Genomic DNA, 72089 nt, shown 5'->3' with positions numbered 1-72089 from the left:
TAGGTGTGTCATCTGATGAAGATCATCAAAGGTTAGTGCTGCATTTAGCTGTGGTTTTGTTTTTTGTGACATTATATGCTAGCTTGAAAAATGGGTGTCTGATTATTTCTGGCTTGGTACTCTGCTGACATAATCTAATGTTTTGTTTTCGTTGTAAAGCCTTTTTGAAATCGGACAGTGTGGTTAGATTAACGAGAGTCTTGTCTTTAAATAGCTGTAAAATAGTCATATGTTTGAGAAATTGAAGTAATAGGATTTTTAAGGTATTTGAAAATCGTGCCACAGGATTCAACTGGCTGTTACGTAGGTGGGACGAATTCGTCCCGCCTGACCCATAGAGGTTAATGGCCAGTTTATTAGGCACCCCCATCTAGTTCCGGGTTGGATCCCCCTTTGCCCTACAATAGCCTGAATTCTTTAGGGAATGGATTCTACAAATCGGAAATATTCCACAGGGATGTTGGCCCATGCTGGCATGGACCAACATGGCATCACGCAGTTGCTGCAGATTAGACAGCGATACTCCACTGCCACCAGCCTGTACCGTTGACACCAGGCAGGATGGGTACATGGACTCATGCTGCTTATGATAGTGTAATGTTAGAATGTGAAAAATAAAATAGTCACCTTTAGTCTTGTGAGTCAACTCTGATGATGAGTCTGTAGCCGCTCTTCCATTTGAGATGAGAGTGAGTTATGATTATACCTCCACATATGTATATTCTTAAAGTAATCCTACGTACTATTGCACCCTGCCTCGTAAGCCCTCCTATCTGTAGATGAACAGTACCTACAAGATTCCCAAAACAATATTTTGAACTGTCTTACATGAACCATTTACTGGTTTGACATATTTTGGAAGGATTATCTTAGCCAACCCCAGTTAAACTTATTGCCCAACTAGTCTCAAGAAAAACATGACATTCAGCATCTGTAACGAGGGTCGTACAAAGGGGACCAATGCGCGGCGTGTAAAGTGCTCATATTTTACTTTAACCCCTGTGCGGCCTCCGTCCCGTAATTAAATTTTTAAAAAAAATCTCTTTTTTTTTTCAAATGATATCGTTTTATAGATACACCTCTCCTGAATCGAACCACGTTGTCCGATTTCAAAAAGGCTTTACAGCAAAAGCAAAACATTAGATTATGTTAGAGGAGTATATCGTAAAAGTAGCCACATAGCCATTTTCCGACCAACCACATGCATCACAAATAACCAAAAAACAGCTAAATGCAGCACTAACCTTTTACAAACTTCATCAGATGACACTCCTAGGACATCATGTTACACAATACATGCATTCTTTTGTTCGATAAATTTCATATTTATATATAAAAACAGCATTTTACATCGGCGCTTAACGTTGACTAACTATTTTCCCTCAAATGCATCCGGTGAAACAGTGCCACAATTTACTAAATTACTATTCGAAAACATTTTTAAAATGTAATATTGTCATTCTAAGATTTATAGATGAATATCTCTTGAAAGCACCTGTAATGCCAGATTTAAAAATAACTTTACTGCGTAATCACACTTTGCGATAAAAGGGATGCGATACTCAGAACAATAGGCTAGCAATAGCAATAGGCTAGCCATCTTGGAACAATCGCATATCACATCTAGTCTTGTATACTACTGTCAATAATCCCTTACCTTTGATTATCTTCATCCTTAGGCACTTCCAGGAATCCCAGGTCCACAACAAATGTATTTTCGTTCGAAAAAGTTAATCCTTTACGTCCCAATAGCTTGTTCTTGTTAGCGCGTTCTGAAGGCTTCACCAAAAGTTCCGACGTGCGTGGGGCTACTCTTTCAACAAAATGCTTTTTTTTCTTATTTAGGTTCGTTCAAACATGTCAAACGTTGTATAACATAAATCTGTAGGGCCTTTTTCAACGAGAGCTCCAATAAGATTCAAGGGGGACGATTGCATTGTGTTTCAAAACGTTTCGAAAGGGGAGGGTAACCAGGGGCGCCGGCGTCATAATGGTGATGGCCCTCTCCGTGTGACCACGTTCCACAGCGTGTCATTCTGTCAGTTTTCACAGTAGGAGACTCAAATCACTTTGTAAAGACTGGGGACATCTAGTGGAAGCAATAGGAAGTGCTCAATGAACCATAGCTCACGGTGTGATTAATAGGCAACGTGATGAAGTTGAGTTCGCAATTCAGAATTCCACTTCCTGTTTCGATCTGTCTCGGGGTTTTGACTGCCATATGAGTTCTGTTATACTCACAGACACCATTCAAACAGTTTTAGAAACTTTAGGGTGTTTTCTATCCACAAGTGTTAATTATATGCATATCCTAGCTTCTGAGTTTGAGTAGTAGGCCGTTTAAAATGGGCACGAATTCTTTTCAAAATGCGCTGTGGCGCCCCTATCCTAGGCGACCATCAAGAGGTTAATGAAAACACTCAATCAAAAACAACAAAAACGACCGTCAACAGTTCCGTCAGGTTACAAGGAACAAAACAGAAAACAACTACCCACAAAACCCAAAGGAAAAACAGGCTGCCTAAGTATGGTTCCTAATCAGAGACAACGATAGACAGCTGCCTCTGGTTAGGAACCATACTCGGCCCAACACAAAGAAATACAGCACATAGAATGCCCACCCCACACCCTGACCTAACCACATAGAGAAACAAACCCTCTCTCTCAGGTCAGGGCGTGACAGTACCCCGCCCCAAAAGGTGCGGACTCCCGGCCGCAAACCTGAACCTATAGGGGACGGTCCGGGCGGGCATCTATACTAGGCGGCGGCTCTGGTTCGGGGCGTAGCCCCCACACCGCCCGCTGATCCCCCTGCTTCTGTGTCGCCAGAGGAACCCGACCGTGGATCAGTGCCGGAGGCTCTGAACTGCCAACCGTCGCTGAAGACTCCAGGCTGCAGACCGTCGCTGAAGACTCAGGTCTGCAGACCGTCGACTGGGGAGCATCGCTGGAGGCTCCGGGCTGAGGAGCGTCGCTGGAGGCTCCGGGCTGAGGAGCATCTCTGGAGGCTCCGGGCTGAGGAGCATCACTAGAGGCTCCGGACTGGGGAGCGTCTCTGTAGGTTCCGTGCCATGGATCCTCACTACTGGTTCCGCGCCATGGATCATCACTGGAGGCTTTGTGCCACGGATCATCACTGGAGGCTCCGGGCCATGGATTATTGCTGGAGGCTTCATGCCATGGATCATCCCTACAGGCTCCGGGCCATGCATCATCACTGGAGGCTTCGTGCCATGGATCATCCCTACAGGCTCCGGGCCATGGATCATCACTGGAGGCTTCGTGCCATGGATCATCCCTACATGCTCCGGGCCATGGATCATCACTGGAGGCTTCGTGCCATGGATTATCACTGGATGCTTCAGACCACTGATCATCACTGGAGGCTTCCTACGGGGAGCTGGAACCGGTCTCACCGGACTGGGGAGACACACTGAGGACCGAGTGCTCAAAGCAGGCACAGGCCTTACTGGGCTATTGAGGCGAACTGGAGGGAGAGTGAGGGAAGCAGGCACTGGACGTACTGGATTATGGAGGCGTAGCGGAGAGAGAGTGCGAGAGGCAGGCACATGCTCACCACAATAAGTACGGGGACTTGGCTCAGGGTTCACCCCTGGCCCAGCCAAACACCGTGTGCCCCCTCCCCAAAAATTTGGGGGCTGCCTCTCGTTCTTCCCCGGTAGGCTCCGATATCTGTCAATGACTTGCCCCCAAATCCAGTTTCTCCTCTCCATCCATTCCATGTGTGACCAGGTGTCCATCTCTGCCTGGGCACGCTGCTTGATCCAGTCATGGTGGGTAGTTCTGTAACGAGGGTCGTACAAAGGGGACCATGGCGCGGCGTGTAAAGTGCTCATATTTTACTTTCATGAAAACACTAAATCAAAAACAACAAAAACGACCGTCAACATTTCCGTCAGGTTACAAGGAACAAAACAGAACACAACTACCCACAAAACCCAAAGGAAAAACAGGCAGCCTAAGTATGGTTCCTAATCAGAGACAACGGTAGACAGCTGCCTCTGGTTAGGAACCATACTCAGTCCAACAGAAAGAAATACAACACATAGAATGCCCACCCCACACCCTGACCTAACCACATAGAGAAACAAACCCTCTCTCTCAGGTCAGGGCGTGACAGCATCTGACAACACATTATCTAGCCATCATTCAAAGAAGAAGACAGATGATTGTTACTCTTTCAACTTCACCTGGTTGGTCGCTATAAAAACACATGTACCAGGGACTGCCATTACTTCCTCAAGGCTTTCCTAAATGAGCAAATTATGTCACTAGGGTTGCACCTTTTGGGGAATATTCAGAGGTGGAAACTTTCCGTGGGAATTAACGGGAATATATGGGAATTAACAGAAATATATGTAAAGTAATGTCACGACTTCCCCCGAAGTTGGTCCCTCTCCTTGTTTGGGCGGCGTTCGGCGGTCGACGTCGCCGACCTTCTAGCCATCGCTGATCCACTTTTCATTTTCCATTGGTTTTGTCTTGTATTTAACCCTCTGTTCCCCCATGTCCTTGTCCGTAATTGTTTGTTGTAGTGCTTGTGCACGGTATGCTGGTATTTACCGGGTTTTGTTTGACCCATTTATTGTATTGTTCTGTTGACGGTGGTTTATGGTTATTAAACACAACCGTTGTAAACCAGTTTTCGCTCTCCTGCGCCTGATTTCTCTGCCACCAGTAGCATCGCATTACAAGTAATATGCATTGAATATATTTACCGTATCATATGGAGACAGAAACATAAACCTTTACCTTATCATAAGTAGACATAATTGCAAATGATTAAATCTTTCCAATCGAAATAAAAATATATATATTTAGTTACGAATTGAACTTGTCTTTGTCAGCCTGTTATGTGCTTTGGTATGTGTGTTCCCAAACAAGAACCAGTTGCGCTCTGAGACGGCTGATGTTGGTGGGATTTGGAGGATGATGGAGGCAACAGGGGAAAGAGCCTCAGATCCACATAGTCCCTTCCACCAAGTGGATGATGAGATATGTTGACACGACTGCCATATTGCATCTCCATCCCAAAGCCCTTGCTTGGACTTGTACTTCATCAGACTGCCAAGAACCTTGCCCTCATCCAGGCCAAGGTGGCGAGACACGGTAGTGATGACACCATAGGTCTTGTTGACCTCTGTACCAGACAGGATGCTCTTGCCAGCATACTTGGGGTCCAACATGTACGCTGCGGCGTGTATGGGCGTCTTTACGCTTTTTGATGTATTTCAGAACTGCAGTTTCCTCTGCTTGGAGCAACAGTGAAGTGGGCAGGGCAGTACGGATTTCTTCTCTTACATCTGCAAGCAGAGTCTGAACATCAGACAGGATGGCATTGTCTCCCTCAATCCGTGCAATGGCTACTGCTATAGGTTTCAGGAGTTTCAGGCTGCTTACCACTCTCTCCCAAAATACATTATCCCGGAGGATCCTCTTGAAGGGGGTGTCCATATTGGCAGACTGTGATATGGCCATTTCTTGGAGAGACTCCTTCCCCTCCAGGAGAGTGTCAAACATGATGACAACACCACCCCAACGGGTGCTGCTGGGCAGCTTCAATGTGGTGCAGTTATTCTTTTCACTTTGCTTGGTGAGGTAGATTGCTGCTATAACTTGATGGCCCTTCACATACCTAACCATTTCCTTGGCTCTCTTGTAGTGTATCCATTGTTTTCAGTGCCAAGATGTCCTTGAGGAGCAGATTCAATGCACAAGCAGCACAGCCAATGGGTGTGATGTGAGCGTAGGACTCCTCCACTTTAGACCAAGCAGCCTTCATGTTCGCAGCATTGTCTGTCACCAGTGCAAATACCTTTTGTGGTCCAATGTCATTGTTGACTGCCTTCAGCTCATCTGCAATGTAGAGACCGGTGTGTCTGTTGTCCCTTGTGTCTGTGCTCTTGTAGAATACTGGTTGAGGGGTGGAGATGATGTAGTTAGTTATTCCTTGCCCAAGAACATTCGACCACCCATCAGAGATGATTGCAATACAGTCTGCTTTCTCTATGATTTGCTTGACCTTCACTTTAACTCTGCATCCAGCAAATGAGTAGATAAAGCATGTCTGGTTGGAGGGGTGTATGCTGGGCGAAGAACATTCAGAAATCTCTTCCAATACACATTGCCTGTGAGCATCAGAGATGAACCAGTTGCATTCACAGCTCGAGCAAGACATTCATCAGCATTTCTCTGACTATGTTCCTCCATTGAATCAAAAAAACTTCTGATTCCAGGAGGACTATGAGCTGTTGCTATCGATAAGGTGTCTGATTCATCATTTCCACCTCGAATAGAAGTAGAGGGACTTTTGTCAGAGGTTGCTTGTTGTGAGCGCTGAGGGAACTTTATGCACTTCATTGTGTATGGATCTGTTGGGGCAGTATGCAAATTGGGAGTAGGTCTAGGGTGTCTGGGATGATGGAGTTAATGTGTGCCATAACCAGCCTCTCAAAGCACTTCTTTAATAATGAAGTATGTGCTACAGGGCGGTAGTCATTGTGGCGTGAAGCCTTAGAGTTCTTGGAAACAGGAGTGATGGTGGTCAGTTTAAAACATGTGGGGATGACAGACTAGGACAAGGAGAGGGTGTAAGCACCATGATAAAGGCATATATCATATTTCAGATTAAAACTAAAGAGGCATTTTCTATTGAACTGCCATTGAGCTCTGAGGGGGGTCTCTTGCACATCTATTTTAAAGGGGCAATTTACAGCCGCTGAAACTCCAGTGGCCGCCCCACTGCTTGGAGGGGGGTTGAGAACGGAGCAGAAGACACATTTCCGTTGTTCGCTGTAACACGTGGACAATAATATATACGGTAATAATAATAATATGGACAATAAAGTTATATTCCAGGTTGAACAAAAACATGAGGGCTGGCCTTTTGCGTCATGCTCCTTGTTTGGACTACAAGTGTGTCACGTCCTGACCAGCAGATGGAGCTGTTGTAGTAGTTTGGGGGTCAGGACGTGGCAGTCTTGTGTGTGTGTTTGAATGTTCTGTGTGTCTTGTGACTCCTGATCAGGAACAGCTGGGGATCGTTGTTCCTGATTGGGAGTCATATATGTAGGAGTATGTGTGTCACTGGGGTTTGTGGGTGGTTGTTTTTGCACTGCGTTTATAGCCTGCAGAACTGTCACTGTTGTCACCTTTTTGTGTTAATAACCTCTTACATCTAGACGTTCCGCTAGCGGAACACCTGCTCCAATATCCAATGATAGGCGTGGCGCGAATTACAAATTCCTCAAAAATACAAAAACTTCAATTTTTCAAACATATGACTATTTCACAGCATTTTAAAGATAAGACTCTCCTTTATCTAACCACACTGTCCGATTTCAAAAAGGCTTTACAACGAAAGCAAAACATTAGATTATGTCAGCAGAGTACCAAGCCAGAAATAATCAGACACCCATTTTTCAAGCTAGCATATAATGTCACAAAAACCCAGAAGACAGCTAAATGCAGCACTAACCTTTGATGATCTTCATCAGATGACAACCCTAGGACATTATGTTATACAATACATGCATGTTTTGTTCAATCAAGTTCATATTTATATCAAAAACCAGCTTTTACATTAGCATGTGACGTTCAGAACTAGCATACCCCCGCAAACTTCCGGCGAATTCACTGAGAATTTACTAAATTACTCACGATAAACATTCACAAAAAGCATAACAATTATTTAAAGAATTATAGATACAGAACTCCTCTATGCACTCGATATGTCCGATTTTAAAATAGCTTTTTGGTGAAAGCACATTTTGCAATATTCTAAGTACATAGCCCAGGCATCACGGGCTAGCTATTTAGACACCCGGCAAGTTTAGCACTCACCAATATCAGGTTTACTATTATAAAAGTTTGATTACCTTTTGTTGTCTTCGTCAGAATGCACTCCCAGGACTGCTACTTCAATAACAAATGTTGGTTTGGTCCAAAATAATCCATCGTTATATCCGAATAACGGCGTTTTGTTCGTGTGTCCCAGACACTATCTGAAATGGTAAATCAGGGTGGCATGTCAACGCATTCGTGACAAAAAAAATCTAAATATTCCATTACCGTACTTCGAAGCATGTCAACCGCTGTTTAAAATCAATTTTTATGCCATTTTTCTCGTAAAAAGCGATAATATTCCGACCGGGAATCCTTTTAGCTAAACAGAGGAAAGTAAACAAAGCTTTTGGTCGACGCAGGCCCGAGCCTGAGTCTCACAGTACTGTAACCAGCCACTACCCAAACGCGCTACTTTTTTTCAGCCAGAGCCTGCAAAGCCACGATTCAGCTTTTTACCGCCTTCTGAGACCCTATGGCAGCCGTAGGAAGTGTCACGGGACAGCTAAGATCCTCACTCTTCAATAAACAGAGACAAGAAGAACGACACCTTGTCAGACAGGCCACTTCCTGCCTGAAACCTTGTCAGGTTTTTGCCTGCCAAATGAGTTCTGTTATACTCACAGACACCATTCAAACAGTTTTAGAAACGTTAGGGTGTTTTCTATCCATATGTAATAAGTATATGCATATTCTCGTTACTGGGTAGGAGTGGTAACCAGATTAAATCGGGTACGTTTTTATCCAGCCGTGAAAATACTGCCCCTAGCCATAACAGGTTAAGTGGATGCTTTACTCCTTAATTTTAATTAAAGATGATTATTCACATACCTGCTGCGCCTTGGTCCATTTATGAAGACAGCCGTTACAAAGTGTCACGAATCCCACCGAAGGTGGCTCCCCTGCCTGTTCGGGCGGCGCTCAGCGGTCGTCGTTGCCGGCCTACTAGCCACCGCTGATCCTTTTTCCCTTTTCTGTTTGTTTGGTCTTATTTGTTGCACCTGTTCCCTGTTTTGTTTCTTGATTTGTGTTTATTTAAGCCTGTTTAGCCCGCCCAGGTTTGTGCGGGATTTTTTCGCTGTTTGTATTTTTGGCTGTGCTGGCTGACGTCTTATTTTTCTATCCGGACCGTTTTGCCCTGTGTTTTGGGTTGGTCATTATATTTACGCGCCCTTCTGTTTGGCGTGACCGTTTTGTGCTGGAGAAAATAAAGACGATATACTTTACCTCTGCTCTCTGCGCCTGACTCCAACCACCACTCCTAGATTCCGTGACAACAAGGCCCTGTAGCAACACAGTAGCCTATATTTCCCCCTACAGGCTACATCTACCCTCCATAGTTCCCCGGGTGGTCTCTGTGAGCTGTGGTACTAGAAGGAGACGAGGGTAAAGTCCATACCATACAGGGAGCCAGGCTGGGCATTGTGAGGAGCAATGTGATGATCCTGAGGAGACTGAGTGACTGGCTTGCTGTGTGTGTCCTTTAATGCTGTTGCATCTCACATCTTTCATTGACCACAACATTCCTCCAGCTGAAAACTAAGCCTTAACTTTTAATGGCTTTGAAATCTCTTGCTTTGACCAAGAATTGTTAAACAAATACCACAGATCAGTGTCACTGATTGAGGGTGGGGGGTGTGTGTGTGTGTGTGTGCGCATGCGTGTGTGGGGACAAGTGAGTCACAGTACAAAATCTGATTTGATCCATTTGGCCCCAATGGCATTACCATGAACCAAGGGCTCAAACAAAACCCCTGCTTCTACAGTACAGTAGAACTGATCATGTCATGTCCAGTACATGGAGCACCATACCTTCACCATCACCATCCTTTACTGTGGAGTTAGTGCTCAGGGTACAACACCTGTTGCCTCTGGAGCCTGTATGGCCATGTCCCAAATAGCACCCTATTCCCTACATAGTGCACATATGAGCCCTGGTCAAAAGTACTGCACTCTATAGGGAATAGGGTTACAATTAGAACGCATCCAGTATCTATCCTATAGTCTGTGGGGACCCAAGCGGATTCCCACTGACTCTCTCCCTCAGTCCCACGGCTCTGCTCTACACTCCTACATCCTCATTAAGACCTGCTATTGCTGGAGTTGCTGCTTCCTCCCTGGATTAAAGCTTCCTTTCCTCTCATCCTCTGCCTACTGTACCAGCTCACACAGAACTATCCAGCCCCCTCAAAAAAATACATCAAGGCTTTGCCTGGGTTTAATATATGCTGCGTTTACACTACCCCTGGAGGATGCAGTTTGAAGGGGAGCCAGAGCCTCTAAATAGATGATGACAGAAGGGAAGACGTCCCCAGTGTTATTCTGTTCTGGCTTTTCTAAAGCACCAGGACTCATGATAGATACTGGTATCCAGGGAGAGAGTAGAGCAACTGCCACCGCTGCTGTTTCTGTTGCTGCTGCTGCTGCTAGTTCTGTTTCTGTTGCTGCTGCTAGTTCTGTTTCTGTTTCTACTGCTGCTGCTAGTTCTGTTTCTGTTGCTGCTGCTAGTTCTGTTTCTGTTGCTGCTGCTAGTTCTGTTTCTGTTGCTTCTGCTAGTTCTGTTTCTGTTTCTACTGCTGCTGCTAGTTCTGTTTCTGTTGCTGCTGCTAGTTCTGTTTCTGTTGTTGCTGCTGCTGCTAGTTCTGTTTCTGTTGCTGCTGTTGCTAGTTCTGTTTCTGTTGCTGCTGCTGTTGCTGCTAGTTCTGTTTCTGTTGCTGCTGCTAGTTCTGTTTCTGCTGCTGCTGCTGCTAGTTCTGTTTCTGCTGCTGCTGCTGCTAGTTCTGTTTCTGTTGCTGCTGCTGCTAGTTCTGTTTCTGTTGCTGCTGCTGCTAGTTCTGTTTCTGTTACTGCTGCTGCTGCTAGTTCTGTTTCTGTTACTGCTGCTGCTGCTAGTTCTGTTTCTGTTGCTGCTGCTGCTAGTTCTGTTTCTGTTGCTGCTGCTGCTAGTTCTGTTTCTGTTACTGCTGCTGCTGCTAGTTCTGTTTCTGTTTCTACTGCTGCTAGTTCTGTTTCTGCTGCTGCTGCTGCTAGTTCTGTTTCTGTTTCTACTGCTGCTGTTTCTGTTTCTACTGCTGCTGTTTCTGTTTCTACTGCTGCTAGTTCTGTTTCTGCTGCTGCTAGTTCTGTTTCTGCTGCTGCTGCTGTTTCTGTTTCTGTTGCTGCTGCTGCTAGTTCTGTTTCTGTTACTGCTGTTGCTAGTTCTGTTTCTGTTGCTGCTGCTGCTAGTTCTGTTTCTGTTTCTGCTGCTGCTAGTTCTGTCCCTGTTGCTGCTGCTAGTTCTGTTTCTGTTTCTGAGCCTCAGATCCTAATGTCCCTTCCAGCAGGTGGGTGATGAGATAAGCTGGCACTACTGCCATATTGCATCTCCATCCCAAAGCCCTTGCTTGGAAGTGTACTTTGCCAGACTGACAAGAACCTTTCCCTCATCCAGGCCAAGGTGGCGAGACACGGTAGTGATGACACCATAGGTCTTGTTGACCTCTGTACCAGACAGGATGCTCTTGCCAGCATACTTGGGGTCCAACATGTACGCTGTGGCGTGTATGGGCTTCAGGCAGAAGTCTTCATGTTTTTTGATGTATTTCAGAACTGCAGTTTCCTCTGCTTGGAGTAACAGGGCAGTACGGATTTCTTCTCTTACATCTGCAAGCAGAGTCTAAACATCAGACAGGATGGCATTGTCTCCCTCAATCTGTGCAATGGCTACTGCTATAGGTTTCAGGAGTTTCAGGCTGCTTACCCCTCTCTCCCAAAATACATTATCCAGGAGGATCCTCTTGATGGGGCTGTCCATATCGGCAGACTGTGATATGGCAATTTCTTAGAGAGACTCCTTCCCCTCCAGGAGACTGTCAAACATGATGACAACACCACCCCAACAAATGTTGCTGGGCAGCTTCAATGTGATGCTCTTATTCTTCTAATTTTGCTTGGTGAGGTATATTGCTGCTATAACCTCTATGGGCTAGGTGGGACGCAGGCGTCCCACCCGTGGTGCACTCCATCAACAGCAGGTGCATTTCAAGAGCGGCAAATTTGAATCCAAATAAATGTCAAAATTCCAATTTTTCAAACATACAACTATTTTACACCCTTTGAAAGATAAACATCTCCTTAATCTAACCACGTTTTACGATTTCAAAAAGGTTTTACGGCGAAAGCATAAATTTAGAGTATGTTAGGACAGTACATTTACAAGAGTTGTGTGTAATGTTTTGTCAATTCAAAGACAGGGTCACCAAAACCATAAAACCAGCTAAAATGATGCACTAACCTTTTACAATCTCCATCAGATGACACTCCTAGGACATTACGTTAGACAATGCATGCATTTTTAGTTCTATCAAATTCATATTTATATCCAAAAACAGCGTTTTACTATGGCATTGATGTTGAGGAAATCGTTTCCCTCCAATAACCGGCAGTCAAGTCAGCATCACAAATTAAATAATTAAAATTAGAAAACATTGGTAAAATATTATATTGTCATTTAAAGAATTATAGATTTACATCTCTTGAACGCAATCAACTTGCCAGATTTAAAAATAACCTTACTGGGAAATCACACTTTGCAATAATCTGAGCACTGCGCCCAGAAAAATACGCGTTGCGATACAGACTAGTCGTCATGTTGGGGAGATCTAAAATCGAAAATACTATGTAAATAATCCATTACCTTTGATTCTCTTCATCAGATGTCACTTCCAGGTATCACAGGTCCATAACGAATGTAGTTTTGTTCAAAAAAGCTCATCATTTATGTCCAAAAATCTCCGTCTTGTTAGCACATGATCTAAGCCCGCCGTTGACTTCACTTCATGAACGAGGGGAAAAATATATTTACGTTCGTTCAAACATGTCAAACGTTGTATAGCATAAATCATTAGGGCCTTTTTAACCAGAACATGAATAATATTCAAGGTGGACGAATGCATACTCTTTTATAACGTATTGGAACGAGGGTACCCAACATGAACTCGCGCGCCAGGTGTCTAATGGGCCATCATCGTTCCATGGCTCTTGTTCGGTCAGATCTCCCTCCAGAAGACTCAAAACACTTTGTAAAGGCTGGTGACATCTAGTGGAAGCAATAGGAAGTGCCAAAATATTCCTCAGCCCCTGTTTTTTTTCAATGGCATAGGTTTAAAGGTAATACAACACATCAGGTATCCACTTCCTGTCAGAAAATGTCTCAGGGTTTTGCCTGCCAAATGAGTTCTGTTATACTCACAGACACCATTCAAACAGTTTTAGAAACTTTAGAGTGTTTTCTATCCATATATAATAAGTATATGCATATTCTAGTTACTGGGTAGGATTAGTAACCAGATTAAATCGGGTACATTTTTTTTATCCAGCCGTGCAAATACTGCCCCCTAGCCCTAACAGGATAACTTGATGACCCTTCACATACCTAACCATTTCCTTGGCTCTCTTGTAGAGTGTATACATTGTTTTCAGTGCCATGATGTCCTTGAGGAGCAGATTCAATGCATGAGCAGCAAAGCCAATGGGTGTGATGTGAGGGTAGGACTCCACCACTTTAGACCAAGCAGCCTTCATGTTCGCAGCATTGTCTGTCCACAGTGCAAATACCTTCTGTGGTCCAAGGTCATTGATGACTGCCTTCAGCTCATCTGCAATGTAGACACCGGTGTGTCTGTTGTCCCTTGTGTCTGTGCTCTTGTAGAATACTGGTTGAGGGGTGGAGATGATGTAGCTAATTATTCCTTGCCCACGAACATTCGACCACCCATCAGAGATGATTGCAATACAGTCTGCTTTCTCTATAATTTGCTTGACCTTCACTTGAACTCTGTTGAACTCTGCATCTAGCAAATGAGTAGATAAAGCATATCTGGTAGGAGGGGTGTATGCTGGGCGAAGAACATTCAGAAATGCCTCTTCCAATACACATTGCCTGTGAGCATCTGTAACGATCGTCTGGAAGAGGGGACCAAGATGCAGCGTTGTAAGTGGTCATAATGATTTTTTATGATACACTTAAAAAAAAAAACTGGGAAAATGAAAGCCAACAGTTCTGTCGGTGCAAACCACACAACAGAAACAACTACCCACAAAACCCCAAAGGAAACAGGCTGCTTAAGTATGATTCCTAATCAGAGACAACGATAGACAGCTGCCTCTGATTAGGAACCCTACTCGGCCCAAAACAAAGAAATACAAAAACATAGAAAAAGGAACATAGAACGCCCACCCAATGTAACACCCTGGCCTAACCAAAATAAAGAACAAAAAAACCCTCTCTATGGCCAGGGCGTTACAGTACCCCCCCAAAGGTGCGGACTCCGGCTGCAAAATGTGACTCTGAAGGGGAGGGTCCGAGTGGGCATTCCTACGGCGGCGGCTCGGGTGCGGGACGTGGACCCCGCTCCACCCTTGGCTTAGGCCACTTAGGTGGCACCCCTAGCTGCGCCGGAGGACTGGTGGGCGACCCTGGCTGTGCCCGGCTGGCGGGCGATTGTTGTTGCGCCCGGCCGGCGGGCGTCCCTGGCTGCGCCCGGCTGGCGGGTGACGCTGGCAGCTCCGGCGGCTCTGGGCTGGCGGGCGGCTCCGGGCTGGCGGATGGCCCTGGTGGCTCCGGGCTGGCGGATGGCCCTGGTGGCTCCGGGCTGGCGGGCAGCTCTGGCGGCTCCGGGCTGGCGGGCGGCTCTGGCGGCTCTGGCCCAGGATTCACCAGGCTGGGGAAGACATGAAGGTGGCCTGGCCCTGGGCGCAGGCACAGGACTCACCAGGCTGGGGAGACATGAAGGAGGCCTGGCCCTGGGCGCAGGCACAGGACTCACCAGGCTGGCGGGTGGCTCTGGCGGCTCCGGACAGGCAGGTGGCTCTGGCTGCTCCGGACAGGCGGGCGGCTCTGGCGGCTCCGGACAGGCGGGCGGCTCTGGCGGCTCCGGACAGGCGTGCGGCTCTGGCGGCTCCGGACAGGCGGGCGGCTCTGACGGCTCTGGACAGGGAATGCGCACTGTAGGCCTGATGCGTGGGACTGGCTTTGGAGATGCCAGACTAGTAACACACACCTTCAGGCTATTGCGGGGAGCAGGAACAGGACGTACTGGAGAGAGAGTGCGAGAGGCAGGCACCTGAAAAGCATGGGTAGTTGACTCAGGCCTTACCCCTGGTCCAGTCGAACTACCCGTGTGCCCCCTCCAAAAAAATGTTTGGGGCTGCCTCTCGTTCTTCCCGGGTAGGCTCCGATATCTGTCGATCACCTGGCCCCAAGTCCAGTCTCTCCTCCCAATCCACTCCTGATGAGACCAGGTGTCCATCTCCTCCCGAGCACGCTGCTTGATCCAGTTGTGGTGGGTAGTTCTGTAACGATCGTCTGGAAGAGGGGACCAAGATGCAGCGTGGTAAGTGGTCATAATGATTTTTAATGATACACTTCGAAAAACAAACAGGGAAAATGAAAGCCAACAGTTCTGTCGGTGCTAACCACACAACAGAAACAACTACCCACAAAACCCCAAAGGAAACAGGCCGCCTAAATATGATTCCTAATCAGAGACAATGATAGACAGCTGCCTCTGATTAGGAACCCTACTCGGCCCAAAACAAAGAAATACAAAAACATAGAAAAAGGAACATAGAACGCCCACCCAATGTAACACCCTGGCCTAACCAAAATAAAGAACAAAAAACCCCTCTCTATGGCCAGAGCGATACAGCATCAGAGGTGAACTAGTTGCATACACAGCTCGAGCAAGACATTCAGCAGCATTTCTCTGACTACGTTCCTCCATTGACTCAAAAAAACTTCTGATTCCAGGAGGACCATGATCTGTTGCTATCGATAAGCTTTCTGATTCATAATTTTCACCTCGAATAGAGGTAGAGGGACTTTTCTCAGAGGTTGCTTGTTGTGAGCGCTGAGGGAAATTTATGCACTTGGCCAGATGATTCTGCATCTTTGTTGCATTCTTCACATATGATTTGGCACAGTATTTGCAAATGTCCACAGCTTTTCCTTCTACATTAGCTGCAGTGAAATGTCTCCACACATCAGATAGTGCATTTTCCTGTAAAGAATAGAAAAACATTTGTAAAAAAAACAACAAATACAATTCCATGTACAGATAAATAGTTAAGCAGTTAGATTAAACAACTCCTTTGTAAGATAAATGTTTTAAAATGAGACAAGCAAGCTAGAAACCCACATGGTAGCAAAAACTAACTAGCAGAAATTGTTAAGTTAGAAATGATTTAAACACACTTTGCTGTAGGCAACTATTTACTAGTTAACAAAAAATCATCTATGTCATATAAAATATATTCACTCCACCCAGTATTGTAATCAAAATTTACCAGAAGGCATGTAGTCCTTGGCTCAGACAGTGTAGTAGTGTGGGCTCAAGAGCATCTCATTAGTGTGCAGGATTTTGAAAATCAGCTGTACATGTGATGGAAGAGTGCACTGTGCATGCAGAGGGTTGCAATTCCATTGAATTGGGGATAGTTTAACCAAAATATGCCAAAAGACCTAGAATTGCCTTATGTGTGTCCCACAAAAAACGTTCACTGTTGTAAGCTCACTTTTTTGATGAATTTAAGCAAAAATCCCCAAATTCCCGGGCTTAACTTCCCATGGAAATTTTTGGGAAAATGTACGGAAATTTACCGGGAAGTTTCCAACCCTTTGCAACCCCAGATGTCATGCATGTTTTATTCTAAAGACAGAAGTAGAAGAGGCAGACAGAAACAGTTATGCACTGTTATTGACTTGGTTGCAAAACTGATGTTTAACTGACAGATGGCAGCACTTTTCTGCTATCTCTAACATTTAATGTGAATGTTTCATAACTCTAAAACACACCTGTGTGTGGAGATATATCTGTCTCCTGTCTGGCAAGAGTAACAGATACTGACAATTAGAACAGTTTCCCACAGCCTGCCTGCCTGCTGAATAGAATGAGGATATATCTGTCTGTCACTGAGCTTTATTACATTTACATTTTACATTTTAGTCATTTAGCAGACGCTCTTATCCTGAGCGACTTACAGTAGTGAATGCATACATTTCATACAATTTCATACATATCATACATTTTTTTTCTGTGCTGGCCCCCCGTGGGAATCAAACCCACAACCCGGGTGTTGCAAACACCATGCTCTACCAACTGAAGTCCAACAGGGAAGTCCAACCCAGAAGCCAGAAAGTGTCACCTAAGTTCATGAACTCACTGCAGTGTCTAGCCTGTTTGACTACTTTATGGACCAGAAAAATTATTGGCATTGCTTTTAGGGAGAATATTTTGATCGGCCCCCAAAAACAGTACTTTTGTCATCGACGCAAAGTTCAACAAAGGCCCCAATAGATGCTGCATATTAGTCCAAATCTAGAAGGGGTATAAGACATACTTTATCTCTATTAAATATTACAGTGTGGTGAGACACACTTAGAAACCTTGCCTTAAACATAATGATTTAAAACACAGTACACTCCACACACACACACACACACACACACACACACACACACACACACACACACACACACACAGGAATGATACGCGTAACATTGTCTGCATGGTGTTTCAAAGTGGTACAGGAAGAAAAGAACAACAATTGTTCTGAAGTGTTTCCAGACTAGGCATCAGGCTTCTCTGCCCACTGTGCAGACTAAGAGAGCAGTAGACTGATTTGCAATGTGTTAACAGATTGCAAAGGAATACCTTACTCATACAAGAACAACACACAACAGAGACAAATGAAAACAGAGAAATGAAAAGAGAATAATGAAAGAGACCAATTAAAGTATTTCAAAAGCACCACGTCTTCCCTTCAAAGAAAATTGTTTTTAGTCTTGATGATGATACACTATCAGCAAAACTATCAAAATTGTGAAACACAGAAAGATTCATTATTTTACATCTTTCTTTCTTGGATGTTTTTTGTGGAAAGCCTGGTTGCCCTTGGCATCCATGAATGCGCACCACTGATAGGAATTGAAAAAAGATTTACACTAAACTAAATACCAGTTACATGAATATGCCAAAATCCAGATTAATTCGAAATTCCCATTTGTTCATATTTTTTATTTTACCAAATTAGTCTTATTGAAATAAAAATAAAACAATATTAAGAGAAAGACCTGGCCAAAACAGCACCACATAAAGTTTTATACAAAGACACATTGACAACATAAAAACACCAATCACAACAATATAAAAACATCATCATGTAGCTAGGGGTGAAGTGACATGCATAGATAATAACTTCTATGGGCTACGTGGGACGCTAGCTGCGGGACACAGCCAGTGAAATATCAGGGCGGCAAATTCAAAAACAAAATGTCATAATTCAACTTTCTCAAACATACACTTCTCGTTAATCTAACCACATTGTCCGATTTCAAAAAGGCTTTACAGTGAAAGCAAAACATTAGATTATGTTAGGAGAGTACATAGACAAAAATAATCACACAGCCATTTTCCAAGCAAGGACATGTGTCAATGAAACGCAAAAGACAGCTAAATGAAGCACTAACCTTTGACGATCTTCATCAGATGACACTCCTAGGACATTACGTTACACAATACATGTATGTTTTGTTCGATAAAGTTCATATTTATATCCAAAAACAGCATTTTACATTGGCGCGTGACGTTCAGAAAATGTATTCCCACCAAGACCCCTGGTAAATGTGCACATCAATTTACAAAAATACTCATCATAAACGTTGACAAAATATATAACAATTGTTTAAAAATTATAGATAGACTACTCCTGGATGCAACCGCTGTGTCAGATTTTAAAATAGCTTTACGGAGAAAGCACATTTTCCAATATTCTGAGTACATAGCTCAGCCATCACAGCAAGCTATACAGACACCCGCCAAGTTCGGGGCCACCTAAACTCAGAATTAGTATTAGAAATATTCTCTTTACCTTTGCTGATCTTCATCAGAATGCACTCCCAGGACTGCTACTTCCACAATAAATGTTGTTTTTGTTCGAAATAATCCATATTTATGTCCAAATACCTCTGTTTTGTTCGTGCGTTCAGAGCACTATCCAAAGGCATAACGCACGAGCGCGTACCAGAGATGAAAAGTCAAAATGTTCCATTACCGTACTTAGAAGCATGTCAAACGCTGTTTAAAATCAATCTTCATGGTATTTTTAACGTAAAATTGCGATAATATTCCAACCGGACAATAGCGTATTCATTCAAGGAGAAAAAGAAGGAACGGCGTGCTCGCGGGATCGAGCATATCCAATCCCTTTGTTGCCAGGCAGTCCACTCAGTAACTGAGCTCCTATTATCTGCCCAGTGACAGGAGAATGCTGAAACAACTTTCTGAAGGCTTTTGACAGCCAATGGAAGCCTTAGGAAGTAGATACTGTAGTTTCGAAAGGGACTAGAAAGAAGAACTACAATTCTCAGATCCTCCACTTCCTGGTTTAATTTTTCTCAGGTTTTTGCCTGCCATATGAGTTCTGTTATACTCACAGACACCATTCAAACAGTTTTAGAAACTTCAGAGTGTTTTCTATCCAAATCTACTTATAACATGCATATTCTAGTTTCTGGTCCAGAGTAGTAACCTGTTTAAATTGGGTACATTTTTCATCCTGCCGTGAAAATACTGCCCCCTAGCCCAGACAGGATAAACAATGAGTAGCGGCAGTGTACTAAAGGGCGGGGGGGTCAATGTAAATCGGCGATGTTAAATGGGGGCCTGTTGAGCCCGTCTTTTCCTGTAGTCCACGATCAGCTCATTTGTCTTGCTCAAATTGAGGTAGCGGTTGTTGTCCTGGCACCACACTGCCCATTCTATGCCCCCCTACCTATAGGCCGTCTCATTGTTGTCAGTGATCAGGTTGTGTCGTCAGCAAACTTAATGATGGTGTTGGAGTCATGTTTGGCCACACAGTCGTGGGTGAACAGGGTGTACAGGAGGGGACTAAGTACACACCCCTGAGGGGCCCCAGTGTTAAGGATCAGCGTGGCAGACGTGTTGTTGCCTACTCTTACCACCTGGGGGCGGCCCTTCGGGAAGTTCAGGATCCAGATGCAGAGGAAGGTGTTTAGTTGCAGAGTCCTTAGCTTAGTGATGAGCTTTGTGGGCTCTATTTACATTTACATTTAAGTCATGTAGCAGACGCTCTTATCCAGAGCGACTTACAAATTGGTGCATTCACCTTATGATATCCAGTGGAACAACCACTTTACAATAGTGCATCTAAATCTTTTAGGGGGGGTTAGAAGGATTACTTTATCCTATCCCAGGTATTCCTTAAAGAGGTGGGGTTTCAGGTGTCTCCGGAAGGTGGTGATTGACTCCGCTGTCCTGGCGTCATGAGGGGAGCTTGTTCCACCATAGGGGTGCCAGAGCAGCGAACAGTTTTGACTGGGCTGAGCGGGAACTGTGCTTCCTCAGAGGTAGGGGGGCCAGCAGGCCAGAGGTAGATGAGCGCAGTGCCCTCGTTTGGGTGTAGGGACTGATCAGAGCCTGAAGGTACGGAGGTGCCGTTCCCCTCACGGCTCCGTAGGCAAGCACCATGGTCTTGTAGCGGATGCGAGCTTCAACTGGAAGCCAGTGGAGAGAGCGGAGGAGCGGGGTGACGTGAGAGAACTTGGTAAGGTTGAACACCAGACGGGCTGCGGCGTTCTGGATGAGTTGTAGGGGTTTAATGGCACAGGCAGGGAGCCCAGCCAACAGCGAGTTGCAGTAATCCAGACGGGAGATGACAAGTGCCTGGATTAGGACCTGCGCCGCTTCCTATGTGAGGCAGGGTCGTACTCTGCGAATGTTGTAGAGCATGAACCTACAGGATCGGGTCACCGCCTTGATGTTAGTGGAGAATGACGGTGTTGTCCAGGGTCACGCCAAGGTTCTTAGCACTCTGGGCGGAGGACACAATGGAGTTGTCAACCGTGATGGCGAGATCATGGAACGGGCAGTCCTTCCCCGGGAGGAAAAGCAGCTCCGTCTTGCCGAGGTTCAGCTTGAGGTGGTGATCCGTCATCCACACTGATATGTCTGCCAGACATGCAGAGATGCGATTCGCCACCTGGTTATCAGAAGGGGAAAGGAGAAGATTAATTGTGTCGTCTGCATAGCAATGATAGGAGAGACCATGTGAGGATATGACAGAGCCAAGTGACTTGGTGTATAGCGAGAATAGGAGAGGGCCTAGAACAGAGCCCTGGGGACACCAGTGGTGAGAGCACGTGGTGCAGAGACAGATTCTCGCCACGCCACCTGGTAGGAGCGACCTGTCAGGTAGGACGCAATCCAAGCGTGGGCCGCGCCGGAGATGCCCAACTCGGAGAGGGTGGAGAGGAGGATCTGGTGGTTCACCGTATCAAAGGCAGCAGATAGGTCTAGAAGGATGAGAGCAGAGGAGAGAGAGTTAGCTTTAGCAGTGCGGAGAGCCTCCGTGACATAGAGAAGAGCAGTCTCAGTTGAATGACCAGTCTTGAGACCTGACTGATTGAGCTGTAGTCAATGAACAGCATTCTCACATAACTGTTTCTTTTGTCCTGGTGGGAAAGGGCAGTGTGGAGTGCGATTGAGCTTGCGTCATCTGTGGATCTGTTGGGGCGGAATGCGAATTGGAGTTGCTCTAGGGTGTCGGGGAGGATGCTGTTGATGTGAGCCATGACCAGCCTTTCAATGCACTTCATGGCTACCGACGTGAGTGCTACGAGGCAGTAATCATTTACGCAGGTTACCTTCACTTCCTTGGGCACAGGGACTATGGTGGTCGGCTTGAAACATGTAGGTATTACAGACTCCGTCAGGGAGAGGTTGAAAATGTCAGTGAAGACACTTGACAGTTGGTCTGCGCATGCTTTGAATACACGTCCTGGTAATCCGTCTGGCCCAGCGGCTTTGTGAATGTTGACCTGTTTAACCTCTATGGGCTAGGTGGGACGCTTGCGTCCCACCTACTCAACAGCCAGTGTAATCCCGTGGCGCGTTATTCAAATTCCAAAAAATGCAAAAACTTCAGTTTTTCAAACATATGACTATTTTACACCATTTTAAAGACAAGACTCTCGTTAATCTAACCACACTGTCCGATTTCAAAAAGGCTTTACAACGAAAGCAAAACATTAGATTATGTCAGCAGAGTACCCAGCCAGAAATAATCAGACACCCATTTTTCAAGCTAGCATATAATGTCACATAAACCCAAACCACAGCTAAATGTAGCACTAACCTTTGATGATCTTCATCAGATGACAACCCTAGGACATTATGTTATACAATACATGCATGTTTTCTTCAATCAAGTTCATATTTATATCAAAAACCAGCTTTTTACATTAGCATGTGACTAACATGTGACTAGCATTCCCACCGAACACTGCCGGTGAATTTACTAAATTACTCACGATAAACGTTCACAAAAAGCATAACAATTATTTTAAGAATTATAGATAGAGAACTCCTCTATGCACTCGATATGTCCGATTTTAAAATAGCTTTTCGGTGAAAGCACATTTTGCAATATTCTCAGTAGATGTTAGCACTCACCAAAGTCAGATTTACTATAAGAAAAATGTTATTACCTTTGCTGTCTTCGTCAGAATGCACTCCCAGGACTTCTACTTCAATAACAAATGTTGGTTTGGTCCCAAATAATCCATAGTTATATCCAAATAGCGGCGTTTTGTTCATGCGTTCAAGACACTATCCGAAAGGGTAAATAAGGGTGACGAGCATGGCGCAATTCGTGACAAAAAAATTCTAAATATTCCCTTACCGTACTTCGAAGCATGTCAACCGCTGTTTAAAATCAATTTTTATGCCATTTTTCTCATAAAAAAGCGATAATCTTCTGACCGGGAATCTGCGTTTAGGTAAACAGACGAAAGAAAATAAAGCATGGGGTCGACTCGGGCACGCGCCTAAGCCCATAGTACTCTGATCGGCCACTTGCCAAACGCGATAGTGTTTCAGCCAGAGGCTGCCTCGATATCGTTCAGCTTTTTCCCAGGCTCTGAGAGCCTATGGGAGCTGTAGGAAGTGTCACGTTATAGCAAAGATTCTCAGTATTCAATAAAAAGAGCCAAGATGAAACACAACTTGTCAGACAGGCCACTTCCTGCATGGAATCTTCTCAGGTTTTGGCCTGCCATATGAGTTCTGTTATACTCACAGACACCATTCAAACAGTTTTAGAAACGTTAGGGTGTTTTCTATCCAAAGCCAATAATTATATGCATATTCTAGTTACTGCGCAGGAGTAGTAACCAGATTAAATCGGATACGTTTTTTATCCGGCCGTGTCAATACTGCCCCCTAGCCCTAACAGGTTAAAGGTTTTGTTCACATCGGCTACCGAGAGCGTTATCGCACAGTCATCCAGAACAGCTGGTGCTCTTGTGCATGCTTCAGTGTTGCTTGCCTTGAAGCGTGCATAAAAGGCTTTTAGCTCGTCTGGTAGGCTCGCGTCACTGGGCAGCTCGCATCTGAGTTTCCCTTTGCAGTCCATAATAGTGTTCAAGCCCTGCCACATCCAAAGAGCCAGTGTAGTAGGATTCAATCTTAATCCTGGATTGACGCTTTGGCTGTTTGATGGTTCATCTGAGGGCATAACGGGATTTCTTATAAGCATCTGGTTTCGTGTCCCGCTCCTTGAAAGCAGAAGCTCTAGCATTTAGCTCGGTGTGGATGTTGCCTGTAATCCATGGCTTCTGGTTATGGGATATATACGTACGGTCACTGTGGGGATGATGTCGTCGATGCACTTATTGACGAAGCCGATGACTGAGGTGGTGTACTCCTCAATGCCATTGGATGAATCCCGGAACATATTCCAGTATGTGCTAGCAAAACAGTCCTGTAGTGTAGCATCTGCGTCATCTGACCACTTCTGTATTAAGCGAGTCACTGGTACTTCCTGCTTTAGTTTTTGCTTGTAAGCAAGAATCAGGAGGATATAATTATGGTCAGATTTGCCAAATGAAGGGTGGGGGAGAGCTTTGTATGCATCGCTGTGTGTGGAGTAAAGGTGGTCTAGGATTTTCTTTCCTCTGGTTGCACGTGACATTCTGGTAAAAATTTGGTGAAACTGATATAAGTTTGCCTGCATTAAAGTCCCCAAACAGTAGGAGCACCACTTCTGGGTGAGCATTTTCTTCTTTACTTATGGCCTTATAGAGTTGGTTGAGAGCTGTCTTAGTACCAGCTTCGTTCTGTGGTGGTAAATAGACGGCTACGAATAATATAGATGAGAACTCTCTTGGTAGATAGTGTGGTCTACAGCTTATCATAAGGTATCATAAGACCAGCTTCTCTGTTCTGTTGGTGCATGGAAAATCCCTCCAGCTCTATATTATCCATATCATTATTCAGCCATGTCTCGGTGAAACATAAGATATTAGAGTTTTTAATGTCCCGTTGGTAGGATAATCTTAAAAATCCTATTACTTCAATTTCTCAAACATATGACTATTTTACAGCCATTTAAAGATAAGACTCTCGTTAATCTAACCACACTGTCCGATTTCAAAAAGGCTTTACAACGAAAGCAAAACATTAGATTATGTCAGCAGAGTACCAAGCCAGAAATAATCAGACACCCATTTTTCAAGCCAGCATATAATGTCACCAAAACCCAGAAGACAGCTAAATGCAGCACTCACCTTTGATGATCTTCATCAGATGACAACCCTAGGACATTATGTTATACAATACATGCATGTTTTGTTCAATCAAGTTCATATTTATATCAAAAACCAGCTTTTTACATTAGCATGTGACGTTCAGAACTAGCATACCCCCGCAAACTTCCGGGAATTCGCTAACATTTTACTAAATTACTCACGATAAACGTTCACAAAAAGCATAACAATTATTTTAAGAATTATAGATACAGACCTCCTCTATGCACTCGATATGTCCGATTTTAAAATAGCTTTTTGGTGAAAGCACATTTTGCAATATTCTAAGTACATAGCCCAGGCATCACGGGCTCGCTATATAGACACCCGGCAAGTTTAGCACTCACCATAATCATATTTACTATTATAAAAATGTCATTACCTTTTGTTGTCTTCGTCAGAATGCACACCCAGGACAGCTACTTCAATAACAAATGTTGGTTTGGTCCAAAATAATCCATCGTTATATCCGAATAGCGGCGTTTTGTTCGTGCGTTCCAGACACTATCCGAAATAGTAAAGAAGTGTCACGCGCTTGGCGCAATTCCTGACAATAAAATTCAAAGTATTCCATTACCGTACGTCGAAGCATGTCAACCGCTGTTTAAAATCAATTTTTACGTCATTTTTCTCGTAGAAAGCGATAATATTCCGACAGGGAATCTCCTTTCGGCAAACAGAGGAAAAAAATCCCAAAGGCGGGGGCGGTCGGGGTCACGCGCATAAGCTAGTGTCTCTTGATGGGCCACTTGAGAAAGGCGATAATGTGTTTCAGCCTGGGGCTGGAATGACGACATTCTGTTTTTTCCCGGGCTCTGAGAGCCTATGGAAGACGTGGGAAGTGTCACGTTAGAGCAGAGATCCTTAGTAAATGATAGAGATGGAAAAGAAGTTCAACAAATGGTCAGACAGGCCACTTCCTGTAAAGGAATCTCTCAGGTTTTGACCTGCCATTTGAGTTCTGTTATACTCACAGACACCATTCAAACAGTTTTAGAAAATTTAGGGTGTTTTCTATCCATATGTAATAAGTATATGCATATTCTAGTTACTGAGTAGGAGTGGTAACCAGATTAAATCGGGTATGTTTTTTATCCAGCCGTGTCAATGCTGCCCCCTAGCCCTAACAGGTTAATCGTCGGTGATCAATTTTATTTTCCAATGGTTGCACGTTAGCAAGAACAACGGATGGCAGTGGGAGTTTTATCACTCACCTACGGATTCTCAGAAGGCAGCCCGATCTGCGGCCACTTTTCCTGCCTCTTTTCTTCAAGCAAATTACGGGGATCTGGGCGTGTTCCAGAGAAAGAGGAAATAACAACGATTCCAGACCCATCCTTTCTCTCCATCCTCCTCTCTTCTAAATCAGCCGCTCCAGAGACCATAAAAGACCTTAAAAAATATATAATTCTGCTAGTTTAATTTTCTTTTTCTATCATCCAGGCTGTATCACAACCGGCCATGATTGGGAGTCCCATAGGGTGGCGCACAATTGGCCCAGCGTAGTCCGGGTTTGGCAGGTGTAGGCCGTCATTGTATATAAGAATTTGTTTTTAACTGGCTTGCCTATTTAAACAAAGGTTAAATAAAAAATTATATAAATGCTTCAAAAATGTTATTGTTCCGTTCCAAAGACTTTACTGTTCCATGATTATAATTTCCATGTTTGAGAAGTGAAAGAGGAGCACGTACATGTACTCTGTGACGCTCCTTCCTTCTGTTGATGCAAATCACACGTCACTAAAATTCATGTTCATTGCCTTACATACAAGTATAGCCTTATACCAACACATGTAAAGTAAGAACTAATGTCAACAATGCACGCATCATGAAACATATCATTGTTTCATTGTGGAGAAGGATAATACATGTTTGATATATAGTTATATAGTGAGTGATGAATAGCTAAACAATTATATTGTGTGGCTCAGTTGGTAGAGCATGGTGTTTGCAACGCCAGCATGGTGTGTGCAACACCAGGGTTGTGGGTCCGATTCCCACGGGGGGCCAGTACAAAAATGAAATGTATGCACTCACTAATGTAAGTCGCTCTGGATAAGAGCGTCTGCTCTTAAGAGCGTCTGCTAAATTACTAAAATGTTAATGTAAATGTCAATAATTAATAACCAATAATGATCCAAACTGAAGTTCTAGGGAAACAGGGGTATTGTCTGTACTATGGGGTTGCTATTGTTTTAGTATGATTAGATAAAACACTGTTTTTATCCCGGGCCTTGTACATTACATCTTATAACTATAACCTATTCTACAATGCACCATGATAATGCAAGTTTAGCACGTAATCCAGGCATCATCAAGATGCCTTTTGCTCAGCAAAAAGGAAATCAGGATAATGGTTAAAAACGTTTTTTAAACCTTTACGTTCCTCTGGACCGCTGTGATTCTACCAAGGCTTTATAGTATTAATCTGAATCTGAATATGAGTAGTCGTTCATTCTATCGATTCAGTCTGTTTGTTCAGTATCTATGGACGCAACCCAGTCGTTCGAAATGTTCTATTACCATGTTTGTTTTTTTTGACTAGGCAGATCAGTTAAGAACAAATTCTTATTTTAATGACAGCCTAGGAACAGTGGGTTAACTGCCTTGTTCAGGGGCACAACGACAGATTTGTACCTTGTCAGCTCGGGAATTTGAACTTGCAACCTTTTGATTATAAGTCCAACACTCTATCCACTAGGCTACCCTGCCACCCCAACCATACAGGCTGGCAACATTCTCATCCCTTGCTTGCTAGCTAGCCAACTACGGCTAACTTTCAGTCACATCAAACAGTGCAGCCAGAAAACAACAAAGTACCTGTATTTGCATTTGATAACTCAGTTTTCTAGTGACATTTGGATACATCCATAACAATGAGCTAATAAGCCGCGATTTCACCTGGCATAGGAAATGTGCTCTCTTGTCAGGACATTGTTGTTCAGAGGAGCTAGCCAACAACACAGCTAACACAATCACATTAAACTGAAGCTGGAAAAACTACATACTAGCTGCACCTTGTTTTGTTTGACCTGCTTTTTATTGACATTTCTTTGTATATATTCATACAAATTATGCCAGCTGATTCATGATTTTGACTGGATGAGAAACGCTGCCTGCCTGTCTGTCTTCTTCCGACACGTTCATTACTATGGGACAGCTGGATATTGAATTTGAATATTGAAACAATGTTGCAAATGTCGGAGAGACAGACCCCAAGGTTTATGCAAATCTCCGCTGTTGAAAACTAAATGTTAGTCTAAAAGAAATGTGTGATAATGTCTAGATGCTTTTTATAGTGGAGATCAAGTTTATAAATTGCCTGGCTGGTCTGATGAAACAGTGGATTGCGCAGGCAAATGTAACAGAGTAAATAGGCATTTTAACGTTATAGATTTAGCCGGTGGTAACTTGTGGAATAGACACCGGCTGGAATGCGGTTTTAACCAATCAGCATTCAGAATTAGACCCACCCATTGTATAACCATAAATTAACAATGCAAACAACAAAGTGGATGTGTGTTTGATGAAGGTTACTATGGAGTGTCCCAGTGATATTTTGGCCTCCATACCATTTGGGTGTATAGCGGACTTAAAACAAAAAAATATCATTATGAATATTTTAAATAACAAGGTCACAAGATGTAGCGTAGTCAAACACAAGTCACTTATGAATTAATTGATTAAGTCCTGTTTTGCATTTATTCGTGATGAACCCTAAAGGAGGGTTCCCAGATAGGAGCCTAGTATTAACACACAATGCCTCTCCCCACTGCTCTCTCAACCTGTCCCTAGCCATGCAATCCCCTTCAGTTTGTTACAGGGTGAACTTAAGTGTCCATACCTACATTTCTTAGCAGTATTAACACGTGTATAATATTTTGTTTTGATGTAATTACATCGCCTGTTACATTGGTTGTTAAGACTATACACAAGTTGTAGTTTTAAGCCTCAAGCTGTTTTCACATTTTCCTTTGCCTTTCCCCATGATCTTTGTCTGTCTATATGCTGCCATCTGCTGGTACAGTTTAGACACCACCACAGAATACATTTATTGCTGTCACACTGAGGACATGGTGATGGATATCACGTTTCTAACTGGAGAGAGTAGTAACTAATCAATGATTGAAAACTACATCAACAACTGTCTGATTTAGCGAAGGTACATTAGGCCAGGACTATGGTCCTTATAGGACATGCCCCAGCAGGTCCAGAAAGTGGTTAACTGAACACACACTGTTCTGTTTGACCAAAAGGCACACTATACTGTATCTGTTTGAGCAAGGGTGCAACGACAGTTTAGTAAATTAATAATCCACAGCTAACCTGCATTATGCACTCCTTTAGAAGTGAGACTCCACCTGCTGTCATTGCCCTTACAAAAAAAGATTGCAGTCAGAGTGCAGTTTAACTTCAGTATAACTGCAGTATGCAGCAATTATTGTGTCCGAAATAACCCAGCCGACTGCAGTTACTGCACTTTTACCTCAGTTTCAAAACTACAATCAGCATTCTACTGGCTAGGTCTCTCTTCAGTCTTTGACTGTATATTGCTCCTGCTTGGGTCCTCTGAAAAACAGCACCCTATGCAAATCATTACCAACCATACAAGCATGAAAAGGCAATATTTTCTGGCAGGCCGATTTACCTACCATCAAAAATAAGTTCCTCTTTATGCAACCTCTCTCAACTCAGTGACTTTGCCTACATACAGTAGGCTTTGTTATACGACGACAGAATAACATTCAGACAGGTCCTAGACATTATTATCTAAAATAAACAAAAACGAGTTGTTTCACAAATTCACAGAGTTCCACAGAAGTATTGTTGCCTACTCAGGAAAGACCATGGCTATCTTGTCCACCTTCCATTGATTAGAGTTTTCCACCTTCCATTGATTAGAGTTGCACATTGATTCGAGTTTTTCTTAATTCAGTGGGCCAGGATCCAAAAGCAGTAGTTCGATATTGAAGATGGAAGGAGCAGCGACGCGCACTGTGATAACGTCTACAACAGTGGTGGTGGTGTTGGTCCATGTCACATCCTCGGTGATGTGGATGCCGAGGAACTTAAAACTAGTGACTCTCTCTACTGCAGTCCGGTTGATGTGGATCGGGGCATGTTCCCACCTCTGCTTCCTGAAGTTAGCAATCAACTACTTTGTTTTGCTGACTTTTAGGGAGAGGTTGCTGTCATGACACCACAATGCCAGTTCACTTACCTCCTCCCTATAGGCTGACTCGTTGTTGTTGGTTATCAGGCCTACAACCGTGTTGTCGTTAGCAACGTTCATGGGGGAGTTGGTGTTGTGCAAAGCCACACAGTTGTGGATGAACAGGGAGTACAGCAGAGGACTGAGGACAACCCTGGGGGGCCCCTGAGTTAAGAGTCAGTGTAGAGGAGGTGTTGTTGCCAATCCTCACAGCCTGTGGTCTACGCGGCCAGGAAGTCCAGGATCCAGTTGCAGAGAGTGATGTCCTAACTGCAACACAAACATATTTGTGTCCAAGTTCGATATAATCATTTATTGAAATCACTATGGCATTGTCTTTTACCATCTTTCTCACAATAGCTGCCATCAGAATTCATGGAGGGAATCAATACTGCATTGTTGATTAAACAAATGAAACACATTATGATGATTTTGATGAGACATTTTATATTGTTCATACCTTGTATCACATTACTAATTGTACCCTTATCATAGGGGCACAATTAGTTCTGATAAAGGGAAGAGTTTGTCATTTGCTGAATCCCATTACTTTTATACAGATTAGCATTCTGTTCGACCTTAATATTTTATGTGCATTTTATACACATTTTGCATAGGCTAATGACCTGTATGATGTTTTTTTTCACAGATGGTGACGTGACATTGTACTGAACACTGCACTGAATGAAGTTTCAATTATTTAACATTGTTCAAGGAAATGTAACTGGAGAAAATGAACATAATTTTAACCTACTTCCTGTAATATAGGCTACTTTCTGTAATATAGGCTATTTCCTGTAACACAGGCTACTTTCTGAAATATAGACTATTTTCTGTAAAAAAGGACACTTCCTGTAAAATAGGACACTTCCTGTAATATTGACTACTTCCTGTAGTATAGGCTACTTCCTGTAAAATAGACTACTTTCTGTAATATAGACTACTTTCTGTAATATAGACTACTTCCTGTAAAATAGACTACTTTCTGTAATTTATACTACTTTCTGTAATATAAGCTACTTCCTGAAATATAGACTACTTTCTGTTATATAGACTGCTTTCTGTAATATATCCTCCTTTCTGTAACATTGGCTACTTTTTTGTAATATAGACTACCTTCTGTAATATAGACTAATTCCTGTAATTTTGACAACTTTCTGTAATATAGACTACTTTTTGTAATATAGACTACCTTCTGTAATATAGACTACTTTCTGTAGTATAGGCTACTTCCTGTTTCATAGACTACCTGCTGTAATATTGACTACTTCCTGTAATATCGACAACTTTCTGTAATACAGACTACTTTCTGTAATGTAGACTACCTTCTGTAATGTAGACTACCTTCTGTAATATAGACTACTTTCTGTAATATCAGATACTTCCTGTAATATAGACTACTTTCTGTAATATAGACTACTTTCTGTTTGGACAGATATTGGTTCTCAGTACAGTGTTTTATTTTTCTTTGGAAAGTGAAGTTGCTTAAAAACAAGGTCTGTTTTATTGTCCCTTTTCCTTCCAGCATCAGAGGAGAATGTGACCAAAAGAGTCTCCTCTTCCACTTAGGCCAGACATTCTTTTTTCCTGTGATACGAAGCAACCAATTAAAGATTATTTTCTTTTAATAACAGGAAGGGAGGTTTGCAGTGCAACAGAGGACAAAACATCCCATTATTTACAGTAGCACGCAGTATAACAATCTGCATCTATAGATTTATCATGATCAATGTGTTACGACATTCTTTCAGAATGCTGTCAGATAAGATAGGTGTCAGTCAGCGGCGGGGTCAATTTCTGTTCCAGAAAAAAAACTATGAAAAATCATATAGCTGTTGTACTGTTTTCACTCTACACTGCACTGGATCCTGTGCATATGCCAATATGCAGAGTACTTCCGTGTGTCTGCCTTTGGGTGGGTCATGTTTGTGGCCATCTTGTACTGGGTCCTGACGGTCATCTTCCTCATCATCTACCTGACCATGGCTTACAACAGGATCCCTCAGGTCCCCTGGACAACTGTGGTACTCAAAAGCAATGGGGTTAACTGCCTTGATGGTTTTAGGGGAAAGAGGAAAAAGATTAACCAAGATTTCTGTGTGCTCCTGACCATGTCTTTATGAATGTGATCAAATGAAGCCATTCTATAATGTGTACTTCCCTACAGTATTTGAGCCAGCCAGCCAGGAATCCTGTTGTTGTCATTCTACAGGGCCTGTTTTTCAACAGTAGTGCTACAGTGATGTATGTGATGTTCTACAGGGCCTGTTCTTCAACAGTAGTGCTACAGTGATGTATGTGGTGTTGTACAGGGCCTGTTCTTCAACACTAGTGCTACAGTGATGTATGTGATGTTCTACAGGGCCTGTTCTTCAACAGTAGTGCTACAGTGATGTATGTGGTGTTGTACAGGGCCTGTTCTTCAACAGTAGTGCTACAGTGATGTTTGTGGTGTTGTACAGGGCCTGTTCTTCAACAGTAGTGCTACGGTGATGTATGTGGTGTTCTACAGGGCCTGTTCTTCAACAGTAGTGCTACAGTGATGTATGTGGTGTTCTACAGGGCCTGTTTTTCAACAGTAGTGCTACAGTGATGTATGTGGTGTTCTACAGGGCCTGTTTTTCAACAGTAGTGCTACAGTGATGTATGTGGTGTTCTACAGGGCCTGTTCTTCAACAGTAGTGCTACAGTGATGTATGTGGTGTTGTACAGGGCCTGTTCTTCAACAGTAGTGCTACAGTGATGTAAGTGGTGTTGTACAGGGTCTGTTCTTCAACAGTAGTGCTACAGTGATGTATGTGGTGTTGTACAGGGCCTGTTCTTCAACAGTAGTGCTACAGTGATGTATGTGGTGTTCTACAGGGCCTGTTTTTCAACAGTAGTGCTACAGTGATGTATTTGGTGTTCTACAGGGCCTGTTTTTCAACAGTAGTGCTACAGTGATGTATGTGGTGTTGTACAGGGCCTGTTTTTCAACAGTAGTGCTACAGTGATGTATGTGGTGTTGTACAGGGCCTGTTTTTCAACAGTAGTGCTACAGTGATGTATGTGGTGTTCTACAGGGCCTGTTCTTCAATAGTAGTGCTACAGTGATGTATGTGATGTTTTACAGGGCCTGTTCTTCAACAGTAGTGCTACAGTGATGTATGTGGTGGCAGCAGCAGTGGACGCAGCCTCAATCAGCCATGCTGTTAAGGGGCGCCATAACTACACCTGCTGGGTCGCATCCACAGTAAGAAAACCACCTCAGACCTCCCAGACAGACATTTAAATCATGCCAACTGTGAATATATACCACAAATATGATTTATGATTAGAGCGATATTAAAATATACAGTATTAAAATGACAAATATATGCCTACAAGTCAGATAAGAGAGGTATGATGCCACTGTGTACCATCCAGAATGATATCTATTTGGTCCATTTAAGCGTACTCAACTCATACCCAGTATTGTACTGAATTTTTATGTTTCATCCGTCTGTTTTTCAGTTCTTTGCCTTCCTGGTCACTCTCTAATATGCAGGAAGTACATATTTAAGTTTTAAATCGTGGAGATCAAGGGATGAGGACCAATAACCAATCATAAAGGACAGCTAAAGTATATCCATTATGGAACACATGAAGAATGCAACAACCACTCCTTCCCTTTGGAATGCATTTCTCTATTATTTAATCTGTTATATTTCTGTTATTTTGGAGTTATGGTGTGTTTCATCTGTTGGAATGACAGAGCCTTAACCTCAGTGGTGTTTTTACTTCTTATGCACTCATGAGTTTTAAAAAAAATTACATTTGGATGAAAATGACTGAAGCTAATAAAGTGGCTATTCTATTGTTCTGAAGCTGGAGATCAAAGCTTTAACTCCAATATTAAAATGGTTTGGACAGTAATGTTGTCCCACACTAGATGGTGCTACAATACAAGGCTAGGAAACAGGGAGTATGAAGAACATTACAGTCAATTCTCTTTTTGATTATTATTATGTGACCAGTTTCAGGAAACTAGGCGTACTTCACAGGAGTACCGTTTCAATTAGACATTTCTTTTTTTCAAAAGGTGTTTTTGGCGGAAATGCCTACTTGAACATGTGAACTTTCATGTGCCTTAATAACAAACTTGTATGCCATCTGTAAATACGAATAAAAATGTTAAATTACAAACCTAGTTGGTTTAGCCACAGAAAAGACAGCAACCTTCTTGCTAGCCATGATTGGCTGAGATAATGAGTGGGCTGGACATGCCAAGAGATGAGTTTGGATTGGTCTGCCATTTAGCACGCGTCTGTCTATTTGAGCTGGTCAGTATGTTTATTTTTATTTACTTCACCTTTATTTAACCAGGTAGGCAAGTCTGGAAGGAGAGCTTACAGTCTAACCAGACACCTAGGTATTTGTAGTTGTCCACATATTCTAAGTAAGAACCGTCCAGAGTAGTGATGCTGGACGGGCGGGCAGGTGCGGGCAGATATCGGTTGAAGAGCATGCATTTAGTTTTACTTGTATTTAAGAGCAGTTGGAGGCCACGGAAGGAGAGTTGTATGGCATTGAAGCTCGTCTGGAGGGTTGTTAACCTCTTACATCTAGACGTTCCGCTAGCGGAACACCTGCTCCATTATCCAATGATGGGCGTGGCGCGAAATACAAACTCCTCTAAAATACAAAAACTTCCATTTTTCAAACATATGACTATTTCACAGCATTTTAAAGATAAGACTCTCCTTTATCTAACCACACTGTCCGATTTCAAAAAGGCTTTACAACGAAAGCAAAACATTAGATTATGTCAGCAGAGTACCAAGCCAGAAATAATCAGACACCCATTTTTCAAGCTAGCATATAATGTCACAAAAACCTAGAAGACAGCTAAATGCAACACTAACCTTTGATGATCTTCATCAGATGACAACCCTAGGACATTATGTTATACAATACATGCATGTTTTGTTCAATCAAGTTCATATTTATATAAAAAAACAGCTTTTTACATTAGCATGTGACGTTCAGAACTAGCAAACTTCCGGGGAATTCGCTAACATTTTACTAAATTACTCACGATAAACGTTCACAAAAAGTATAACAATTATTTTAAGAATTATAGATACAGACCTCCTCTATGCACTCGATATGTCCGATTTTAAAATAGCTTTTTGGTGAAAGCACATTTTGCAATATTCTAAGTACATATCCCAGGCATCACGGGCTAGTTATTTAGACACCCGGCAAGTTTAGCACTCACCAATATCAGCTTTACTATTATAAAAGTTTCATTACCTTTTGTTGACTTCATCAGAATGCACTCCCAGGACTGCTACTTCAATAACAAATGTTGGTTTGGTCCAAAATAATCCATCGTTATATCCGAATAGCGACGTTTTGTTCGTGCGTCCCAGACACTATCTGAAATGGTAAATCAGGGTCGCGCGCATGGCGCAATTCGTGACAAAAAAATCTAAATATTCCATTACCGTACTTCGAAGCATGTCAACCGCTGTTTAAAATCCATTTTTATGCCATTTTTCTCGTAAAAAAGCGATAATATTCCGACCAGGAATCTCCTTTTAGCTAAACTGAGGAAAGTAAACAAAGCTTTCGGTCGACGCGGGCACGAGCCTGAGTCTCACAGTACTGTAACCAGCCACTACCCAAACGCGCTACTTTGTTTCAGCCAGAGCCTGCAAAGCCACGATTCAGCTTTTTACCGCCTTCTGAGACCCTATGGCAGCCGTAGGAAGTGTCACGGGACAGCTAAGATCCTCACTCTTCAATAAACAGAGACAAGAAGAACGACACCTTGTCAGACAGGCCACTTCCTGCCTGAAACCTTGTCAGGTTTTTTGCCTGCCAAATGAGTTCTGTTATACTCACAGACACCATTCAAACAGTTTTAGAAACTTTGGAGTGTTTTCTATCCATATGTAATAAGTATATGCATATTCTAGTTACTGGGTAGGAGTGGTAACCAGATTAAATCGGGTATGTTTTTTATCCAGCCGTGAAAATACTGCCCCCTTGCCATAACAGGTTAACGCAGTGTCCAAAGAAGGGCCAGAAGTATACAGAATGCGTCGAGGTGGATCAGAGACTCACCAGCAGCAAGAGCGACATCATTGATGTATACAGAGAAAAGAGTTGGCCCAAGAATTGAACCCTGTGGCACCCCCATAGAGACTGCCAGAGGACCGGACAACAGGCCATCCGATTTGACACAATGAACTCTATCAGAGAAGTAGTTGGTGAACCAGGCGAGGCAATCATTTGAGAAACCAAGGCTATTGAGTCTGCCGATGAGGTTGTGGTGATTAACAGAGTCGAAAGCCTTGGCCAGGTCAATGAATATGGTAGCATAGTATTGTTTCTTATCGATGGCGGTTACGATATCGTTTAGGACCTTGAGCGTGGCTGAGGTGCACCCATGACCAGCTCTGAAACCAGATTGCATAGCGGAGAAGGTGCGGTGGGATTCAAAATGGTCGGTAATTTGTTTGTTGACTTGGCTTTCGAAGACCTTAGAAAGGCAGGGTAGGATAGATATAGGTCTGTAGCAGTTTGGGTCAAGAGTATTTCCCCTTTGAAGAGGGGGATGACAGCAGCTGCTTTCCAATCTTTGGGAATCTCAGACGACACAAAAGAGAGGTTGAACAGGCTAGTAATAGGGGTTGCAACAATTTCGGCAGATAATTTTAGAAAGAAAGGGTCCAGATTGTCTAGCCCAGCTGATTTGTAGGGGTCCAGATTTTGCAGCTCTTTCAGAACATCAGCTGACTGGATTTGGGAGAAGGATAAATGGGGAAGGCTTGGGCGAGTTGCTGTGGGGGGTGCAGTGCTGTTGACCACGGTAGGGGTAGCCAGGTGGAAAGCATGGCCAGCCGTAGAAAAATGCTTATTGTAATTCTCAATTATAGTGGATTTATCGGAGGTGACAGAGTTTCCTATCCTCAGTGCAGTGGGCAGCTGGGAGGAGGTGTTCTTATTCTCCATGGACTTTACAGTGTCCCAGAACTTTTTTGAGTTTGTGTTGGAGGAAGCTAATTTCTGCTTGGAAAAGCTAGCCTTGGCTTTTCTAACTGCCTGTGTATATTGGTTTCTAACTTCCCTGAAAAGTTGCATATCACGGGGGCTGTTCAATGCTAATGCAGAACGCCACAGGATGTTTTTGTGTTGGTTAAGGGCAGTCAGGTCTGGAGAGAACCAAGGGTTATCTCTGTTCCTGGTTCTAAATTTCTTGAATGGGGCATGCTTATTTCAGATGGTAAGGAAGGCATTTAAAAAAAATAACCAGGCATCCTCTACTGACGGGATGAGGTCAATATCCTTCCAGGATACCCGGGCCAGGTCGATTAAAAAGGCTTTCTCGCTGAAATATTTCAGGGAGCGTTTGACAGTGATGAGTGGAGGTCGTTTGACCGCTGACCCATTACGGATGCATGCAATGAGGCAGTGATCGCTTAGATCTTGGTTGAAAACAGCAGAGGTGTAATTAGAGGGCAAGTTGGTTAGGATGATATCTATGAGGGTGCCCGTGTTTACGGCTTTGGGGTGGTACCTGGTAGGTTCATTGATCATTTGTGTGAGATTGAGGGCATCAAGCTTAGATTGTAGGATGGCTGGGGTATTAAGCATGTCCCAGTTTAGGTCACCTAGCAGCACGAGCTCTGAAGATAGATGGGGGCAATCAGTTCACATATGGTGTCCAGAGCACAGCTGGGGGCAGAGTGTGGTATATAGCAGGCGGCAACCGTGAGAGACTTGTTTTTAGAGCGATGGATTTTTAAAAGTAGAAGTTCAAATTGTTTGGGTACAGACCTGGATAGTAGGACAGAACTCTGCAGGCTATCTCTGCAGTAGATTGCAACACCGCCCCCTTTGGCCGTTCTATATTGTCTGAAAAAGTTGTAGTTAGGGATGAAGATTTCAGAGTTTTTGGTGGACTTCCTAAGCCAGGATTCAGACACGGCTAGGACATCCGGGTTGGCAGAGTGTGCTAAAGCAGTGAATAAAACAAACTTAGGAAGAAGGCTTCTAATGTTAACATGCATGAAACCAAGGCTATTACGGTTACAGAAGTCATCAAAAGAGAGCGCCTGGGGAATAGGAGTGGAGCTAGGCACTGTAGGGACTGGATTCACCTCTACATCACCAGATGAACAGAGGAGGAGTAGGATAAGGGTACGGCTAAAAGCTATGAGAATTGGTCGTCTATGACGTCCAGAATAGAGAGTAAAAGGAGCAGGTTTCTGGGGGCGATAAAATAGCTTCAAGGTATAATGTACAGACAAAGGTATGGTAGAATGTGAATACAGTGGAGGTAAACCTAGGCATTGAGTGAGAATGAGAGAGATATTGTCTCTAGAAACATCATTGAAACCAGAATATGTCATAGCATGTGTGGGTGGTGGAACTGAAAGGTTGGATAAGGTATAGTGAGCAGGGCTAGAGGCTCTACAGTGAAATAAGCCAATAAACACTATCCAGAACAGCAATGGACAAGGCATATTGACATTAAGGAGAGGCATGCTTAGCCGAGTGATCATAAGGGTCCCGTGAGATTCAGACAGCTAGCCGGGTCATAGGTAGCAAGCTCGCAGAAGATGGAGGGAGGTCTGTTTTTAGCCACCTCGTGCGTTTCCGTCTGTAGATTAGTGGGGTTCCGTGTGGTAGGGGGGACCAGTCCAATTGGCAAAATAGTTATAGTTATAGTGGCCCAAGAAAATTGTCCGATAGACCTATTCAGATAGCAGACGATAAGACAGCTAACGGTTAGCAGGCCGCAGATGGGCGTTCAGGTTACGTTGCGACGGAGGGGCCAGTTGGATAACTCCTTCGGGCAGATAACGCCGGTAGTCCAGTCCTGAAGGCCCGATGGGGCTCCGCATCGGCAGTAAAACGGGTCCGGATAGGTGATTGTAGCCCAGGAGTAGCTGATGGAACTCTTCAGCTGGCTAGCTCCGGAATAATTGATGTTAGCTCCGGGACCGACGTTAGCCAACAGTCACTTGGGTAGCAGCTAGCTAGCTGCAAGGTCCAGGTGTAAATGTCCAGAGCCTGCGGTAGAAATCCAGGGACATGGAGAGAAAATAGGTCCGGTATGCTCTGGTCTGAGTCTCGCTGTACAAAGCTGGCGATAGCTTTTCGGGCTAAGGGATAGCCGATGACCGTCAACCGTGGCTAGCTGAACTCCAACGTTAGTGAACTGGCCAACCTCTGGCTAACCTCTGGCTAGCTTCTGTTGTGGATTTCAGATTTGAGGTAAATAATCCAATTTCTTTTTAAATTGTTGAGGCGGGTTGCAGGAGACTGTTTTGAGGTTGAGTTTTTAGAAAAAAATAAATAAAAAGATATGCGAAGAAAAGATGTAAATATATACATGGGACACGACAAGACGAAGGACAAAGACGTCTGACTGCTACGCCATCTTGGATTAAAGTGTTGGTAATCCTGTCTAACGCAGCTTTTTCTTTTCAAGTATCGCGTAGTAAAACTGCATACGTGTTGCTCTCCCCTTTCTGGAGGACTGAGTTAAGTGGAATTCGAGTATGATAGCCAAGGTGATGGAGAAAACACCTATCTCTGGATTACATCTTCAAATTTAGGGCAACCATGGCATCCATGACAGGAGACGCGTCCGTGTATATGGGTAAGAATGTGGTTTAATTTCAAGTTAAAGTGTACTGTTAGCTAGCTAATGTTAGCTGGCTGGCTAGCTAGCTTACATTACATGTATGATCTTATTATTTGTATCTCAGAGCCATTTGCTTGGCTAGCAAACATTGAACCTGGTTGGTTAGCTACCTGCAGATTCATGCAAGGTAGTAACGTCATGAGTTGGGATTATGGTTCATTGTTTAGCTAGCTTTGAGTCAGCTACACTGAACAAAAATATAAATGCAACATGCAACAATTTAGAAGATTTTACAGAGTTACAGTTCATATAAGGAATTCAGTCAATTTAAATAAATAAATTAGACCCTAATCTATGGATTTTACATGACTGGGAATACAGATATGCATCTGTTGGTCACAAATACGTAAAAAAAGTAGGGGTGGATATCAGAAAACCAGTCAGTATCTGGTGTGACCACCATTTGCCTCATGCTGCGCGACACATCTCCTTCGCATAGAGTTGATCTGGCCGTTGATTGTGCCCTGTGGAATGTTGTCCCACTCCTCTTCAATGTCTGTGTGAAGTTTCTGGATATTGGCAGGAACTGGAACACGCTGTTGTACACACCGGTCCAGAGCATTCCAAACATGCTTAATGGGTGACATGTCTGATGAGTATGCAGACCATGGAAGAACTAGGACATTTTCAGCTTCCAGGAATTGTGTACAGATCCTTGCGACATGGGGCCGTGCATTATCATGCTGAAACATGAGCTGAAGGCGGTGGATGAATGGCACAAAAATGGTCCTCAGGATCTCGTCACGGTATATCTGTGCATTCAAATTGCCATTGATAAAAATGGAATTGTGTTTGTTGTCCGCTTATGCCTGCCCATACCATAACCCCACTGCCACCATGCAGCACTCTGTTCACCACTCATCCACACAACATCATACACGCTGTCTCCATCTGGCCGGTATAGTTGAAACTGAGATTAATCCATGAAGATCACACTTCTCCAGCGTGCCTGTGGCCATCGAAGGTGAGCATTTGCCCACTGAAGTCGGTTACGACGCCAAAGTGCAGTCAGGTCAAGACCCTGGTGAGAACGATGAGCACGCAGATGAGCTTCCCTGAGACGGTTTCTGAAAGTTTGTGCAGAAATTATTTGGTTGTGCAAACCCACAGTTCCATCACCTATCTGGGTGGCTGGTCTCAGACGATCCCGCAGGGGAAGAAGCCAGATGTGGAGGTCCTGGGCTGGCGTGGTTACATGTGGTCTGCGGTTATGGAAGTACTGCCAAATTCTTTAAAATGACGTTGGAGGCGGTTATGGTAGAGAAATTAACTTCTCTGGCAACAGCGCACATGGACATTCATGCAGTCAGCATGCCAATTGCACTCTCCTCAAAACTTGAGACATCTGTTGCAATGTGTTGTGTGACAAAACTGCACATTTTAGAGTGGCCTTTTATTGTCCCCAGTGCAAGGTGCACCTGTGTAATGATCATGCTGTTTAATCAGCTTCTTGAAATGCCACACCTGTCTTGGCAAAGGATGAATGCTCACTAACCAATGTAAACAAAACAAATTTGAGAAATAAGCTTTTGTGTCTGTGGAAAGTTTCTGGAAAACATGGGACCAACACTTTACATGTGTTTTTTTGTTGTTGTTCAGTGTAAATACAATGAAAACTTCAAAAACACCTACTGTACATCATTTGAAATGCTGCCCAGGTTTTGCTTTGTGGTGCCTTGAGGGTTCAATACAGGGGGATACATTTACTCAGATTATTTAGTGATTCTGGTCTGAATATACAGTAGGGAAGCAGTAGTCAAGCTAACATTTTAGGCTCATTGATTAAGCTATAATGTAGCATTGTTCATGGTTTAGCAACTATATTTTTAAAAAATCACATCATTTCTTTAAGATTTGCAGCCATCCCATTGCAGTATCATCCACATTACACTAAATGCAAATAGAAAGAATCAATATAATTTTTGCCCCATTTTAAATCGGTGGCTGTTCCTCAAATTAACTTGAATTTACTGGGACTAAGACTTATTCTGTAAAACAAAGACAATAGAATGAAATTAGGAAATGTTTTTTATCTCACCAAAACTAGTTAAGAAGCTTTGACTGTTGAAACATTCATATACTGTATAAACCCCATCTATCAAACTGTCTAATCTAGACCAACCACACAGTCTGTGATTCGCCACAAAGTGGTGTCCCTCCCCACCACTTGTTTTGGTATACAGCTGAACATTGAACAGCTTCCCAAATCTCAGACTGTAGCTTTAACTAAAACACTATGCAGCTTGTCATGCAATGCCAGGCTAGAAGGAGAGCAGACTTCATAGACAAAATGTTTGATGTTATGAATGGGTAAAGCAGATATACGTTCCAGACATTATGGGTGTGTTGGATAGTAGCTCTGAGAATTGCCAGGGACCTCACGATACGATATTATCACAATACTTAGGTGACGATATGATATGTATTACGATTCTCATGATTCTACATGTATTACGATTCTACACTGTGATTTTATTGTGATACGATGTTCCAAACATATTGCTCACTATATGTCTGTGGCAGAGAGACTAGAAAGCATGAGAAAGTAATGGAAATTGCCCCCCAAAAATGTGCTTTATATTTAAAATGAAAATGAAGAACAGTCTATGAAGGAAAATAAGAGTTTTCGTGCAGAGACAGCCAACTAGCACAAACATAATAGTGCGATATTGTTGTGCGATACGACATGATATATCGTGGAAAATAAAATCCCGATATGTAACTATTGATTTTTTTCTCCTTCATCACTATTGGATAAGCGTTTTAACTGTCTTGCAGTTATAAATGTAGTTCCTTATTGACACCATTGAGGTAGGGTTTGTTAAGATTAGCTTATTGTAGCTTTTGGCCACTACTATATGTATTTTCTTATCAAAAGGAATACAATGAAATATGATTAATGATATGCTTTTTATTAAAACGTCTATAAGAAGAAACAACAAATAACAAATGCAGCGTGTATAAAATAATGAACGTAAAGTACCCTGAGACGCTATTATCTCCCCATAATATTTTATTGTTCAATTAATCAAATATATAATTAATCATTTAAATCCCATATTATTCTTTCATTTATTGTGATAAATTGTGATAACCTCAAATGATATGTAACAAAGCATGTGGTCTGTGACCCACACTGGCAGGACTGTTTTAATATTCCTATCTGATGGGCGCTTCATGGGAATATAAACTGAATGAATTTGAATGTTTAGAAGTATTTTTGTACTGCTTCAATTCAGGGATCACCTCAAATTCTTCCAAAATATTCTAAACATTCAAATTCATTCAGTTTAAATTCTCATGAAGCACCCATCAGATAGTGATATGAAAAACAGTTCTGTCAGCGTCTATGTCAATCATCCGTCCAAACATATAGGGTCAGTTTCCTGGACCCAGATTAAGTTACTCCTGGACTAAAAATCATGTTGAATGGAGAATCTCCATTGAAAGTAACTAGTTCAGGACTAGGCTTAATCTGTATCTGGGACACCATACCAAAGAGCAAGAGATACTTTTTTTCAATTAAGAGGAGGTACTGTTTCCCCGTACTTTCCAGAGTACTGTTTACTTTAACGGTTGTCGTCGGGAATGGAGGACCAAAACGCAGCAGGAATGTGGATGCTCATCTTGTATTTATTTATAAATAAAGCAAACACCAAAATAACAAAATGAAGAAAGAACTCACGAACAACAAAACAGTCTTGTCAGGCTCACACAGGCAAAACAAGAAACAATCTCCCACAAACACTAAACCAAACACATACCCATATATAGGACTCCCAATCAGAGGCAACGAGAAATTGAGAGTCCAACCCCAATTGAGAGTCCAACCCCAATAAACCAGACATAGAAATACAAAAGACCAGAGACCACAGAAATACAAACATAGAACATTACCCCAAAACCCGGAAATAATAAATCAAACGCCCTACTAAATAAACCACCACCCCGAACCACAAAACAAATACCCTCTGCCACGTCCTGACCAAACTACAACAACCCTTATACTGGTCAGGACGTGACAGTACTCCCCCTAAAGGTGCAGACCCCAGATGCACCTCATAAATATTTTTTTTTTAAAACAACAACAAAAAAATCCCCCCTAAACTAAAGGGAGGGAAGGGAGGGTGGCTGCCGTCACCGATGGCATTTGTGTTACACCCCCTCCCCAACCCACCTATACAGGAGGTGGTTCTGGCTCCGGCCTACTGTCCTCCAGAATGCAGACAGACTTGATCAGTTTCGGGCCGTAGGCAGACTCCCCTCGTTCCAGATCGTAGGCAGACCTCTTCCGTTCCACACTGTAGGCAGACTTATTTGATACACCGTTACTCATATTTAGTTCTGGATCGTCAATAGACTTACTCAGTTCCGGGTTGCTGATAGACTCCCTTGGTTCCGGGTCATAGGCAGACTCACCCGGTTCTGGGTCACAGGCAGACCCCTTTGGTTCCGGGTCGCAGGCAGACCCCTTTGGTTCCGGGTCGCAGGCAGACCCCTTCGGTTCCGGGTCGCAGGCAGACCCCTTCGGTTCCGGGTCGCAGGCAGACCCCTTCGGTTCCGGGTCGCAGGCAGACCCCTTCGGTTCCGGGTCGCAGGCAGACTCCCTCGGTTCCGGGTCACAGGCAGTCTCCCTCGGTTCCGGACTAGACACTGTTGCCGGATACTCCGGACCGCACACTGGTGCCGGATACTCTGGACCGCACACTGGTGCCGGATACTCTGGACCGCACACTGTTGCCGGATACTTTGGACCGCACACTGTTGCCGGATACTCTGGACCGCACACTGTTGCCGGATACTCTGGACCGCACACTGTTGCCGGATACTCTGGACCGCACACTATTGCCGAACTCTCGAGGCTGGGCTGACGCACTGGAAGCCTGATGCGTGGTACTGGTACTGGATGTGCCAGTCTGGGGACACGCACCTCAGGGCTAGTGCGGGGAGCGGGAACAGGCCGAGTCGGACTGGGTTGACGCACTGGAAGCCTGATGCGTGGTGCTGGTACTGGAGGTATCAGCCTGGGAACACGCACCTCAGGGCTAGTGCGGGAGCGGGAACAGGACGAGTCGGACTGGGCTGACGCACTGGAAGCCTGATGCGTGGTGCTGGTACTGGAGGTATCAGCCTGGGAACACGCACCTCAGGGCTAGTGCGGGGAACGGGAACGGGAACAGGCCGAGTCGGACTGGGTTGACGCACTGGAAGCCTGATGCGTGATGCTGGTACTGGAGGTATCAGCCTGGGAACACGCACCTCAGGGCTAGTGCGGGAGCGGGAACAGGACGAGTCGGACTGGGCTGACGCACTGGAAGCCTGATGCGTGGTGCTGGTACTGGAGGTATCAGCCTGGGAACACGCACCTCAGGGCTAGTGCGGGGAACGGGAACGGGAACAGGCCGAGACGGACTGGGTTGACGCACTGGAAGCCTGATGCGTGATGCTGGTACTGGAGGTATCAGCCTGGGAACACGCACCTCAGGGCTAGTGCGGGAGCGGGAACAGGACGAGTCGGACTGGGTTGACGCACTGGAAGCCTGATGCGTGGTGCTGGTACTGGAGGTATCAGCTTGGGAACACGCACCTCAGGGCTAGTGCGGGAGCGGGAACAGGACTAGTCGGACTGGGCTGACGCACTGGACCGCAGAGGCGTACTGGCGGTCTCGAGCGCAGAACTGGCATTGCTCTTACTGGCTGGATGCCCACTTCCTCCTGGCAAATGCGGGGTGCTGGTATTGCGCGTACCGGCCTAAAAATACTTGGTCTCGCCACAGTACCCATTACCCCGAAGCACGGGACCTGTCCATTCACTGGTTGCCCAGAAAGGTACGGGGATTTGGCCTGGGGCTCAAACCTCGTCCAGCCAAACTACCCATGTGCCCCCAAATTTTTTTATTGGGGCTGCCTCTCGGGCTTAAACGCCAGTCGTGTTCCCCGGTAGCGTTCCCGGTCCTCACCAGACTTCCTCCATGGGCCCTCTCCGGCCAGAATCTGCTCCCACGTCCATTTCTCCCGCCAGTCCATATTGAATTCCCCTTGCTCCTTACTCCGCTGCTTGGTCCATTTGTGGTGGGAGATTCTGTAACGGTTGTCGTCGGGAATGGAGGACCAAAACGCAGCAGGAATGTGGATGCTCATCTTGTATTTATTTATAAATAAAGCGAACACCAAAATAACAAAATTAAGAAAGAACTCACGAACAACAAAACAATCTTGTCAGGCTCACACAGGCAAAACAAGAAACAATCTCCCACAAACACTAAACCAAACACATACCCATATATAGGACTCCCAATCAGAGGCAACGAGAAATTGAGAGTCCAACCCCAATTGAGAGTCCAACCCCAATAAACCAGACATAGAAATACAAAAGACCAGAGACCACATAGAAATACAAACATAGAACATTACCCCAAAACCCGGAAATAATAAATCAAACGCCCTACTAAATAAACCACCGCCCGAACCACAAAACAAATACCCTCTGCCACGTCTTGACCAAACTACAATAACCCTTATACTGGTCAGGACGTGACATTTACAGCCCCTTCCATGTACACCAATCCCCAGTAGGCTCCGATGGAGGTGATCCCAGCACCGTTGAAGTGACCGCTGAGCAGCCTCAGCTCATTGCCCATGTTGGCTGGGTAGAAGTTGAAGGAGACTTGGTTGGGCAGGCCGGCCGACAGAGTGCGCCCCATGTTGGTGCTTAACACCAGGTAGCAGATGTAGTCTGCTGGGTTGTACTTCCCAGACACCTTGACGATGACCTCATCATTAAACAGCTCCATCTCCTGCTTTTCACCCCTTCACGACCAAACACAGGGGACCAGGTGTAGCCGTATCTCAGCTGGAACCTAAAACAGAGGAAGCTTTTCACGTTGGTTGTGTTTTGATAAGGCACATTCAGACCGAGAGAGCAGGTAGCGTCAGAGAATATCAAGGAATGACATTTTACATTGTACTCTGGGTTAGATACGATAACACTATTGTTTGGTCATGTACTGAATATGTAATAAACACAACAAATAAATAAATACAGAAAGAAAGAAGAGTCTGTTAGGTAGTGTAGTTGGACTGAGTCAGTGGTGTCTGTTGGGTAGTGTAGTTGGACTGAGTCATGGTGTCTGTTGGGTAGTGTAGTTGGACTGAGTCATGGTGTCTGTTGGGTGGTGTGGTTTGACTGAGTCAGTGGTGTCTGTTGGGTAGTGTAGTTGGACTGAGACAGTGGTGTCTGTTGGGTAGTGTAGTTGTACTGAGTCAGTGGTGTGTTTTGGGTCGTGTAGTTGGACTGAGTCAGTGGTGCCTGTTCATGGGTCAGGGTCTGCTCACCCGCTGATGTAGGCGATGCTGTTGTAGTAGTAGTAGTAGTAGTAGTAGTAGTAGTAGTAGTAGTAGTAGTAGTAGTTGTTGTTGTTGGTCTCCCACACTCTGACTCCTGTGATGCGTCCCTCACCGTAGGAAGCAAATGGGGTGCCACCTCCCTGACCCACCGCAGAGGAATACGAGTACGGATCTTTGATGGCTAAAATAACATGGGCAATATGTTTACTATATTTACTATATTAATAATACATATTTATATATACATCCTTTTAATTTTACCAACACATTTCTGAAAGATCTTTACATTATGAATAAAGTGCAGATTAATTAACTAAAGTACATTCTGCAATGATTTAATCCATCAGCTTTTGTCTCAAAAAGAACTCCTAAGTCTAATTGAAAAGACAAGTTGGTGAAAGCATAAAAGCTATTATTTAATAATTATAATTCAGAATTTAATTTTTATTACTCACGCATTGCCAAGCAGCTATCCAAGAACACTGTGACAAACAGGATTGAGAACATTCTGCAAAAGTGAGGTGTCAATACTTAAGACCTTTAATTTCAGTCAATTTTACTCTCACTCCGTTTCACTTTAAATGGTAAAACTTGAAAAAATGTAGTTAATGTTTTCCATAGTAGTTTGTCAAAACAACTAAGTCATTTTACCTGTCAGGTCAACCAGTGTTTCCTAGGAGGGAGAAGAAAATAACCTTTTTGAATTGTGAAATGTGACATAACAAACAACAAACCATTCTTGAATGTGAAATGTTATAAAACAGCTCTAAAAACGTGAAACTACTCTTGTTCTACTACAATCACTCTTGTAGTGCTAAGCTACTGTCACATTCAAATTAATGTCAGATCATTGAATTTAAATTTAGTGGCAAAAGGGCCACAATGTGTATAAATATTTGTTTCACTACATTTAGTTCTAGAGGGGCAGATGAGATAAAAAATGTTTGTCTCCATTATCGTCCAACGTTTTCTTTAGTCTGTTACAATATTCACATCTTCATTAAATTACTGGCAACCTGTACATGTTACTACAGGAAAACAATCTGATTTCATTTTCTGAAGATTAACCAGATAAATATTAGTAGAAGTTACAAAGTGAGAAAATTAAATAAAAGTTTGTAAGATGAAATACCCTGAGGCACTTGTTATTACCAATCCTTAATATTTGATAGTTCAATTAACATATTAATGCAAATATATAATGTAGGACCTTATTGATAAAAACATACAAAATAAGCTAAAAGGTCAATATAAATCAAATTTGCTATATTAACAACTTTTGTGTATGTAAATTCAGTTATCTATTTTCTTTTTGCTGGGGAAGAATGCAAATTTATCTCAGTAACTACCCATTGGGCACACACTGGTTGAATTAATGTTGTTTACATGTAATTTCATTTCAGTTCACTTCAAATGGTAAAACTTAAAGTAAGTTTGTTAATAATGTTTTTCATAGTAGTTCACAAAAAACAAGTTAGGAATTTTACCTGTCAGGTCAACCAGGAAGGAAAAGATAATACACATTTTTGAATTGTGAAATGTGAAGTAACAAACAACAAACCATTCTTGAATGTGAATATAACCATCCTTGAATATAAAACAGCTCTAAAAATGTTAACCTAATCTTGTTTACTACAATCACTCTTGTAGTGCTAAGCTACTGTCACATAAAAAATGTCAGATAATTGAATTTTCATTTAGAGGCAATAGGGCCAAAATGTTTGTGTCCAAATACCAAGAGATGTTGAGTATTAACTTCATACCATTTCCCACACCAGTATCACACAATAAATACAAGTGAAAGTTTACAACAATTACAAAGATTTTACTGAGTTACAGTTCATATAAGGAAATCAATCAATTGAAATAAATAAATGAGGCCCTAATCTATGGATTTCACATGATTGGGAATACAGATATACATCTGTTGGTCACAGATACCATTAAGTAGCGGTATGGATCATAAAACCAGTCAGGATCAGGTTTGACAGAGTTGATCAGGCTGTTGACTGTGGAATGTTGTCCCACTTCTTTTCAATGGCTGTGCGGAGTTTCTGGATATTGGAGGGAACTGGAACACGCTGTCGTACACATTGATCCGGATCATTCCAAACATGCTCAGTGGGTGACATGTCTGGTGAGTATGTAGGTCATGGAAGAACTTGGACTTTTCTGCTTCCAGGAATTGTTTACAGATCCTTGCGACATGGGGCTGTGCATTATCATGCTGGAACATGAGGTGATGGCGGAGGATGAATGGCACCACTATGGGCCTCAGGATCTTGTCATGGTATCTCTGTGCATTCAAATTGCCATCGATAAAATGCAATTGTGTTCGTTGTCCATAGCTTATGCCTGCCCATACCATAACTTCACCGCCACCATGGGGCACTCTGTTCACAATGTTTACATCAGCAAACCGCTCGCCCACACGTGGTCTGTGGTTGTGAGGCCGGTTGGACGTACTGCCAAATTATCTAAAAACGAAGTTGGAGGCGGCTTATACCAGAGAAATTAACATTAAATGATCTGTCAACAGCTCTGGTGGACATTCCTGCATTTAGCATACCAATGGCACACTCCCTCAAAACCTGAGAGATCAGTGACATTGTGTTGTGTGACAAAACTGCACATTTTAGAGGGGCCTTTGATTGTCCCCAGCACAAGGTGTATCTGTATAATGATCATGCTGTTTAATCAGCTTCTTGATATGCCATACCTGTCGCATGGATGGATTATCTTGGCAAAGGAGAAATGCTAACTAACAGGGATGCAAACAAATTTGTGCACATTTTAGAGAAATACGCTTTTTGTGCTTATGGAACATTTCTGGGATCTTTTATTTCAGCTCACGAAACATGAAACATGGGACCAACATTTTACATGTTGCGTTTATATTTTTTGGTCAGTGTACAGTAGTTAGTTCACATAAAGATGTATGTAATTCATCTCTATTCAACAAAAGAACAAAATCTGGACATTCTGGAGTCCTACTTTGACAGTAAAATATAAGAACTATAGTCTGTTGTCAACCCAAAGTTCATGACAATCACTGGATTAGGTTGCATCACGCATTCCTGCTTGGACATGTTAGATGAAACAACTTGAATACCTCAGTAGTTCATTATTTATAATTCTTAATAAAGCAATAATAATGACTTTATAAGATGATTACTTGGGGCTGGTGCCCCCAACTGTAAAATGTTGTGACACCAGAGGAAAATGTTAGTCTGGAGCGCTGTTTATTTTGTAATTTTTTATTTCAACTTTATTTAGCTAGCTAGGCAAGTTGAGAACAAGTTCTCATTTACAACTGCGACCTGGCCAAGAATAAAGCAAAGGAGTTCAATACATGCAACAACACAGAGTTACACATGGAATAAACAAAAGGTACAGGGGTGCAAAGGAGCAAGATAAATAAATAAATACTGTATGGGGATGAGGTAGTTGGATGGGCTATTTACAGATGGGCTATGTACAGGTGCAGTGATCTGTGAGCTGCTCAGATAGCTGGTGCTTAAAGCACTGTAATAGTAACACTTAGGGGAGATGTTCATTCAGGGGAACAATATAGCCCAAGTCGTTAACTTGGCTTTTATAACGTATAAGGCTGAAGCAGACAGACAGATAGAAAGAGAACAAGAATAAGCACAGAGTGACAGCAGAGAAGATGCTGAGACAGATAGACAGCACAACAGGGAGGCAAACCAAATGTCTAGAGCCCAGTTCTAGTGGTGAGTTGTATCTCCAGTGGTGTTTTTCATATTGTATTTGTTTTAAACATCAGATGGCTAAGAAAGAGGAGGAGGACCATGTCTTGTAAGTCACTGGTACAGAAATGGTTAAGAAACACTGTACTGTACTGCCAGTGTTACGTGTCAGCACCAGTGCCTGTGTGTAAGTACGAGGTGTAGGGTCAGGGTGTATGTTTGGGGATTTGGGTGTGTGTGTGTGTGTGTGTGTGTGTGTGTGTGTGTGTGTGTGTGTGTGTGTGTGTGTGTGTGTGTGTGTGTGTGTGTGTGTGTGTGTGTGTGTGTGTGTGTGTGTGTGTGTGTGTGTGTATGGAGTTGGCAGCGCTCATAGTGATGTGGGCTGGTGTAGATAAAATGCCAATGCCAAATTCTTGTCCCAGGCTACCCCTGTTGTTTTTTAATTTGTCAGGCTACTTTGGTAGGGAGTGGAAAATACAAATACAATGCCTTCAGAAAGTAGTCACACCCCTTGACTTTTCCCCTATTTTGGTGTGTTACAGCCAGAATTTAAAATTGATTACATTGAGATTTTTGTCACTGGACAACACACAATACCCCATAATGTCAAAGTGGAATTAGGTTTTTGAAATGTTTACAAATTAATTAAATATGAAAAGCTGAAATGTCTTGAGTCAATAAGTTGTTATGGCAAGCCTAAATAAGTTCAGAGGTAAAGATTTGCTTAACAAGTCATATAGTAAGTTGCATGGACTGACTCTGTGTGCAATAATAGTGTTTAACCTCACTAGGGTAGGGGGGATTATTTTCACCTCCGGATGAAAAGCGTGCCCAAAGTAAACTGCCTGCTACTCAGGCCCAGAAGCTAGGATATGCATATATTAGTAGATTTGGATAGAAAACACTCCAAAGTTTCTAACACTGTTAAAATAATGTCTGTGAGTATAACAGAACTGAAATGGCAGGTGAAAACCTGAGGAAAATCCATCCAGGGAGTGCCATTACCTTGAAATGGCTGTTTTTCCAATGAAAGCCTATCCACCATTTAAAGGGATAGGACCCAGATTACGTTCCCTATGGCTTCCAGTAGTTGTGAACAGTCTTTAGACATTGTTTCAGGCTTTATTCTGAAAAATGAGGGCGATTGACAACATTGAGTGAGTGGACCCTGGGATGTCCTCAGAGCTAGTTACTGCGAACGACTGAGAGCACGCCTTTCTTGTTTTCCTTTTATATTGACGAAGCTTTTGTCCGGTTGAAATAATATTGATTATTTAGGCTAAAAACAACACGAGGATTGATTACAAATATCGTTTGACATGTTTATATCAACTTACGGATACTATTTGGAATTTTCGTCTGCCTCTTGCGATCACATTTGAGCCAGTGGATTACTGAACAAATCGCACAAACAAAATGGAGGTTTTTGGATATAAAGAGGGACTTTATCAAACAAAACAAACATTTTTCGTTTAACATGGAGTCTTGTGAGTGCAACCATACGAAGATCATCAAAGGTAAGTGATTAATTTTATTGCTATTTCTGACTTTCGTGACTAATCTACTTGGCTGGTAACTGTACATAATGTTTTGTGTGCTGAGTGCTGTCCTCAGATAATCGCATGGTTTGCTTTTGCCGTAAAGCCTTTTTGAAATCTGACACGGCGCCGGATTAACAAGAAATTAAGATTTATTTTGATATATAACACATATATTTTCAAGAATGTTAAATATTTGAATTTAGTATTTTTGAATTTCGCGCTCTGCAATTTCACTGGATGTTGGCCTGGTGGGACGGTGGCGTCCCACACCCCCTAGAGGTTAACATGATTTCTGAATGACTACCTCATCTCTGTACCCCACACATACAATTATACATATATACACATACAATTATCTGTAATGTCCCTCAGTCGAGCAGTGAATTGCAAGCACAGATTCAACCACAAAGACTAGGGAGGTTTTCCAATGCCTCGCAAAGAAGGGCACCTATTGGTAGATGGGTAAAAAATTGCAGAAATCAATGGACGTATACATTGGTTTTTCAACAGGACAATAACCCATCACACCTCCAGGCTTGGTAAGGACTATTTTACCAAGAAGGAGAGTGGACTGCTGCATCAGAATACCTGGCCTCCATAATCCCCCAACCTCAAACAAATTGAGATGGTTTGGGATGAGTCAGACTGCAGAGTGAAGGAAAAGCAGCCAACAAGTGCTCAGCATATATGGGAACTCCTTCAAGACTGTTGGAAAAGGATTCCAGGTGAAGCTGGTTGAGAGAATGCCAAGAGGGTGCAAAGCTGTCATCAAGGCAAAGGGTGGCTATTTGAAGAATCTCAAATATACATTTAGATTTGTTAACACTTTTTAGTTACTACATGATTCCATATGTTATTTCATAGTTTTGATGCCTTCACTATTATTATAGAAACACATTATTATAGAAAATAGTAAAAAAAAAAAAAACCTTGAATGAGTTGGTGTTCTAGAACTTTAGACCGGAAGTGTATGTCCCCCCTTTGTTCCCCATTGTCCTTGTTGGTTATTGTTACCATGTCCGTTGGTCTTGTGAGCACCTGTGCTGTTGTATCGGCTTCCATGCTTCGTGTTATTGTGCACTTGTTTTATGGGTCTCGTCCCATGTATTATTTGGAGGTTTACACCTCGCTCTTTTGGGTGGATAAAATAAATCCCCCTATTACGTATTCTTGTGCTTGTCTCCTATCCTTATACAGCGTGACAGAATAACCAACCTACTAAATGGAGACTAGCTGTCAACCATCATAGAGACAGTCCAGGATCAAGGACTGTCTCTCCAGACTCGGCAGCGCCATGGACAGGGTTCTGGCAACCATCCTGCGTTTGGAGGGGAATGTGCAGTCCCTTCAGTCTCCAGCACCGGTTCCAGCACCAGCCACCACACCACTACCTGCCTCTGTCCCATCTGAGCCAGCCTCCATCCCATCTGAGCCGGAATACCCCTGTCCCTTCTGGAGTGCTTTGACGGCGCGCCAGCAAGATGCAAGGGATTCCCTTCTGCAATGCGACCTGTACCTCGCTCACTACAATGAGGCTGTCTCTGGGAGAGACAGGGTTGCCAACGTCATCTCGGCACTGACCGAAAGGGCCCTGGACTGGGGTGCCGCGGTCTGTGAAATGGCGGACCTGAGGTCGAGTCCTACGAGCGCTTCACCTTCTTCCACTCGGTGATTGGTCATCCTGTGCAGGGCCGAGAGGAGGTGAGCGCCTACTCTGACTACGCTAGGGATCTAGGACCGCCTCGAAGTTCGCTCTGGAGTTCTGGAATATCACAGCCTCCACCGGATGGAATGAGTCGGCTCTGGTCACCGTGTTCAGCAGCGGACTGCGGGAGGAGGTACAGGTGGAGTTGCCGTGATACAACCTGTCACTCGACCAGCTCATCAGCATGGCGATTCATTTGGACAACCTCCTGCGGTCCCGACCAAAGACCTGCACGGAATCCGGAGCCCATGGCTACACCTGCTCTGTGGCCGGAGCCGATGGAGGTGGGCTCTGCACGTTTGCCTAAGGCAAAGCGTAGGAGCAGGAGGAATCTGGGCCTCTGCTCCTATTGTGTAGTAAGGGGTAATTTCTCCCCAACCTGCCCTCTATCCACTAATAGGCGAGGAGGTGACAAGCTAGGGAATTCTCCTGCTCCAACCCAGGTGGGATGCAAGTTCTCCCCTCCTTTTCTGTCAGCTCAACCACAGTGTTTTCCCATTAAATTCCCTGAATACCCTAGCCCCACACTCCCGTTAGCTCTGATTGTTAGCTCTGATTTCCGGAGCTGCCTGGAATCTTTTAGATTAGACACCCATTCCGGTTCGAGCCCTGGATAATCGTCCAATAGGGCCAGGGCTCGTACATCACATCACTGTTCCCGTTTCTCTGCTGAACCATGACACTTATTTAGAACAGATCACCTTTTTGTTTATAGACAACCCCACGCACCCCGTTGTGTTAGGTCTCCCCTGGTTGAGCTGGCATAACCCTGTTATTTCCTGGTCGAGGGAGACTGCTGGGTTGGTTGCAGGAGTGTCAGGGAAGGTGTCTCGTGGTGTCTGTCAACACCACTACGGTGGAAAGTCTGGACCACACACCTCAAGTGGAGTTACCAGAGGAATACCAGGATCTGCATCGGGTTTTCTCTAAGACCCAGGCTACACGCCTGCCTCCTCATCGCCCCTGGGGACTGTGCCATTGATCTGCTGTCTGACGCAGCCCTCCCGGGAGGACACGTCTATCCCCTCTCCTATGCAGAGACCGAGGCCATGGAGACCTACGTACAGGAGAGCCTCCAGTAGGGTTTTATCCGCCCCTCTCGTCAACAGCCTGCTCGAGCTTTGTTTTTGTTAAAAAGAAAGATGGGGGACTGCGCTCCTGCTTTGAATTTTGAACTCTGAAAAAAAGCCACTGTTAAGTTCAGCTATCCTTTACCCCTCATCTCAACCATTATCAAACAAATGCATGGTGTGCAGTACTTCACAAACTGAACTTGAGGAGAGACTACAATCTGGTGCGCATTCGGTGCAGTTGTAGAATGTAAAAGCGGCCTTTTCCCACGACCACAGGCTTTTTACGAGTATCTCGTAATATCTTTTGGCCTGTATAAAGCTCCTTCAGTCTTCCAGGCCTTTATTAACTTACATCTAGATGTTCCGCTAAGCGGAACGCCTGCCGTAATATCAATGATAGGCGTGGCACGAATTACAAACTCCTCAAAAATCCCAAAACTTCAATTTTTCAAACATATGACTATTTCACAGCATTTTAAAGACAAGACTCTCCTTTATCTAACCACACTGTCCGATTTCAAAAGGCTTTACAGCGAAAGCAAAACATTAGATTATGTCAGCAGAGTACCAAGCCAGAAATAATCAGACAACCATTTTCAAGCTAGCATATAATGTCACAAAAACCCAGAAGACAGCTAAATGCAGCACTAACCTTTGATGATCTTCATCAGATGACACACCTAGGACATTATGTTATACAATACATGCATGTTTTGTTCAATCAAGTTCATATTTATATCAAAAAACAGCTTTTACATTAGCATGTGACGTTCAGAACTAGCATACCCCCCGCAAACTTCCGGGAATTTGCTAACAATTTACTAAATAACTCACGATAAACGTTCACAAAAAGCATAACAATTATTTTAAGAATTATAGATACAGAACTCCTCTATGCACTCGATATGTCCGATTTTAAAATAGCTTTTTGGTGAAAGCACATTTTGAAATATTCTAAGTACATAGCCCAGGCATCACGGGCTAGCTATTTAGACACCCGGCAAGTTTAGCCTTCACCAAAATCAGATTTACTATTATAAAAGTTTGATTACCTTTTGTTGTCTTCATCAGGAATGCACTCCCAGGACTGCTACTTCAATAACAAATGTTGGTTTGGTTCAAAATAATCCATCGTTATATCCGAATAGCGGCGTTTTGTTCGTGTGTCCCAGACACTATCCGAAATGGTAAATCAGGATCGCGCGCATGGCGCAATTCGTGACAAAAAAAATCTAAATATTCCATTACCGTACTTCGAAGCATGTCAACCGCTGTTTAAAATCAATTTTTATGCAATTTATCTCGTAAAAAAGCAATAATATTCCGACCGGGAATCTCCTTTTCGGCAAACAGAGGAAAAATCACAAAGACGGGGCGGCCAGGGCACGCGCCCTAAGCCCAGTCCCTTGATCGGCCACTTGAGAAAGGCGATAATGTGTTTCAGCCTGGGGCTGGGATGACGACATTCAGGTTTTTCCCGGGCTCTGAGCGCCCATGGAAGACGTAGGAATTGTCACGTTAGAGCAGAGATCCTTTGTAAAAGATAGAGATGGCAAAGAAGTTCAAGAAATGGTCAGACAGGCCACTTCCTGTAAAGGAATCTCTCAGGTTTTGACCTGCCATTTTGAGTTCTGTTATACTCAGAGACACCATTCAAACCGTTTTAGAAACTTTGGAGTGTTTTCTTATCCAAAGCCAATAATTATATGCATATTCTAGTTACTGGGCAGAAGTAGTAACCAGATTAAATCGGGTACGTTTTTTATCCAGCCATGATAATACTGCCCCCTAGCCATAACAGGTTAAGCCATTAATCAACCTAGATGGTCTATTTGTCATGTATGATGAGGGAGAAGTGGGATTTTGATGTTTTTAACGATTTTTTGAAAAACTTCCAAAATGAGAATTACCATCATGAATTTGACATGCTCAAAAATACTGCAGAAATGCAAAATTCACTGGCCCGATGAACTCAGGATGGCCGGGCAGTGACTGTGGTTCCTCTCCATCGCTTGTTGTGGTGTTTTCATCATGTCCATTTGGTGATGTTTTTCACTATTGAATCATATTGCAAATGTACAATATGTTGCAATTTGGTGCAATATTTTTCAATGGGCATTTACCATCACAAATTTGACATGGTCAAAAATACTGCAGAAATGCAAAATTGACTGGCCCGATGATCTCAGGATGGCCGGGCAGTGACTGTGGTTCCTCTCCATCGCTCGTTGTGATGTTTTCATCATGTCCATTTGGTGATGTTTTTCACTATTGAATCATTTTGCAAATATACAATATGTTGCAATTTGTTGCAATATTTTTCAATGGGCATTTAGCATCACAAATTTGACATGCTCAAAAATACTGCAGAAATGCAAAATTGACTGGCCCGATGAACTAGTGGTTCCTCTCCATCACTCGATGGTGACATGAGAGAAGTGGGACTCCAACAGTCAATTAGGTATCATTCTGACACCAAACTGATACCATCTGACACCAAACCCACTTTTTCCAACTTGTTTAGAAGCCAACTATCACATATATCAGAGCAGGCCCATAATTCATAGCGCCTTCAGATTAAACCATAATAAAAATGTAAAACACATAGTTACGTTCTAGCTGTGAGTCCAGCTCTGACAGTATGTGTTGGACTATGTGAGGCGACCCCGAATCCCAAGTTTCGGCTCGATAGGTCATTCGGTGCCCGAGCAACGACCTTAATTGTTGCTGAAAATATACTTTTTCCAGGCGTTGCTACGGTGTCCTTGAATGAGCTATCGGACAGAAACGTTGGGGTCCGTCTCTATGGGCGAAGCGGTTTCAATGCACCTAGTCTTGCGACTCTGGGATATTTCTAAATGTTGCCATTTTCGTGATGTCAAAATGAATTCAACATATTGCAAATGTATGAGGCTGTTTCTCGGTCTGAGAACCGTCTAGAGCCACATAACTCACCGTGCAATATCTACTTGAGCTCTAGAACAGGTTTCTAAAGTTTCAGAGCTCTAGGTCTGACGGTTCTTTGATCGTTCGAACAAAGGTAACTATTGCAGGCACTGTATGTCTCTAAGCCCCACACTGTGTCACTATGTCCTAGCTGTGTGTGTGTTAGTTTTTTGCAAATCTGATGGTATAAATGACTGATTAACAGTTCATGAGGGTTACCTAGTCACACATAAGAAGTTTTTAAATTATCAGACTTTTTTAACCCTTCAAAACAGCCACTGTGACCCATATTTAAGGCAATTCTGGTGGGCACAGGAAGCTATAAGTAAAAAAATATCCTGATTGGGGTATGTTCTTACAGAATCCTGAGTTTAAAGTCTTTACGTTAAGAATTGACTGATCTACATATGGTTGAATGCAGTGATTTTCACAATCTGCAGGCTGGTTATAGAAAAACATCTTTAGGGTGTTTTTAACCACTTCAGGTTGCTCCAGGAAGCTTAGAATTGACATAGGTAGACCTCATAGTGGCCTGATGGTATGTCATCGAAGACAGGTTCATAAGGCATTCATAAAACACATAGGCTTCAGGTTGAATTAAGGGGAATAGGTTAGCCTTGCGCCGTCGGGAGGACCTCAGGAACATTCCTGAGGTTGAATTGTGCTTCTAACGCTAACGGTTCCGTCGCTGTCACCCAAAAGCACTTGAAATTTAGGGCCAGGCTGATGGGATAAATGACTGATTTACAGTTCATGAGGGTTGCCTAGTCACACATATGAAGTTTTGGAAAGATGTGACTTTTTAACCCTTCAAAACAGCTACTCTGACCCCAATTTAAGGCACTTCCGGTTGGCACAGGAAGCTTAGAATCGACACATGTTGTCAATGGGGTAGGCTTTCACAGAATCCTGAGTTTTAAGTCTTTACGTCAAGAATTGACTGATTTACACTTGGGTTGAATTCAGTGATTTTCACAATCAGTTGGTTGGTTAAATCAATACAACTTTAGGGTGTTTTTAACAACTTCCGGTTGTTGTAGAAAGCTTAGAATGGACACACGTTGTCATTTGGGTAGGCTTTCACAGAATCCTGAGTTTTAAGTCCTTACATCAAGAATTGACGGATTTACACAGGGTTGAATTGAGTGATTTTCACAATCTGCAGGCTGGATATATATAAACACCTCTAGGGTGTTTTTAACAAGTTCCGGTTGCTCTAGGAAGCTTAGAATCGACACAGGTAGACCTCACAGTAGCCTGATGGATTGTTATCGAAGACAGGTTCATAAAGCATTCATAACCCACATAGGCTTCAGGTTGAATTAAGGGGAATAGGCAATGTATTCCTATGAGGAGAGAAGTCATTGCAAACTGTTTGATGTAAACACCTTCTTATCACTGTTAAGGGTTAATGCCACACGGTCACCGTTAGGCTTGCACAGATCGGGAGGACCTCAGGAACGTTCCAGAGGTGGAATTGTGCTTGTAACCCTAACTGTTCTCTCGCTGTCACCCAAAAACACTTGAAATTTAGGGACAGGCTTCATTTTGGGCCTACTTTTATTTAAGGTCGATGCGCTCAGACCGAGCAAGCTACGGTCAAGTGGGGCATCTCGTTGAACTCGGCACAGCCTAGAGATAATGCTAATGCCATTGCAGGCTCTTTGTGTCTTTAAGCACCGCACACTGTCACTCCATCCTTGCTCTGTGTGTGTGTGTGTGTGTGTGTGTGTGTGTGTGTGTGTGTGTGTGTGTGTGTGTGTGTGTTGCCGTGTGTGTGTCCGTGTGTGTGTGTGTGTGTGTGTGGGGGGAGAGCTTTTCTTTGTCATCTGATGGGATAAATGACTAATTTACAATTCATGAGGGTTGCCTAGTCACACATATGAAGATTTTGAAAGATGTGACTTTTTAACCCTTCAAAAAGCTACTCTGACCCCAATTTAAGGCACTTCCGGTTGGCACAGGAAGGTTAGAATCGACACATTTTGTCATTGGGGTAGGCTTTCACAGAATCCTGAGCTTTAAGTCTTTACGTCAAGAATTTACGGATTTACACAGGGTTGAATTGAGTGATTTTCACAATCTGTATGTTAGTTATATCAAAACACCTTTAGGGTGTATTTAACAACTTCCGGTTGCTCCAGGAAGCTTAGAATCGACACAGGTAGACCTCACAGTAGCCTGATTGATTTTTATCGAAGACAGGTTCATAAGGCGTTCATAAACCACATAGGCTTCAGGTGTAATTAAGGGGAATATGCATTGTATTCATATGAGGAGAGAAATCATTGCAAACTGTTTGATGTAAAAACCTTCTTTTCACTGTTAAGGGTTAATGCTTTTTATTAAAATGTCCATAAGCAGATGTAGCAGAAAAGGAACAACAAATAACTAATACAGCGTGTATAAAATAGTGAAGGTGAAGCACCCTGAGACGCAATTATCTCCCCATAATAATTGATTGTTCAATTAATCAAAGATATAATTAATCCTTTAATTCCCATATGATTCTTTCATTTGTTGTGATAAATTGTGATAACCTCAAATGATGTGTAAAAACGCATGTGGTCTGTGACCCACGCTGGCAGGACTGTTTTAATATCCCTATCTGATGGGCGCTTCATGAGAATTTGAACTGATTGAATTTGAATGTTTAGAAGTATTTTTGTACTGCTTCAAGTGAGGAATCACCTCAAAAATACTTCCAAAGTATTCAAAACATTTAAATTCATTCAGTTTAAATTCTCATGAAGCACCCATCAGATAGTGATATGAAAAACAGTTCTGTGAGCGTCTATGTCAATCATCCGTCCAAACATATAGGGTCAGTTTTCTGGACCCAGATTAAGTTACTCCTGGACTAAAAAGCATGTTGAATGGAGAATCTCCATTGAAAGTAACTAGTCCAGGACAAGGCTTAATCTGTATCCGGGATACCATCCCAAAGAGCAAGACATACTTTTTTTTCAAGAAGTAGGAGTTACTGTTTCCAGTGCTGTTTCCAGAGTACTGTTTCCAGCCCCTTCCATGTACACCAATCCCCAGTGGGCTCCAATGGATGTGATCCCGGCACCGTTGAAGCGACCACTGAGCAGCCTCAGCTCATTGCCCATGTTGGCTGGGTAGAAGTTGAAGGAGACTTGGTTGGGCAGGCCGGCTGACAGAGTGCGCCCCATGTTGGTGGTTAACACCAGCTTGCAGATGTAGTCTGCTGGGTTGTACTTCCCAGACACCTCGACGATGGACTCATCATTAAACAGCTCCATCTCCTGCTTTTCACCCCCTTCACGACCAAACACAGGGGACCAGGTGGAGCCGTATCTCAGCTGGAACCTAAAACAGAGGAAGCTTTTCACGTTGGTTGTGTTTTGATAAGGCACATTCAGACCGAGAGAGCATGTAGCGTCAGAGAATATCAAGGAATGACATTTTACATTGTACTCTGGGTTAGATACGATAACACTATTGTTTGGTCATGTACTGAATATGTAATAAACACAACAAATAAATAAATACAGAAAGAAAGAAAGAAAGAAAGAGTTTCTGTTGGGTAGTGTAGTTGGACTGAGTCAGTGGTGTGTGTTGGGTAGTGTAGTTGGACTGAGTCAGTGTTGTCTGTTCATGTGTCAGTTTCTGCTCACCCGCTGATGTAGGCGTTGCTGTTGTAGTTGTAGTTGTAGTAGTAGTTGTTGTTGATCTCCCACACTCTGACTGCTGTGATGCGTCCCTCACCGTAGGAAGCAAATGGGGTCCCACCTCCCTGACCCACCGCAGAGGAATACGAGTACGGGTCTTTGATGGCTAAAATAACATGGGCAATATGTTTACTATATTTGCTATATTAATAATACATATTTCTATATACATCGTTTTAATTTTACCAACACATTTCTGAAAGATCTACACATTATGAATAAAGTGCAGATGAATTAACTAAAGTACATTCTGCAATGATTTAATCCATCAGCTTTTGTCTCAAAGAAGAACTCCTAAGTCGAACTGAAAAAACAAGTTGGTGAAAGCACAAAAGCTATTATTTTATCATTATCATTCAGAATTGTATTTTTATTACTCACGCATTGCCAAGCAGCTAGCCAAGAACACTGTGACAACCAGGATTGAGAACATTCTGCAAAAGGGAGGCATCAATACTTAAGACCTTTAATTTCAGTCAGTTTCACTCACTCCATTTCACTTTAAATGGTAAAACTTGAAAAAATGTAGTTAATAATGTTTTTCATAGTAGTTTGTCAAAACAACTAAGTCCTTTTACCTGTCAGGTCAACCAGTGTTTTCTAGGAGGGAAAAGAAAATAACCTTTTGAATTGTGACGTAACAAACAACAAACCATTCTTGAATGTGAAATGTTATAAAACAGATCTAAAAAGTTGAACCTACTCTTGTTTACTACAATCACTCTTGTAGTGCTAAGCTAATTATTAAAAATAATGTCAGATCATTGAATTTAAATTTAGAGGCAAAAGGGCCAACATGTTTGTGCCCAAGTACCAAGAGATAATGAGTATTAACTTCATAACATTTCCCACACTAGTATCATACATTGAATACAAGTTTTCAATTTAATTAGTTATGTAGTTACCCACAGTGCTATCTTGAGATGTGTGTGAAAACCTGTGAAAGCTTCTTATCTCTCTGTCTCTGCAAGGTCCTTCTAGTCTACTGCTTCCTCTAAGAACTGCATTTATACCTGCTGAACATTCCATCAGCTCTAGATGGAAGGAGCATGACAAAGAACACCTTTAGTCAGTCACTATAGAGAAGTCAGACATTGTTTTCTAATTGGTCTAGGCTACTTTGGGAGGGAGTATCAAGGAAATACTATAAGGAAACAAGCATATTTCTGTTAAGAAAAAGGGCGGGGGTGTATGACTTATGATTAACGAGACGTGGTGTGATCATAACAACATACAGGAACTCAAGTCCTTCTCTTCACCCGACTTAGAATTCCTCACAATCAAATGCCGACCGCATTATCTACCTAGAGAATTCTCTTCGATTATAATCACAGCCGCATATATCCCCCCCAAGCAGACACATCGATGGCCCTGAATGAACTTCATTTGACACTATGTAAACTGGAATCCACATAGGCTGCATTTATTGTAGATGGGGATTTTAACAAGGCTAATCTGAAAACAAGGCTCCCTAAATTCTATCAGCATGTCGATTGCGCTACCAGGGCTGGCAAAACCCTAGATCATTGCTATTCTAACTTCCGCGACGCATATAAGGCCCTCCCCCGCCCTCCTTTCGGAAAAGCTGACCACGACTCAATTTTGTTGCTTCCAGCCTATAGACAGAAACTAAAACAGGAAGCTCCCACGCTCAGGTCTGTTCAACACTTGTCCGACCAATCGGATTCCACGCTTCAAGATTGCTTCGATCACGTGGACTGGGATATGTTCCGCATTGTGGCGAACAACAACATTGACGAATACGCTGAGTCGGTGAGCGGGTTTATTAGCAAGTGCATCGGTGATGTCGTACCCACAGCGTCTATTAAAACATTCCCAAACCAGAAACTGTGGATTGATGGCAGCATTCGCGCAAAACTGAAAGCGCGAACCACTGCTTTTAATCAGGGCAAGGTGACCGGAAACATGACCAAATACAAACAGTGTAGCTATTCCCTCCGCAAGGCAATCAAACAAGCTAAGCGTCAGTATAGAGACAAAGTAGAGTCGCAATTCAACGGCTCAGACACGAGCGGTATGTGGCAGGGTCTACAGTCAATCACGGACTATAAAAGGAAAACCAGCCCCGTCGCGGACTAGGATGTCTTGCTCCCAGACAGCCTAAACAACTTCTTTGCTCACTTTGAGGACAATACAGTGCCACTGACATGGCCCGCTACCAAAACCTGCGGGCTCTCCTTCACTGCAGCCGATGTGAGCAAAACATTTAAACGTGTCAACCCTCACAGGGCTGCAGGCCCAGACTGCATCCCCAGCTACGTCCTCAGAGCATGCGCAGACCAGCTGGCTGGTGTGTTTACGGACATATTCAATCAATCTTTATCCCAGTCTGCTGTCCCCACATGCTTCAAGAGGGCCACCATTGTTCCTGTTCCCAAGAAAGCTAAGGTAACTGAGCTAAACTTCCGTCATAATGAAGTGCTTTGAGAGACGAGTCAAGGACCATATCACTTCCACCCTCCCTGACACCCTAGACCCACTCCAATTTGCTTACCGCCCCAATAGGTCCACAGACGACGCAATCGCAATCACACTGCACACTGCCCTAACCCATCTGGACAAGAGGAATACCTATGTGAGAATGCTGTTCATCGACTACAGCTCAGCATTTAACACCATAGTACCCTCCAAACTCGTCATCAAGCTCGAGACCCTGGGTCTCGACCCCGCCCTGTGCAACTGGCTCCTGGACTTCCTGATGGGCCGCCATCAGGTGGTGAGGGTAGGTAACAACATCTCCACCCCGCTGATCCTCAACACTGGGGTCCACAAGGGTGCATTCTCAGCCCTCTCCTGTCCTCCCTCTTCACCCATGACTGCGTGGCCATGCACGCCTCCAACTCAATCATCAAGTTTGCAGACAACACTACAGTGGTAGGCTTGATTACCAACAACGACGAGACGGCCTACAGGGAGGAGGTGAGGGCCCTCGGAGTGTGGTGTCAGGAAAATAACCTCACACTCAATGTCAACAAAACAAAGGAGATGATCGTGGACTTCAGGAAACAGCAGAAGGAGCACCCCCCTATCCACATCGATGGGACAGTAGTGGAGAGGGTAGAAAGTTTTAAGTTCCTCAGCATACACATCATGGACAAACTTAAATGGTCCAACCACACAGACAGCGTGGTGAAGAAGGCGCAGCAGCGCCTCTTCAACCTCAGGAGGCTAAAGAAATTTGGCTTGTCACCAAAAACACTCACAAACCTTTACAGATGCACAATCGAGAGCATCCTGTCTGGCTGTATCACCGCCTGGTACGGCAACTGCTCCGCCCAAAACCGTAAGGCTCTCCAGAGGGTAGTGAGGTCTGCACAACGCATCACCGGGGCAAACTACCTGCCCTCCAGGACACATACACCACCCGATGTCACAGGAAGGCCAAAAAGATCATCAAGGACAACAACCACCCAAGCCACTGCCTGTTCACCCCGCTATCATCCAGAAGGCGAGGTCAGTACAGGTGCAGCAAAGCAGGGACCGAGAGACTGAAAAACAGCTTCTATCTCAAGGCCATCAGACTGTTAAACAGCCATCACTAACATTGAGTGGCTGCTGCCAACATACTGACTCAACTCCAGCCACTTTGATAATGGAAAATGGATCTAATAAATGTATCACTACCCACTTCAAACAATGCCACTTCATATAACATTTACATACCCTTCATTACTCATCTCATATGTATATACTGTACTCTATACCATCTACTGCATCTTGCCATCTTGATGTAATGTATCACTAGTCACTTTAAACAATGCCACTTTTATATGTTTACATACCCTACATTACTCATCTCATATGTATATACTGTACTCTATACCATCAACTGCATCTTGCCTATGCCGTTCTATACCATCACTCATTCATATATTTTTTTAATGTACATATTCTTATTCATTCCTTTACACTTGTGTGTGTATAAGGTAATTGTTGTGAAATTGTTAGGATAGATTACTCGTAGGATATTACTGCATTGTCGGAACTAGAAGCACAAGCATTTCGCTACACTCGCATTAACATCTGCTAACCATGTGTATGTGACAAATAAAATTTGATTTGATTTGAAAAATACTCATTGTGTTCTTTTGAATTGTAACAAATGAATGATCTGAAATAGGGATTAAAAAAATATACAATCTAACAACCGAACAATTAAAAGAATGTACCAAAATTGTATGAATGTGTACGAAAATCACTCAAAATCAGTCTCCCAATCTTCAGTTGTTTTATTACACCAAGAGGTACTCCTTCCCTTCAAACATCAACACGCTGAAAAAGACAAGAGGATCTGGTCATTAACAGGATGGTTAGTTCATTGGTTTGCTCAAATACCTACAGTATTATATTGTAGAATATTTGTTTCAGTACATGTATTTCAATTTAATTCTAGATGTGCACATGAGATTCCAACATTTTTGTCTCCATTATTGTCCGACGTTTTCTTAATCTGTTACAATACTCACATCTTCATTAAATCACTGGCAACCTGTACATGTTACTACAGGAAAACAATATGATTTCATTTTTTGCAGATTAACCAGATAAATATCAGCAGAAGTTACAAAGTGAGAAAATAAATAAAAGTTTATATACACATTACTAAGTGAAATACCCGGAGGCACTTGTTACTACCTATCTATAAAATGTGATAGTTCAATTAACATATTGTTAGATTACTTGTTGGATATTACTGCATGGTCGGAACTAGAAGCACAAGCATTTCGCTACACTCGCATTAACATCTGCTAACCATGTGTATGTGACCAATAACATTTGATTTGATTTGATAGTAATACAAATATGTAATGTAGGACCTTATTGATAAAAAATAAAATGCCAATGTAAAGCACAATTGCTTTTGTGTAAGTAGGTTGAGTTATCTATACTGCTCAAAAAAATAAAGGGAACACTTAAACAACACAATGTAACTCCAAGTCAATCACACTTCTGTGAAATCAAACTGTCCACTTAGGAAGCAACACTGATTGACAATAAATTTCACATGCTGTTGTGTAAATGGAATAGACAACAGGTGGAAATTATAGGCAATAAGCAAGACACCCCCAATAAAGGAGTGGTTCTGCAGGGGGTGACCACAGACCACTTCTCAGTTCCTATGCTTCCTGGCTGATGTTTTGGTCACTTTTGTAAGCTGGCGGTGCTTTCACTCTAGTGGTAGCATGAGACGGAGTCTACAACCCACACAAGTGGCTCAGGTAGTGCAGCTCATCCAGGATGGCACATCAATGCGAGCTGTGGCAAGAAGGTTTGCTGTGTCTGTCAGCGTAGTGTCCAGAGCATGGAGGCGCTACCAGGAGACAGGCCAGTACATCAGGAGACGTGGAGGAGGCCGTAGGAGGGCAACAACACAGCAGCAGGACCGCTACCTCCGCCTTTGTGCAAGGAGGAGCAGGAGGAGCACTGCCAGAGCCCTGCAAAATAACCTCCAGCAGGCCACAAATGTGCATGTGTCTGCTCAAACGGTCAGAAACAGACTCCACGAGGGTGGTATGAGGGTCCGAGGTCCACAGGTGGGGGTTGTGCTTACAGCCCAACACCGTGCAGGACGTTTGGCATTTGCCAGAGAACACCAAGATTGGCAAATTCGCCACTGGCGCCCTGTGCTCTTCACAGATGAAAGCAGGTTCACACTGAGCACATGTGACAGACGTGACAGACTCTGGAGACGCCGTGGAGAACGTTCTGCTGCCTGCAACATCCTCCAGCATGACCGGTTTGGCGGTGGGTCAGTCATGGTGTGGGGTGGCATTTCTTTGGGGGGGCCACACAGCCCTCCATGTGCTCGCCAGATGTAGCCTGACTGTCATTAGGTACCGAGATGAGATCCTCAGACCCCTTGTGAGACCATATGCTGGTGCGGTTGGCCCTGGGTTCCTCCTAATGCAAGACAATGCTAGACCTCATGTGGCTGGAGTGTGTCAGCAGTTCCTGCAAGAGGAAGGCATTGATGCTAATCGCTGGAGGCCCCGGGCTGAGAAAGGCGTCGCTGGAGCCCCAGGCTGAGAAGGCGTCGCTGGAGGCCCCGGACTGAGAGGCGTCGCCGGAGGCCCAGCTGAGAGCGTCGCTGGAGGCCCCGCGCTGAGAGCGTCGCTGGAGGCCCCGGCCTGAGGAGCATCGCTGGAGACTCGGGCTGAGGAGGTGTCGCTGGAGACTCCGGGCTGGGGCGTGGCTGGAGGCTCCGGGCTGAGGGCGTCGCTGGCTCCCTGGGCTGAGAGGCGTCGCTGGAGGCTCCTGGCTGGGGGCGTAGCTGGAGGCTCTGGGCCCGGGAGCGTCACTGGGCTCAGGCTGAGGAGCGACACTGGAGGCTCCGGCCTGAGGCATCGCTGGACGGAGAGTGCGTGGAGCAGCACAGGATGTACTAGGCCTTGGGCGCACTGGAGGTCTGGGCGCTCGGGGCTGGCACAACCCGTCGGCCCAATGCTGACTATAGCCCGGTAAGAGCGGAGCGCTGGCACCGACAACTGGGCTGTGCTGGGGGAATGCCGGCGCACCGTACCTGGAGCAGGCGTAGGATATCCTGGGCCAGGATTCTCCTGGAGGTCTACACCCACAGCCAACCGTAACCCGTCACAAGCTCAATGCTCACTCCTGGCCCGGCAAGAGGGCAAAACAGCACCCACCAGGACAACTGGGCTGTGCCCCTAGGGAATGCAGGGTATGGGTGCGTGAACCGGCGTCAGAGATATCCTGGGCCAGGAGCCGCATGGAGCCAGATACGCTGCACCGTAGCACTTTTTCCTGGCAGCCCGGCTGGCTGTACGTAAACAATAAATTACAGACCTGTATCGGCCCGCACCGGGCTCTGAGTGCTTATGGGCGACATAGTGCACCTCACCGCCATGCTGCCTAAGCTCCTCCCTCTGTGCGTCTGCTTCGGTGGGCGCTCTCCACCAGTCCCTTTCTCCAGAATCCGGTCGTCATCCGCTCTTAACTCCTCGACTGGCTCTGGTTTCCTCCGCAGCTCCTCCGTATGGCCAGGAAGTTAGGTCAGGGTTCCCCCTGACGTAACCTCCTTATGCCCCCAAAAAAAATTGGGGGCTGCCTCTCAACTCCTGAATAGGAGGATGCAACACCTCGTGCCTCAAGTGGTTCCTCTTCGCTTCCTCCAGCTCCTCCCAACCCGGTGCTGGTGCTCCAACCTGGCTCCATGACCCTTTCCGTGGGATCTCCTCACGTCCATGACTGAGATACCTCCTCTTTGCTCCTTACCCCTTGCTTGGTCTTCTTTTGGTGGGTGCTTCTGTCACACTCTTCGTAAAGGGACAGACCAAGGCGCAGCCCCAGTAAGTGCTCATCTTCTTTCTTTATTTAGAGAACACTCCAAACAAAATAAACCAGCGATGAAACAGTTCATAAGGCACACAGGCACACTATTTTTGATAAGATTAAATGTAATTTTAGCTTCCAATAGCGAGAGAATTGGGTTTCATAAGGTTTAGAGCCCTGCTCAATCAGTGGCTCGCCACCTGTGAAGAGACATGGGTTATAAACTAAGTAAACACACCTTCTCTCCCCCTCCACTATATAAGCCCTTGACGAAAATGTAACCTCCTGTTCCGAGTACGATAGGATGACCCAGTCCATACGTTAAAAAGGACTAACATGTCAACTATAGAACTAAGCCAACCTCAGCGTGAGCTTTGGTTGTGAACAGTATGAACTTTGAACTCTTATTCACTAAAGAAGTGAGACATCCTAGCCATTGAGTTAGCAACAGCAGCTGTAAACGTGGGCTAGGAAAGGACGGACGACGTATCCAGTCTAACACACAACGAAGATACTACAACGTATTCAATTTACCACCAGAGACATTCTTCCGAGGACAGGAAGATCTCTGTTGGCCAACACGGCCAGCATCTACGACCAACCTACCGAAGCGCAGCTCAGAGTAAATATTTATTGCATTTTCCTTTTCCTTTTCCAAATGGGCGGTAACTTAGAATGCATAAGATACTGTATTTACGAAAGCTTAGCTTCTCCCTTTGTTCCTCAGTCTTCCCGCTCTTTCATTCAAGCCCAACCCCTCTCTTTGTGTAACAAGCCATCATACAGGTTCCGTCCACCAGGGACATTTTCTGTATGACATAATTTGCATTCTGTGTATATGTAATTCTGTGTGATTAGTTAGGTATTTAGTAAATAAATAATTAAACCCAATTTTCTATTGCTGATTCAACTTGTTAGCCAAGTTGTTACACCAAGAATTTACAACTTTCAGATGAGACTGAAATAAGGTGACGATTAATATTGACTGCTATTGATGTAAAATATTACTAGGTCTTTCAGAGTTTATTCGGAAGATAACAGCTCCATAAACAGTCTTTTGTGGTGCCCTGACTTTCTAGTTAATTACATTTTACATGATTAGCTCAAACAGGTAATATTAATTACAGAGAAATTATTTTATAGAATGTCATATCACTTAATCCGGCATAGCCAAAGACACGACAGTTTATATGGTGTATATAAATGAGTCAGTTTGTGATTGAAATGAATTCTTAATTAACATGCTATTGGGCTTGTGATATAGATATCAGATGGATTTCAGAAGTTGCCTGAAAGGCAATTGTATATCTAAAATTACCCAAATATATACTTTTAATTATATATTTATTTCTTTGGCAGATATCAGCAAATCCCAGGAGGAACCACCGGTGCAGCCAATGATGAACATATACCCAAGAACTCTGATGGGGGACCGGAGGAGGAGCTTCAAGGTGGCCTGGTACCATATCCACCCCTGGCTTGATTATTTTTTAAAAAATCAGACTCTGTGTTTTGTTATGCCTGCAGGCATTTTAGCCCTCCCAAAGTCTCAGAGACTGTATTTGATTTACAATTGGGTTTTAACAACTGGAAGAAGGCAACTTACAAAGAGGGGGGATTTGCAATTCATGCAAGGTCTGAGCGGCACAAACAAGCAATGATTACATGGAGAAACTATCAGAAAGCTGTAAAAAGTAATGCAACACTGGTAAATGCCTAAACAAGGAACACAACAAACGGGTTCAAGAAAATCGGGACTATATTAAAACAATAGGAGAAGTACTACTACTTACAGCCACACAAAACATTGCACAAAGAGGACACGATGAGTCTGCAGAGTCAGATAATAAAGGGAACTTCATGGCAATCCTAGAAACAACAGCAAAGCATGACACAACTGTGAAAAAGGTTGACTTCCATTCATAATGCAAAATATACAAGCAAAGGGATTCAGAATGAGTTGTTTGGCAGACATGGTTTGAACAAAATGATAGAAGTGAAAGACAGTGAGGTCTTTAGCATAATGGCAGAAAAAACAAAAGATGTAGAAAAAAGAGCAGATATCTCTAGTACTCAGGTACTATCTCAGAGGAGCTGTCCATGAGAGCTTTCTCCACTTTGAATCGGCTGATTGACTAGATGCAGCAGGGCTTACTGACAAAATCATACACATATTAGAAAGTCATGGTCTTGAATACAAAAACAACCTAGTAGGCCAAGCATATGTCGGTGCTTCCGTTATGAGTGGCAAGCATTCAAGCGTCCAGGCACGCATTAAAGAACAAGCAAATCATGCCTTTTACATCCACTGCAGTGCACACTGTCTAAACTTAGTTTTAGTGGATACAGTCAAAGCTGTCCCTGAGGTAGGACAGTTCTTCTCCTTACTAGAAAGACTTTACATCTTCACATCTGGGTCATATGTGCATCAAAAATGGCTTAGCATACAAAAAGAGATGTACCCAGGTGCACCTAGAGAGCTTCAGAGACTAAGTGACACTCGCTGGGCATGTCGATATATGGCTCTACATACTATTATGGATAGATTACCTGCCATTAAGTGAGTCCTGCAAGACATAGTCCAAGAACACAATGGTGACAAATCTGTTGAGGCACGAGGTCTGCTTGCAAAGATAGATTTACAATTCATTGTGTGCCTTGTTACACTCCATAAAGTGTTTGGAGAAGTAGAATTTCTATCAGATATGCTACAGTCTTCATCACTTGACCTGTCAAAGGCTGTTGATTTAGCTGAAGCCTTAGTTCAAACTTTGAATGACTACAGGGATGAGTCATTTTTTGATGACCTATGGAATGAAGTGTTGAACACAGCTGAGCAATGTGATACTGCAATACACCCCCCTGCAAAACGACCAAAAAAGCTCTCAATTTAGACACTCTAATGTCCTTGTCCTCTTGCTCAGTTGTGTGCACCGGGGCCTCCTGCTCTTTCTATTCTGGTTAGAGACAGTTTACGCTGTTCTGTGAAGGGAGTAGTACACAGCGTTGTACAAGATCTTCAGTTTCTTGGACATTTCTCGCCTGAATAGCCTTCATTTCTCAGAACAAGAACAGACTGATGAGTTTCAGAAGAAAGTCCTTTGTTTCTAGCCATTTTGAGCCTGTAATCCAACTCACAAATGCTGATGCTTCAGATACTCAACTAGTCTAAAGAATGACAGTTTTATGGCTTCTTTAATCAGAACAAAAGGTTTTCGCTGTGCTAACATTAATTGCAAAAGTGTTTTCTAATGATCAATTAGCCTTTTAAAATGATTAACTTCGATTAGCTAACACAACGTGCCATTGGAACACAGCAGTAATGGTTGCTGCTGATGGGCCTCTGTACACCTATGTAGATA

The 72089-nt window shown here is 43.5% G+C and overlaps 2 protein-coding genes and 1 pseudogene across 4 annotated transcripts; 1 reads left to right on the top strand and 2 right to left on the bottom strand.

Annotated features, from left to right (window-relative positions):
* Positions 1-31611: 31611 nt before the first annotated feature.
* Positions 31612-33771, top strand: LOC123732466 (CKLF-like MARVEL transmembrane domain-containing protein 8). The gene is made up of 3 exons (XM_045711643.1): positions 31612-31741; positions 32830-32949; positions 33210-33771. Exons 1-3 carry the CDS (start codon positions 31640-31642, stop codon positions 33234-33236), a joined length of 249 nt encoding a protein of 82 aa, XP_045567599.1. The 5' UTR covers positions 31612-31639; the 3' UTR covers positions 33237-33771.
* A 12155-nt stretch (positions 33772-45926) lies between these two features.
* Positions 45927-47254, bottom strand: LOC123732465 (zymogen granule membrane protein 16-like; annotated as a pseudogene).
* A 12792-nt stretch (positions 47255-60046) lies between these two features.
* Positions 60047-62533, bottom strand: LOC106597256 (zymogen granule membrane protein 16). Of its 3 annotated transcripts, none has more exons than XM_045711642.1 (5): positions 62322-62533; positions 61995-62016; positions 61798-61850; positions 61363-61522; positions 60047-61054 (listed from the first exon to the last, which is right to left on the bottom strand). In XM_045711642.1, exons 3-5 carry the CDS (start codon positions 61847-61849, stop codon positions 60688-60690), a joined length of 579 nt encoding a protein of 192 aa, XP_045567598.1. In that variant the 5' UTR covers position 61850; positions 61995-62016; positions 62322-62533; the 3' UTR covers positions 60047-60687. The 3 variants fall into 3 exon arrangements, with proteins under 3 accessions (XP_045567598.1, XP_045567597.1, XP_045567596.1); XM_045711641.1 differs by having other exon boundaries at positions 62326-62526; XM_045711640.1 differs by lacking the exons at positions 61995-62016; positions 62322-62533 and having other exon boundaries at positions 61798-61869.
* Between the last annotated feature and the right edge of the window lie 9556 nt (positions 62534-72089).

This window comes from Salmo salar, unplaced genomic scaffold (assembly GCF_905237065.1).
Source record: "Salmo salar unplaced genomic scaffold, Ssal_v3.1, whole genome shotgun sequence".
Classification (NCBI taxonomy): domain Eukaryota; kingdom Metazoa; phylum Chordata; class Actinopteri; order Salmoniformes; family Salmonidae; genus Salmo; species Salmo salar.
This window is presented reverse-complemented; position numbering and strand designations above follow the sequence as displayed.

What these genes read in the sequence shown, in the direction of transcription:
- LOC106597256 (XM_045711640.1), bottom strand. Translation starts at nt 61,867, where the DNA reads ATGCCTCCCTTTTGCAGAATGTTCTCAATCCTGGTTGTCACAGTGTTC. An exon ending in GGCTAGCTGCTTGGCAATGC is followed by an intron (nt 61,523 to 61,797) that starts GTGAGTAATAAA and finishes ATGTTATTTTAG; the next exon opens with CCATCAAAGACCCGTACTCG. An exon ending in AGCAACGCCTACATCAGCGG is followed by an intron (nt 61,055 to 61,362) that starts GTGAGCAGAAAC and finishes CCTCTGTTTTAG; the next exon opens with GTTCCAGCTGAGATACGGCT.
- LOC123732466 (XM_045711643.1), top strand. Translation starts at nt 31,640, where the DNA reads ATGTTTGTGGCCATCTTGTACTGGGTCCTGACGGTCATCTTCCTCATC. An exon ending in AGGTCCCCTGGACAACTGTG is followed by an intron (nt 31,742 to 32,829) that starts GTACTCAAAAGC and finishes GATGTTTTACAG; the next exon opens with GGCCTGTTCTTCAACAGTAG. An exon ending in CCTGCTGGGTCGCATCCACA is followed by an intron (nt 32,950 to 33,209) that starts GTAAGAAAACCA and finishes TCTGTTTTTCAG; the next exon opens with TTCTTTGCCTTCCTGGTCAC.